The sequence below is a fragment of the Monodelphis domestica genome, chromosome 4 (genome assembly GCF_027887165.1).
Source record: "Monodelphis domestica isolate mMonDom1 chromosome 4, mMonDom1.pri, whole genome shotgun sequence".
Lineage (NCBI taxonomy): Eukaryota > Metazoa > Chordata > Mammalia > Didelphimorphia > Didelphidae > Monodelphis > Monodelphis domestica.
This window is the reverse complement of record NC_077230.1, coordinates 439,354,419-439,426,507: the sequence shown is the minus strand read 5'-3', so window position 1 is coordinate 439,426,507 and position 72,089 is coordinate 439,354,419. Positions and strand designations below refer to the sequence as shown.

The following is a 72,089-nucleotide window of genomic DNA, read 5'->3' as shown; positions in this document are numbered from 1 at the left end:
CAAGACAGAGGCCAACAGGGCCTTTTAGTTGGCTTTTAGTGATGAAAAAACACCTCAGTGAGGTGCCTGGGGCTTGGGACCTCCTTCTCCCCTTCATGTCTCAAGTACTTTCTCTTGGCTTCTTCTCTGACATCTTCAGCTGCCATGGCTATGTCAGGGTGCTGTGAGAAACACACTTTGCCAAGCTTAACACATTATGCAGATATTAATTTTTATTGTAATGTTGTATTACTATTATTAGCATCATTGATAGCTTTCAGGTTCACTGAACCACTTTTAGGTAGTTCTCTGGTCATCATGGCAGCTAGAATTCTGAGTTAGGACCTCCTGTACTCCCAAAAGGAAACTTATTCTCCAACCTCAATACAATTATCATGGGTTTCAATTCTCTGATGAGACACTGCATCCACCATTGCTGGAGCCCTTGGTGCCAGAGGGTCACATTTACCCCCAGGAGGACCACAGACCTGTTCATGGCACAGGCAGAACTCAATGTAAAGGAAATATAGCCCAGCAGCTTTGGTAGAGCCCTCCTCCCTCTTGTTCCCTGGCTCTTGTAGTTTTTACCTCCATGATCCAGTTCAGCAAAGTCATTAAAAAATAAAATAAGAATATGACAGGCTTGCTCAGGTCATTGCTCAAAGTAAACTCGAGCTTAAGAATGAGAAATGTTAGGAAGTCAGTCTCCTTTTCCTAGGGCTCAGAAGCTCTTGGCATTATACCATACCATGCATGGCACACTGCACCACCTACATGTCACTCTAACTGCTGTTGTGATGTGGCTCTGCAGAATCATTGACTGCAGCATCTTTGGTGGTAAGAGGGAACTCAGATTAAGTTACTACCTCAGGGGAAGATAGAGCACCCGATACCCAAGAAAACCCAAGTTTTCAAGCCCATTTACGACACCTGTGTCTGATTTGCAGAGCATGGGCATGAGCAGAGATGCTGATTGCAAGTTCTAAGTATTTAAGTTCATGATTCATTTCATGATGCTTTTAGCAAGAGGAGCAATTCTATCTCATTATCCTATTGAGTCACCTTTCAGAGTTTTATATCTGTTATGAACTACATGTTTCTAGGCTTTGGGGGCTACAAAGGTTTTCATAAATGACTATTCTGTCATCTTGATAAATGGGTGACCTATGCCTATTGTGATGGAGGTGTAGCTTCTTCAAAAGAGAGCAACAAGAGTGGGACTAGAGGGCATGGAAGCCTCTGATCAGTGGGAGGACCAGGTGGAGAAGTTGGGATTGGGTGCTCCAGCTGGAAGACAAGCTTAGGAAGAAACTAGTCACAGCCAATAGGTATTTAATGGCTTTCCATGTGGAAAAGGAAGCAGCCCAAATCTGCATCATTCCCTAGAACAGGAATGGGGGAGGTTCCATAAAGGAAGACTTGATTAAGGATGATATCCTAAATAAATTTGAGGAACAACGAAGAAATTAGCTGTCACGCGTATGGATACAAGAAGCAGTCAAAATGTGCAGATGGAAGAAAGTAAAAACAGAAAGAGACAATCATAAAAAGTCATTTTGATAATATAAAGTTTTAGAAGTTTTGCATGAAGCCCAATATGAGATAAAGGAAGAATCCAGGCCAGTGTCATGAAGAGCTTTCCAAGAAGACCAATTACCCTGGGCTGTCATGTATGGTACTGAGCTCTCCATTATTCTTAGGTTCTAAATGGACCCCAAATATCTACTCATCCTAATAGTGTGAGTGCAATGGTGGCTCTGGGACAGTGGTTCTCAACCATTCTAATGCCGTGACCCCGCAATACAGTTCCTCATGTTGAGGTGACCCCAAACCAAAAAATTATTTTGGTGGCTACTTCAATACTGTAATTTTGCTACAGCTATGATTCAAAATGTAAATACCTGATATGCATTATGGATTCTCATTGCTACAAATTGAGAAGTTTAGAACCACTGGTCTAGGAGGAATTAGATAATAAAACCATAGAGATTCCTTTCTTTCTAATATTCTATACTAATGTAGAATGCTTTTGCATAGGGAAGGATACTCACTCTACTAGTTTGGTTCCTTTTCTTAGCAATGCCCAGAAGACACATACCATGTGGGACCCATTCGGAGTGCAGACTGTCCCTGCCTACTATCTCTCACTTCCAGAACTGAAAATCTAGATTTTAAAGTTACAGTATCATAGGATCTGACTTCCTTATTTTACAGATAAGGAGATCTTGTTGTGTTTTGTTTTGTTTTTAATAAAGATATTTGACAAATAGAGGGGTTAATTTCTATGCTTTCTATTTTGCAGTTAGTAAAGATCCAGGGCAAGATTTGAACCCAATTCTTCCTGGCTCAGGATCTAACATTCAATCTATTAGCCAGAGTCTCTAAGGCAGTTTGTGCCAATCTTAAGATTTGGGAAGGAAAAACAAAGTGGGTTGCGTTCTGTTTTTTTGAGAGATGTGGAGGTCAACTTTGGCCCATTCCCCTGTTCCTCCATGGAGCTAATCCTAACCTCCAATACTACCCAATGAGAGTAATCACATTTTGAAAACATAAGAGTAAGAGAGTCAATTCTGGACACCAAGAAACTGAAGAGAGCAGGGATTGGTGGGGTAGAATGAAATTAGCAATTAAATAGAACTGAAGAAAATGAGATCCCTTTTCACTGAGCAAGACAACTCTATGAACAGTGATGCCTATGACTGAATGAAGTGGGTCACACTAGCTCCCTCAATGAAGTCAATGATGCTGAAAGGATGGAAAAAAGCATCTTTACTGAGGCACAAGAAAGGAGGAGTTCTGGGTGGTTGGGGATTGTCAAAATTGGCTGCAGCTGAGAAAGGTGGCTTGCCCTTCGAGTGTGGATTATCATGTCCCTCTCTGACCATTAAGGAATGTTCATTGTTTTATGAGGCTCAACTCCTCCTAGTAGTCTTCGGTGGGAAATTCAGACTAGAAGGTGGAGTCAAGTTGGTGGAATGGAAGCAGGGAAGCCTTAATATCTCCCAAATTCTCCTCCAAATAATGATCAAATGAAGCCTCAAAATGAAGTGGCAGTACCAACAAATTGATAGGAAGAGGCAATAAATCCTACCACCTCAAAATGACTCGGAATGTCAGAAAGAAAGATGTTTTTACTGAAGTGGGGGGGCAATGAGGTTCTAAGCCTCAGCGCAAGGATACAATGGGGCCCCAGTGCCCCAAAACAAGGCATCTTGTGGTATTCTCTGCCAGGTGTAAGTCAGCAGCAAGCCCTGGGACAGATTGAATAAGTTGAGCAAGGCAGGTTCCAGAGCTCTTAGTGCACAAGAAGTAAGGCACCTAAAAACTGACCAGAAGAAGTTTGCAAGTGACTCTTAGATGGCACTGGGTGCAGGAATCTATTGTGTTGTGCTTATGAGGATCTGACTCATAGTCCTAGATAAAGGAGGAGGATTAGAAAGAGCAGAGCAGGAGTCCTGAAGGTAAATCACAGACCAGAGCACAGGCCGGAAGAGCACTGACCACACCTCTGCTGATTATCAAACCTTGGAAGAAAAACTGAAACTTGAAGATACCCAGAACTGTGGGAAACTGAGTGGAGATGAACAAAAAATCCTGAACTTTAGGAGAATGCACCCTCTATCCATGGAACAAAAGCCAACATTAATACAGAATTGCAAATCAAGAAAAATACTGGGAAAATGAACAAACATCACATAAAAACAAAACTCAAACTATAGAAAATTATTATAGGGACAGGAAAGAGTGAGTCACAATCTCAAAAAAAAAAGATAATAAGATCAAAGCAACTATATTCAGAATCTCAAAATAGAAATTATTCTAAGACCCAAAAAGAGCTCAAAAGAGATTTTATTAATCAAATAAGCATGCAGAGAAAATTAGGAAAAGAAGTGACATTGATTCAAGAAAAAGTCAACAGCTTGAAGGAGGCACCCCCCCAAAAAAAAACCAGAAGAAAATAACACAAAAGAATAGGTCAAGAAGTAAAAGAGGTACAAAAATACACTTAGGAAAAGAACTTCTAAAATCAGAAAGCAAAAGTGGCCAAATGGAAAATGAGATGCAAAAATTCATTGAAGAAAATAATCACTTAGAAAGTAGAATGGAACACTTGAAACCTAATGACCCCTTGAGATATCAAGAAATAATTAAACCAAATTTTAAAAAAATGGAAGAAAATCTGAAATACATCATTGGTTTAAAAAGATTGACATGGAAAATAGATCCAGGAGAGACCATTTAAGAATTATTGGACAACTTGCAAATCATGATCAAAATAAGACACCACATTGTAAATAATTATCTTTGGAGACAGTTATGGGAGAAAATTACAAGGAAACCGTCCCTGATACTCTTGAATAAGGGAATAAAATAGAAATTAAAGGAGTCCATCAATCCCCTCCTGAAAGAGAACCCAAAATAAAAAATGCCAGGAATATTTAGAGTCAAATTATAGCACTCCCAGGGCAAGGAGAAAATACTGTTGGCAGATAAAAGAAACAGTTCAAATATCATGGAACCACAATTAGTTTTACAAAGGACTTTGCCACTTCTATATTAGAGTATCAAAAGGAGATTTCTCATCCATAAATTTAAAATATTAGATTATATGCCTTTGCAGGTCCCACTCAAATCTAAAGCAATGATCTTATGAAGACTGGTAGAAAAAGCTGAGACAGATATTAGAATCAAGTCAGAGGAAGACAAGAACTAGGGAAACAGAGGTCAATCTCTGTCTTATGTGATTGGTGCATCTTCAACTATAAGGGGTCTCTGTTGAAGAAATGTTAAAAGTCCATTCCCCAAAGCCTACTATCTGCTTACCCTCATTCCCTTTAGTTACTGGCAAGGTTCCTTCAGATTAGAAAAACCTAAGCTAAGCAATATGTGAGATTCTGGAGAACCTTAAATGTCAATCCAAGGAGCTCCATTTACTCTATGGGTTATGGGATATTGCTCTGCCTCTCACCTCTGAATTTCATTCTATGACAGCACAATTATTTCCTTATGGTTTCCTTTAAACCCAATAAGGGAAGGGAAAATTTAAACTTATAGTAAGTATGACCCTATATCAGCAGTCATTGGGAAATTAATATTACAGGTATTAAAAAGCATGTCATGTTTTTTTTGCAACTCTGGGTCTAAAATAATTATTCCAGGGATAGGAAACAGATATGTGCTTCTGTGGATGAGAGGATTACAGACTGCATTTCAAGGATTTGTTGAAGTAACCTCATGCAGAAAGAGGATGGGATTCTGCTGTCAATGAGGGATGGGGCTAAAACCTCTAGTCAAGAAAAGCAGACCAGCAGTTGTAGAGAGGGTTCTTCTCTCATTTGAACTTGAAGAGAGAGGAGCATCTTGCTGAGTTCAACTTGTTGTGATCCCTCATCTCTCTGAAGAAAATCAGATTAGCCATCCATTCCTCAGTAGTGGATAGAGACTTTTTCTCTTTGGGGAAGATAAGAGACTATCCAACCAAGAAGATTTTCAATTGACCTCTTAAATAATTGTACATCATTCTATATCAGGAAAATCCAAAAGCCTGACTCCACAATATCAACAGGGACTCAGGTCCCCAGACCTGAGCCCTCATCCCCTGAGGGGAATTTAATTTAAAATAGTAATTATGGATTTCTAATTTTCCCTCTACCCTAAACCTTACTATTCCTAAATAATCTAAAGAATAAACAAACCTTGTTACTTAGAAAGGACTGAATAATCTGCAATGGGGATAAACTAGATGCATTCCCAATAAGATCAGGAGTGAAACAAGGATGCCCCTTATCACCTTTATTATTCAACATTGTACTAGAAACACTAGCAGTAGAAATTAGAGAAGAAAAAGAAATTGAGGGTATTAAAATTGGCAATGAGGAGACCAAGTTATCACTCTTTGTAGAAGACATGATGGTATACTTAAAGAATCCTAGAGAATCAACTAAAAAGCTAGTGGAAATAATCAACAACTTTAGCAAAGTTTCAGGATACAAAATAAACCCACACAAGTCATCAGAATTTCTATATATCTCTAACACATCTCAGTAGCAGGAATTAGAAAGAGAAATTCCATTCAAAATCACCTTAGACAATATAAATTTCTTAGGAATCTATTTGCTGAGACAAACACAGGAACAATATGAACACAACTACAAAACACTTTCCACACAACTAAAACTAGATTTGAGCAATCAGAAAAACATTAACTGCTCATAGGTAGGACAAGCCAATATAAAAAAATGAACATCCTACCCAAACTCATCTATCTATTTAGTGCCATACCCATTGAACTTCCAAAAAATGTTTTTACTGAACTAGAAAAAACCATAACTAAGTTCATTTGGAAGAACAAAAGATCAAGGATATCCAGCGAAATAATGAAAAAATACAAAGGAAGGTGAGGTGGCCTTGCAGTCCCAGATCTCAAACTATATTATAAAGCAGTGGTCATCAAAACAATTTGGTACTGGCTAAGAGACAGAAAGGAGGATCAGTGGAACAGACTTGGGGTAAGTGTTCTCAGCAAGACAGTATATGACAAACCCAAAGACCCCAGCTATTGGGACAAAAATCCAATATTTAATAAAAACTGCTGGGAAAACTGGAAGACAGTGTGGGAGAGATTAGCTTTGGATCAACACCTCACACCCTACACCAAGATAAACTCAGAATAGGTAAATGACTTGAATGTAAAGAAGGAAACAATAAGTAAATTATGTGAACACAGAATAGAATACATGTCAGATCTTTGGGAAGGGAAAGATTTTAAAACCAAGCAAGACTTAGAAAGAGCCACAAAATGTAAAATAAATAATTTTGACTACATCAAATTAAAAAGATTTTGTACAAACAAAGCCAATGTAACTAAAATCAGAAGGGAAGCAACAAATTGGGAAACAATCTTCATTACAAAAATCTCTGACAAAGGTTTAATTACTCAAATTTACAAAGAGCTAAATCAATTATACAAAAAAATCAAGCCATTCTTCAACTGATAAATGGGCAAGTGACATGAACAGGCAGTTTTCAGCCAAAGAAATCAAAACTATTAATAAGCACATGAACAAGTGTTCTACATCTCTTATAATCAGAGAGACGCAAATCAAAACAACTCTGAGGTCTCACCTCACACCTAGCATATTGGCTAACATGACAGCTATAGAAAGTAATGAATGCTGGAGGGGGATGTGGCAAAATCTGGACATTAATGCACTGCTGGTGGAGTTGTGAATTGATCCTACCATTCTGTAAGGCAATTTGGGACTATGCCCAAAGGGGGTAAAAGACTGCCTACCTTTTGACCCAGCCATAGCATTGCTGGGTTTGTAACCCAAAAAGTTAATAAGGAAAAAGACATATACAAGAATATTCATAGCTGCGCTCTTTGTAGTGGCAAAAAAACTGGAAAATGAGGGGATGCCCATCATTTGGGGAATGGCTGAGCAAATTGTGGTATATGTTGATGATGGAATACTATTGTGCTAAAAGGAATAATAAAGTGGAGGAGTTCCATGGAGACTGGAACAACCTCCAGGAAGTGATGCAGAGCAAGAGGAGCAGAACCAGGAGAACATTGTACACAGAGACTAAAACACTGTGGTATAATCGAACGTAATGGACTTCTCCATTAATGGCGGTGTAATGTCCCTGAACAATCTGCAGGGATCTACAAGAAAAAACACTATCCACAAGCAGAGGACAAGCTGTGGGAACAAAAACACCAAAGAAAGTCAACTGCTTGAATACAGGGGCTGAGGGGATGTGATTGTGGATGGAGATTCTAAATGAACATTCTAGCGCAAACACCAACATGGAAATGGGTTTAGAACAAGGATACTTGTGATACCCAGTGGAATTGCATGTTGACTACGGGAGGGGTGACAGGAGGGGAGGGAGGAGAAGAAAATGATTTTTGTATTCAATGAAAATATTTGAAATTGACCAAATGAAATAATGTTTAAATTTTAAAAAAGAAAGGACTGAATATCTTATTCATCTAATGTAGTAAGGGGAGCAGGATAATATCTCTCAAGGGAGAAAGGCAAAAAAAAAACAGAGACTGAATGGGGATTTCCTCCTTACCTCTCTGCTCTGAACCTTGATCAAATCTCTCCCCTTCCCTTGTGTAACTCTACCTAAGAGAGGAAATACTGCTACTTTTTATCTGTTCCCTCTCTCTCTTTCAAAATTTCGTTCTAATCCCCCCTAGAACACTTCCATAAGTTACAACATAGACCAAACAAAATCAGCCTGTGGAACAGAAAATAATAATAATAGCATCTCAAAAAGTTTGCAGAGGACTTTGTCAACATTATTTTATTTGAGCTTCATAATAAACCTGAGAGGTGGTTGCTATTATTCCTATCTCACAATTTAGGAAAATGAGGCAGACAAAGGTAAAGTGACTTGCCCTGGGTTACTCTGCTAGTAAGTGTCCAAGAATAAATTTTAATTCAAGTTATTCTAACTTCAGGTCCAATGCTCTATCATCTAATCCACCTAGTGGCCAGATGTGTCCAGGTGTTCTACACAAGACAAAGGAATGTAACTTTGATTGATTCCTCCTTTTAGAGTGATGGATCCCTCTTGGACCCACAATTCATGCTCAGAGTAGCATACAGGATGAGCTCCTGTGATGGGTTAGAAGGGTCTGCCTCTACATCACTCAGGAACCTTTTATTCTCCTAGATGTAATTTGTTGTCTGGGATTTTCATCCTTCAGGCCCTGAGAAGGAAAGAAAGTGGTGAGTGGTCAGTGAAAGAGAAAATGTAGTTGAGAAGGAAAAGAAACTTTAAAAAAGCTTAATGAGAGAGTGAAGGACAGTTTCTATGTGAAATGAACTAAAATAGAAGTAAACTAGGAGGAGATTGGGATCAAGGAACAGATAAAATTCTCCAGGTGGAAAATGGGATAAGATTAATTCACAGGCATCTCACTCTCTTTCCACTTGTTCATCTGTATATTTGATGGGGAAAGAGAAGCTTTGGTTATTCCTGAGCTCCCTAAGACATGGTTAGGGTACCGATCTTTCTCCTGCGTAACTTGAAAAATGATATCCAGAGACTATTGCAATTGTTTTATTGGAAAAATAATATCCTTTAAGCTGGATGCAGATAGATTATGAATTGAGCTGGTAAAGAATGCAATCATAACATTTAAAACTATTAAGTATCTAATAGGCATAATTGGCCACTTCTGCTTTATATTTTGCTTTTTTTTTGGTTTTTGAAAAATTTTATTATCACACAAAACACTTCTCTATTGGTCATTATTGTAAGAGCACACTCATACAAAACCAAAACTTCAAAATAAAACCGTAAATATACTGATGTGAAAAATAATATGCTTCGATCCACATCCATCTGACTCCAACAGTTCTTTTTCTAGAGGTGGATAGTATTCCCCATCATAAGTATTTCAGATTTATCTCAGATCATTACATTGCTGAGAGTAGTCAAGATTTCACAGTTGCTCATTGAACAATATTGTGTTATAGTGTACAATATTCTCCTGGTTCTGCTTGTTTCACTCTGCATCAGTTCATGAGATCTTTCCAACTTTTTCTGAAATCATTCTATTCATCATTTATTACAGCACAATACTATTCAATCACCAACATGTACCATAGTTCATCCAGCCATTCTCAATATTTTTTAAAGGAAGAGGATGAAAGGAGAAGCTTGGGCCAGCCATCTCTTTATTTCCCAACCAGCTGCATTGTATACTTCATCATGTCTGCTCCATATACCTTCCTCTCTCCACCCCTTTTCAGCTTCCTTTTGGATACTATTCCCCCAGTAAATTATAAACTCCTTGAGGGCAGAGATTGTCTTTCTTTTTTGTATCCCCAAGGCTTAGGATAGTGCCTGGCATATAGCAGATACTTGAGAAATGGTTATTGACTGACTGACTTTAAGACTTACAAAGCATTATGATAATAAATGTATAATCCCGATCAAATAGCTTACCATCTCCAAGGGGGGGGGGAAGAAGGGAGACAATTTGGATCTTATAATTTCAGAAAATATATATTGAAAATTGTTATTACATATAATTGGGAAAATAATATATCTTTGAGTTAAAAAAAGACTTACAAAGCATCAGCAAGACAATTAGACAATACTGAAAAAGTAAGTCCAAATTACAGAGTAGAAACTCATGTTTGTCTAAGCAGACAGCATGTCAGTCAGAGAAAGATGTCTCAAACCACCTTCCTAGACTCTTATTTATTTATTTTTTCCTTCTTTTCTGCCTCCTAGGGCTAATAAGTTTTGTTAGTGCTTATTAGATGAGTCAGCTAGTGGAGTCATGGAGCTTTTCCTTATCAACAGTATAGCTTACTAATATGTCCTCAAAGAAGATTGTAGAATATACTGTTATAGGAGAAAAGACTCACTAATCTTCTAGTACATTAATGATTATGAAAGTCATTGATACTTGGGGAATCATATTATGTGAATGAGGTCAAAACTATGGATTCACAGGATAACCTAAGGTTACTGAGCAGTGAGATGATGGGTGGGGTATTGGTTAACCATTCATGATATTCCCCGCCAAGGCCAGGGTTCCTGAGACTGGCTCAGTAATAACTGTCTGTCTCACAAAAAGAGCTCTTTAGAAAAAGTTGAAATCATCTTCCCAGGTATCATCTCATTGGATCCTGACAACAAATAAGCTTAACAAAGCGAGAATCATTCTTCCTACTTTCTAAATAAGGAAATGGAGTCTTAGAGAGATGGAGTGACTTGCCTGTGGGTCACAAGGCATTTAACAAGTGTAGTGGAAAGAGTGGGTTTGTAGAAAGAAGGTTCAAATCATAACTATTACTTAATAACTTTGTGACTCTTGATAAGTCACCTCATTTCCCTGGGCTTTATCATGAGAGGAGAGCATTAAACTAAATAAACTCTAAAGATTCTTTGTAACTAAGTCTATGATTCAAAGTTGGATTCAAATCCAATGCTTCTCACTCCATATCTATGCTCTAATCTCCAGTGCCTTCTCCCTGAGACCCACCTGAACTCTACAGGTCCAAGGAGTTTCTAGAAGCCCAAGAAAGATTAAATTATTTGCCCTAAAATCACACAGCTAATAAATGTCAGAGGTTGGAGTTGAAACCACCTCTTCCCGACTCCAAGGCCATGGTTTCCCACGGTGCCACTCTTTTTCTTACCAATTGCCGACTACTCCAGAAAGCTGTCTCTGATTTCATGGGACATGAGCATCTGGGTGTACCTTAGACTTCATCTATGGCTTTGTTTTACATATGAAAGGGAAATATAAAAAACTGTAACATAATATATATATGTATATATATTATGATTGTCTCTCCTTTTCTTATCCTTCACTAGATTGTAAGAACCCTGAAGATGGGAAACACTGTCTCTTCAAAGCACTGTATCTCTGAATTGAATACTGTATTTCCCTCCAGTGCCTATCACAGCACTCTATACAAAACAGACGCCATAAATGCTTGTTGAATTGAACTGAGTTAAATTGAAGTTGGGTATCACTGAATGGATAAATGAAGCATTTGTTAAGTTCTTACTATGTACAATGTATTGTGATAAGTGTTGGGGATATAAACAGAAAACTGAGGCAATCTCTGTTCTTACAGGGCTCTTATTCTTATGGAAGAGACTAATAGAGAGGAAGAGTAAGATGGAAAAGTCCCATGATCCTTAGGGGAAGTGTAAACCTCAAAATTCCTTAGACTTATAAATGTTGGAAATTTCACCATAAAAAAATAAAAAAAAAAGTAAGGACCGGGAAGCACCCACGGGTCTCCGATGGTCCTGGGATTCGAACCACCAAGGGAAATTGTGAGAAATGTTTAAATGAGGGAAGGAACCTCTGGGCTAAAGCCGGCCCTTATTTTTTTTTTTATTTTTTATTTTTTTTTGCCTTTTTTGGAGTTTAATTACAATAGGAGTAAGAAGGGAATTAGAGATAGAGAGAGAGAAAAAGGGAGAGAAGGGAATAGGGCTTAAATACCCCTTCTGTTTAGGCTGGGCCAAAAGGCCCAAGCCCTTAGATAGCTGGGGCAAAGAAAAGAGATCAGTCCCTATTACTCACGTGTCCAAATTGGAGAAACAGTCTCAGAGGCCCCCACCTTCAGCTTCCTTCAGAGCAAGCCTCCTCAGAGCCCAGGAACCACACCTACCAAAACCTCAACAACCACCCTGAGTCTTCAGACCCCCTATCTTTAAGGAAACCATCCAAGTTCCTCCCCTCAGTTCTCCCATCTACCAATGACTCTCCATCAATTTCCCTGTGCCAATGGAGGCTCTAGCTTAACCCAGGACCACCCAGAGGTTTCTGGCTTTTGCACATGTCTGTTGAAGGTTATATTTTCAAATGATTAAATCTTTGATCTAGGCTGCAGCCCTTACTCAATCCTGTTAGGACTGAATAGGGTGGAGATTTATTCCAAGTATCTCCATTGTATCAATTCTAAAATCAATCATGATTCAAAGAAATTCCTGTTCTATGTTTAAGCATAGGTCAAAGTCCTTTCCATTGTTCAGCAAAAGGTTTCTGTCCTAAAGTAATCTGAAGAAGGGAGGAGGAGGAACCTCCCATGCCAATGGGGTTCCCATTCCAATAGACTATCAGTAAGAAATTTTCCAAGTATGAAATATCCCAATGGTGAAATTTCCAACATTTATAAGTCTAAGGAATTTTGAGGTTTACAGAAGCAGACGGTAAAGTTTCTTCTTTAATGTCCTCCACCTGATCAAATCATATCATTTTGTGATGTTGAACTACTTACTAGTATCAAAGACTTTGGTGGCAAAAATTCTTTCTTCTGAGTCTTCAGTAGCTGTGCCTGTAGATTCTACCAGAGCAGTTGCAGGCTACATTTCCACATTTCCACAGGAGTAGCTCCCAAGATAATGGCTGTGAGGGTTCTGGGCTATTCTCAAGGCACATGAGTTCTCTGCATCAGCTGAATCAAGCATGCCCCGGGGCTGTACATGACCCACAGCAGTCCCTTTTGATGATTCTCTTGAGTTCTGTGCTTGGACATCAAATTTTCTGTTCAGGTCTGGTCGTTTCTTTACAAATTCTTGAAATTCTTCTAGTTTGTTGAATGACCATATTTTCCCCTATAAGAACATAGTCAGTTTTGCTGGGTAGTTGATTCTTGGTTGTAGACCTAGTTCCCTTGCTTTCCAGAATATCGTATTCCATGCCTTTCTTTTTTTCAGTGTGGATGCAACCAGATCCTGAGTTATCCTCACTGTGGTTCCTTGGTATCTGAATGACTTCTTGGCAGCTTTTAATATCTTTTATTTGGTCTGACAGTTCTTGAATTTGGCTATAACATTCCTGGGTGTTGTCAGTTGGAGATTAAGTATAGGAGGTGATCTTTGGATTCTATCAATCTCCACTTTTTGCTCCTGTTCAAGGATTTCAGGGCAGTTTTCTTTAATAATTTCCTGTAATATAATGTCCAGGCTTTTTCTTTTGTCATGGTCTTCTGGTAGGCCAATAATTCTTAAATTGTCTCTCCTTGAACAATTTTCTAAATCTTCTGTTTTGTGAATGAGATGCTTCATATTTTCCTCAATTTTTTCATTCTTTTGGTGTTGTTTTATAGTGTCCTGCTGCCTTGTGAGGTCATTCGATTCTAGTTGTTGTACTCTGGTTCTTAAAGACTGGATTTCATCCTTAGTTTTTTGGTCATCCTTTTCCTTTTGGTCAGATTTTCTTTGGAGGTCATCTTTCATCTTCTTCACCTCATCTTTCATCTGCTTTGCCTCATCTTTCATCTCCTTTGCCTCATTTTCCAACTGGCTGATTTTGGCTTTCAAGACACTATTTTCTATTTCCAGATGACTTATCTTAGTTTTTAAGTTCTTTTCCCAATTGTCTTCAGCCTCTCTTCAGGCCCATTTCTCCCTGGCTTCCTCCCTGCTGTCCAAGCTAGATGCTCCAAGCCTGGTGCCCCACTGCTCACAAGGTAGACCCTGCAAACCAGCACCTTTGCCCACTCAGAGGTTCCTGCTGCTGCTGGGGACTCAGCCCTCTGGGTTGTGGGGGAGGGGTCCTGGGACCTACCCTCTGCCTTCCCCTTAGCCCTTAGTATTCTTAGATTCCGGCTTTTGGGGGGAGGTGTACCTTTTGATTTGAGTCCAGAAGGAGGGTTCCCTGCTTCTGTCCTGTTGTTCAGCTTGAATTTCGGAGCCCTTGGAGCATTTAGTCTGTATCAGTTAAGGAAGGTTCTTCCACGAGGTCTGAACTTTTGCTGCTTGCTAAGCTGCCATCTTGACTCCCTTTATATTTTGCTTTAATTGGATAATAATTTACTGTTTGGGAAAAAGAAAAAGCTACAGACCTCATCAGTTGTCCTTTTTTGTGAGGTTGCTTACAACTTTCTATTTGGGGAGCATCAGAATCTCTTATCAACCCTATGAGAAAAGCTGCAATAATAATGATGTGGATTGATAAGGAACTGAGACCACTTCAGGCCAAAGTGAGAGAATTTTTGTTTGCTTCTAGTCAGTGAGTTTTATCTGATAAATTGCTTTGCCACATTGCTTTAGAAAATTATGAAAGTCTACCTAGAAAAATCAGTAGGGAGAGCTATATCTTTGAACCAGCTTAGTAACAATAGATCTTAGATTCAAAGACAAGGGGTTACGATAGGATGTAAAAGTTGTCTTTCTCAATGGAGTAGTAAAACTTTGAGAAACAACAAGATGAGACCATTTTCTCTAAGTAATAAAAGAGATATAAAGAGTGGATGTAGATATACACACGCACAATTGGCATTCAAATGTTTCTAGTGGGATGTACAAGTAGGTTTTTGTAATAAGTTCTCTAAATTGAATAAAATGTCATTTAATTAATTAATTGCAATTAAAATTTATATTTAAATTATATTATTAATTATAAAGGGAGTTTTAAATCCTGTGGATGTATTCTTTTTTTCAAAGTCTCTGTATGATAATATTAGGAGACATAACAGCTAGTTATCCAAGTCAAGACATCCTGGATCTTTTGTAAGATTCTTCCTTCATTGTATGATGCAGATATAGTACAGATGCCGAAAGCAGGAAGAGATAAAACAGAAAGAAAAACTACAGAGCAATTTCCCTAATGAATATTGGTGCAAATTTTTAAAATAAAATACTAGAAATGGTAAGCATTATATCACTAGGATATTATACCATGACCAGATACTTTTTTACCAGGAAAACAGGGAGAATTCAATATAAGGGAAAGTGTCAGCATACTTCACCATATCAATAACAAAATCAACAATATCCATAGGATTATTTCATTAGGTCCAGAAAGGTCCTTTGACAAAATGCAGCACCCATTCCTTATTAAAAAAAAATATTAGAAAAGAGGAATAAAAGGAGCTTTCCTTAAAGTGATACGGAGTATCTATCTAAAACTGGCAGCAAAAATTAACTATAATGTAAACAAATGTGAACCCTAACGATTAAGATCAGGGATGAAACAAGGATGTCCATTATCATCACTACTACTTAATGGTACACTAGCAACCCTAGTAACAGAAATAAGATAAAAAAAAGAAATTAAAGGAATTCGAATAGGCAAAGAGGAAGTAAAACTATCACACTCTACAGATGATATGGCAGGATAAGTAGAGAATCCCAAAGAATCAACCAAAAAACTAATAGAAACAAGAACTTGAGTAAAGTTACTGAATACAAAACAAAGCACATAAATCATCAGCATTTCTATTTATCACCAACAATGTTCAACATCAAGAGAACAAAAAGGAGATTCCATTTAAAATAACTGAAAACACTATAAATACCTCAGATTGTAGTCACCAAAACAAGCCCAGAAACTACATGAACAGGATTACAAGACACTTTTCATGCCAAGTCAGACCTAAACAAATGGAAAATTGCTCATGGATAGGATGAAGAAAAATAATAAAAATAAAAATCTTACCTAATTTAATTTACCTATTCAGTGACATGCCAATCAACTACCCCAAAAGTATTTCCTAGAACTACAAAAAAAAATAATTAAAATTGGGTGAATATCTGTGTATGAGGACAATCATTGTCCAATGTGACTATCTGAAAGGAGGATCCTCACTGCCTCTTCCCCAGCACTCGCCCATTCTCCCACCCTCGGCCACTCTCCACCCATTGGCTAGTCAGTGCTGTACCAGGATGCAAAGACACAAGAACCTCATTCCCTACCCTCAGACTTATCTTTGTCTGGAAAAGGCCCATCATGTTTCCCTGCAAACCAGAGGAGACATGTATAAGTCAGTCAACAATCACTTAGAGTGGGTACAAAGCAATACAGGGTCTGATGTGCTTTTGTCATGGATAAGGATGACTGTTTACTACTGGAAGGGCACTGCTGGACATCACTTCTTCCACACAGGACCTTGCTTGGTGGATTGACCTCTTTGGGGTACATCTGCTCAGCAGGGGGATCTCCAGATCAAAAGAGATGAACAATTCTTGACTTGGCTCTGGATTCTAAATGGATTCTGGGAAGGTAGAGACCAATCCTCAGCTCTCTGGCATGTCATGGCACCTGGTTTGCCAAAGCATCTCCACCATAAGTGAAAGGCAAAGAAAAGGGGGGACAAAGGCGAGGAGTTCCTTGGCAGCGGGCCACAAGGTGCTCCTCCAGAAGGAACTCATGGAAGGTGACTTTCTACATCCTAAAACTGGAGTCAAGCCCTGACTCTGACCTCCAGGCAGGCCAGTATCAGAGAGCCCAGAGCCTTGTCCCCCACCCGCCATCTCCCCATTCTGTGGCTTTATGGAGCAGCAGCTCCTGCTCACCAGACACGGAAAGCTCCAAGTGGTCACTGTACAGGGCTGGGGTGGGGATGTCCTCTCCCCTGTGATGGAGACAGTAATAGGTCCCAGCGTGCTCGTGGGTCACATGAGGGATGAGGAATCCAGCCTTGTCCTGGAGGGAATCGATGGTCTGCACAGGCTTGTCCTCTCCATCCTTGTGCAGAGTGAATCTGGTGCCACACGATGCTGACTGGCACTACAACGTCATCTTTTCTCCCAGAGAAACGCTGGAGCTCGGCTCGACTGTCAGGGAGGGCCTGGTCAGGGAGTCTGGAAGCCAAGGCACAAGCACAGGTTGGACTCCCGCAGAGTCCAGTCAAAGGGATGTCCGTGCTGACCACCAGGGCAGAAGCCCCAGCCATGTTCCAAGTCTCTGTTCTCTCTCTCTCTCTCTCTGCTCCTGGAATCTGCCTTTCACTGGATTTCCCTGGCCCAAGAGGGCCTTCATCTGATCCCTGCCAGTGTCAGGGAGGGGAGCCCTTCTTACATCCCCACATGTCTCCCCCCAGGAGCCCTCTGCCCTCGCTCCAAGCAAGAACACTCTCCAACCTCCCTGGGAGACTCCCCGTCCCTCAGCTCGGGGTCTGGAGCCTGGTGCCCTTCTCACCTGTCACACAGACGTTGAGAGGCTCACTGGGCTCTGAGGCCCGAGGCTGGACTGTCTTCTCATAGTAAACACATCTGAAGCTCCCTGCATCCTGGACTGTCACAGACGGGAGGGTAAAATTAGCCCATCTCTGGGATTGCTGGAGGGATTGTCCTAGGGGTTCTGGGGTCCCTGCCTTCAGCCACATAAACATCACACTTCCAAGGGATGGTTTCACTGGCAGGACACACCTCAGGGTCACCGTTCCATTGAGGGACACCTTAGCACTAGGCAAGGCCTGGAGGGAGGGCTGAGGAAGAGATCCTGGAAGAAAAACGGACAAAGCAAACCAAAAAACCCCAAATCCCACCAGACCAGGCACAGAATGTCTGTGTTGGAGGCTCATCTCTGTCCCTACTCAACGGTGTGATCGGGAAATGGCCAGTCCCTCTCCGGGCCCCCAATGCCTCATCGTTTCTCAATTCAGGGAGCTGCACTAACAAAGTCTACCAGGCCTTCCAGCCCTGAGCATGGCGCCATGGGGAAAGGGCTGCATTGGAGGGGGAGCATCTGGGCTTCACGCCAAGCTCTGCCCCTTCTCTGTGACTTGGGGGACATCCAGAACTTCTCATTTTCCCAGGAGGACATTGGACAGCAGGGCCACTAAGTTCCCTTCCAGCTCTGGTGCTATGAATCTAAGAAAGAGACCCTCTTAGGTCAAGGTTCTCCCACCTCCCCATCCATTCTAGAGGTGGACTCAGAGGGGGGAGGCTTTAATAGAAAGATTCCAGTGTCTTCCCTTCTTCCCACCTTCTGTCTAGGGGAACCACAGGCAGGCCTGGAGTCCATCCTATGACCAAGGCTCAGAGCATGACTTGGAAGTCCAGGAGCCTTGATGCCAGTCCTGGCTCAGTCCCTCCCTTGCTCGGTGACCTTGGCCAACCTTATCCCCTTCTCTGTGATTCATGTTGTTTGTTTAGGACTGAAGAACTTGTCATCTGAACTGGAAGGCCCTTTCCAGCTCAGCTTCCCTGGGATTCTATTCTATTTCTACTCTCACGTCCCATTCCTCCATTTCAACTGGAGTAGGCAGATCTCATCTCCTTCACCCACTGATCTTGAAGTGTTCTTGGAGCTCAGCTGGCTCCCTCCACATGATGGTTTTGCCTCTGTGGGGCCATTTGTGTTTGGGAAGGAGAGAGCAGTCTTGACCCCAGACCCCCTCTGAGTCATCATCTTCTTACCTGTGACCACCAAGTCCACGGTTTCACTGGTCTCTGACTTCCCCTTTGCGGGTCTCCTCTCAGAGTAAAAACAGCTGTAGCTCCCAGCATCTCTGACCTTCACAGATGGCAGGGAAAACCTAGCCTCTGACCCTGTCTTGTCTGGGTGAGGATATCCAAGGCTCCCAGCCTTCGACAGAGTGAATAAAAATTCCCGAGAAGTCCATTGCAATGCTAAGCAATGGAGAGTCACATTGGTGCCTGGTGCAACTACAGTACTTGGTTCAGCAAAGAGGACAGGTTTCAGGAGTCCTGGGAGAGAAGAAGGTCAATGAGTAAGGTGGCTCTTGGCCCTAACCCCCAGAATATCAGGGGGCACGTCCAGTGGTCATCAAGGGCCCTTCTTGGACTCTCTTCCAGCCTTGCAGGACACTATGTGTCTGTGTAACAGTGCTTGGCCCAGCCCACATGCTTAGGGATGCTCTGGGTTATCCTGGGGGCTTGGGGTGGGGGAGATTTGGCTCTGTCCTCTTGCACCTGACTAAGCCCCTTCATACATCATTCAGTCTTCAAGGACTGAAACTCCAACCCCATGGGCCTTCACTTCCTGGCCAGACGTGACTCCCAACCATTCCATGAGGAAACCCCCTTCCTTTGGTACCAGAGGGTCGCCTAACAACATGCTGACATGAGCCCTGGGAAATCCTTAGGTCTTTGGTCTTTCAGTCTTACAAGTCCTGTGCTCCTTCTAGGCCACAACCCTGCCCTCCAGCACCATGTTCCCATGGCCCCCATTCAGCAACCTCCTCCACAAGCTCCTCCTCAGCCTCCCACACCAGAGACTGTCCTGAAGGACCTCCTGACCTGGGCTCTTCTCCTGATTGGGGGCTGCCTCTCCCAGACCATCACTGAAGGAAAACCCCAACCCCTCTGCTCCTCTTCACTTCCTCCTCTCTGGTCACAACTTTATTTTCAACAGCTTGAAAACCAGCAACCTATCCTTCCTCTCCCTCATCCTATTGTGGGACCATGAACCATGAAGAAATCACTTCTGCCACTGTTCATGGATGGACTGTGTCAATCTATTCCTTTATGGCCCCCTCACCATTTCTGTAGCCTACTGGACCAAAATGGCCACCATTCCTCTGTGTGTAGTCTTCTCCACCATAATATAAGCTCCTTGTTGGCAGACTTTACATTCTTAGTGTTAGCATAGAGTAAGCATGTAATAAATGCTTTTTCCTTCATTCATATATGTCTTTCCAGGGTTTTTGGAAGTGAGATGGCAGATCTCTGTGTTTCTCGCTGATTCTCTTTTCATTAGTACATGCTTGTATGTGTTTGGATGTGGGATTGTGTGTGTGTGTGTGTGTGTGTCTGAGATGACAGGAGTCTCAGACCTTCTCTAGGCAACTTTGTAGAGAATTGGCTAGATTGCTCTAGGATCTTGGTTAGACTCCAAGCAGGGGGTTGAAAAGTTTGGGTCTTGAACTCCCTCTCCACCACCCCCAAGAATTTGAGAATCAGGGCTCTGACTCTGAGGCTTCCTCCAGCCACCTCCAACCTTCATAGATGGAAGCTGAAACCCAGAAGACACTCTCAGAGAAGCCATTTCAGTTTATTTCAACAGTCATTATGTAAGCACCTACTATGTGCTAAACACTGTGCCTCTCTCTCAGCAGAGACCTTGGCTTCTTATTGTACCCAAAATAATTGAGAACATCATGTGAGTTGCCCTTCTCTCATCTTCCTCACCTCCTATCACTCAAGGGTCTTTGGCTATCCTCCTCTCCTTCACACCTGTCTTCCATGATGAAGTGGCCTTACTCCTGAACCAGCCCAACCCCTCTGCCTGCTCATGCAATCCCATGCCATCTCACCTCTTCCAAGAAATTGCTCACTGCCATTTATCCACCTTCTATCATTTATTTTCTTTATTTCCTTGGTTTTGGTTTTGAACTCTTACCTTCTATCTTAGAATCAATACTGTGTAATGGCTAGGCAGTGGGGGTTAAGTGACTTGTCCAGGGTCACACAACTAGAAAGTATCTGCCACTTTGCTATTCCTCAATATCTTATTTTCAATCTCTTCTGTCTACAAACATGCCTACACCACCCCCATCCTTCCCCACTAACTCTCATCCTTTCTGTCTTCTTCCCTTTGTACCTACAATCTGACTTCCCACCCTGTGAGAATTTCAAAACTATTCCACCCTAATCAGACCATTCTTTAGAAGATCGGATTTAGCTATTTCCTGATCAATCAAAATAGAGATACTTGGAATAACAGAATCAGGTCTTGGAAACCCAAATTCTCCACACTACTCAATGTAACAAGATTTTAAAGGTCTGCATTAAACTCAAGATTTAATTATCTGAGAAAATGGCCTTCAAGAGACATGTGCAAAAAAAAAAAAGACAGAACTCTGGGCAGTCCTAAGTCAAGCCTGAGCCACCATTGGCACATGTGAGACAGAGGAAGTGACATAGAGAACAGCCTTGTGACTGAGTTCTCATGACTTCCTGTGGAGAGGGCTAGAGTTCAGTTCGATCCTGGAGCTTGAGTTGGAGGAGCCCCGCAGACAGTTTTCCTTCAGACCAGTCACATGAGTGATAAGGACTGACCCCTTTTCTCTGCCTTGGCTTTCCAAGGCCTTAATGCCTGCTTTGGCTCAGCCTGAGCCAGAGTGGTTCTGAAATAAACTCCTTTCCTTCTCTCCCTCTCACTTTCTCTCCCTCTAAAATTTTCTTCCTCCTGTTGTAATTAAATCACCATAAAAATTTGGCAGCTGACTTGGGTATTTTATTATTTGGGATTTCCCTTGGTGACCATTGAAATTTAGATTTTTTCAGTCTCAACCATAATTTTCACCCTTTACAGTTTGGCTGCCCACATCGGTGTGATAAAATACCCTCAATCTTCTTAACTTTCCTAAACTTTTTTTCTACTCTGACTATTTTTCCTTAATACCTTATTTTGATCAGCTATACAGGTAAGTAAATTTGGATTTTTTTTCTTTTTTCCCTCTCTCCTTAAATTAGATAGAACACAGCTGTTTTAAATGTTAGCAACAGGGCCCTAAGGTCCTGGCTGGGAAAGCCGTTCTAAATCTCCTTTCCCTTAGGGAACAACTGCCTAGATTGGGAGTGGAAAAAAACTGTAGAAAGTTTTGGCTTTGTCCTGCTCCCCACACATTTTGAGAAGACTGTTAGAAAAATAATTACTATATATATATATATGCATATATATATATATATATAAACGAATACTACATTCTTCGACATTTATATGGCAGTCAAAGAATTAGGGACATTGAGGAATACAGCATACCTTCAGTTTTTTATATTATTAGGTAATATCACTTTTGTACTCCTCAGCACTGTGTTTAGAGAGGCTAAAAATTGAGGATGAAATGCAAGCCCAATTAGAAGATCTAAAATGTTTCTTACAGGATCAATTGTCAAACATCCACTCTACCAGAAACAGACCTGTTTCTGAACCTTTGAATGAGGAAATTTCCTTCCCCGAAATAGAGATGGAAAACACCTTCCCTATAGCTCAGCTAACAGACTGGCTTTTTCATGGTCAGTAACTCTTGGATGAATTTAATCCCCATAACCCTTCCCCTGCAATCCCAGTTGCTCCTGTTCCTTCTCTTACACAAAACCAAATTCCAGAACAAAAGAGATATCATCCTACTAGAGAAACTCGTCCTAGTCAAACTGACCCACAGGTAAAAAATTCAACTAGAGGCCTATATCCTCGAAGAGAAGTACATGAAATAGGACAGAATGGGGACGTGGTGACTTTAAGGCACAATATGCTGTTTAAACCCCAAGAAATAAATGAATTTACACGAAATATTCCCACATATGAACAAAATCCCTTTCTGGTAATGAAAAAAGATGACAGATATATTTTTCAATATAATCCATCTTACAAAGATGTTGAAAACTTGCTATAGGCTTTTTTAACTGAACATGAGAAAAATAAAATAATTACTCATGTCAACAAAACCTGGGGGTACAATGCAGCACATTGGCCAACTCAGGATCCTGAATGGGACTATAACAAAGCTGAGGATTATCTACAACTATACTGTTGTAGAGAGGCCATCCTTACAGAAATGAGGGAATGTGCAGACAGTACAGATAAGTGGATGGAACTAGAAAAAATTAAACAAAAGGAGGAAGAAACACACTCCAGATTCATGGATAGAATAATCAAGTTTGGGGACAGATACCTGGATCTAAATAAAGAGAATAGCTTAAGATAAGTAAGAAGGATCTTTGTCAATAATTCTTGCAAAGCAATTAAGAATTATTTTAGAACACATTGTCCAAGGTGGCCAGAGATGGACCTTGAAGAATTGTGAAAAACATCTATATATGTTTTAAAGGGAAACACAGAAAAGGAAGAAGAAAATAATGATGTAATAGAGGAAATGAAGAAAGAAACGAAATGTTTAAAAGATAAGGTAGCTAAAATAGAAAATGGGCATGATAATGAACCAATGACACTTGCCCCTCTCCTGAAATCTAATTATCAATCCAATACCTGCCACTTCTATGGAAGAAGGGCCACAGAATTGTATAGTATAGAGTTTTTCTCAAGAATATTGGAAGGATTAAATAGTTTAATAATAACTACAGAAGTGATAATTATAGAAATAACTATAATTATGACAATGCAAACTACAACTTTAGGAATGATGACTATAGGAATAGATATTGGGAAAATGATAATTCAAATCAAATGACTCCACAAAAATATAACTTAAGTGGTGCTTGTCCAAAAAATACTCAAGGTTCTAATGTCCCTCAAGGTGGTGCACTTCAGGGGGTGCCCAAGGAAATTCCCAAACACAATGAAGGTGTTGGGGGGGGGCTGGAGCACAAGAATCAGAGGAGACAACCTTTGATTTTCCAGATCCTGATGTCCTACTACCCATTGTCCCTATCCACTACCCCCCCCAATAATGAACCCCATGTTACTTTAAAGGTAGGTAACACCTATTCTGATTGTCTTTTAGACACTGGAGTTTCCTGGTCTGTATTAAAGAGAACACCTGATTTACAATGTTATTCTGTTGGCTCAGAGAATGCAATGTGAGTAACAGGAGTAACCCAAAGAGTTAGAAAACTTCCCCCTAGAATGGTGTCTGTAGGACCCCTAGAGGTACAACATTCCTTCCTTTTGATGCCTATCTCCCCTTTAAATTTGCTAGGGAGGGACCTTCTATGCAAACTCAGAGCCACAATAACTTGCTCCTCAGATGGTTCCTTATCATTGGAAGTACTGGAGGAATCTTTAAATTTACTCCCTGTAATTCCCTCAGAGAGCCAGCAGGAAAAAGAGCATCTCACCTTTGCAATACCTGAAGTTATACCAGAGTCTCTTTGGGTCACATCTTCTACTGATGTAGGCTTACTTAAATCAGCTGTTCCTGTGCAGATAAAAACTAAATCTAGCCCACCTCCTTCCATTCCTAAGTATCCCCTCTCAAAAGAGACAATTGAGAGAATTACCCCAGTTATTAACTCATTAATTGATCAGGGAATAATAATCCCTTATAAATCTGAATACAACACACTCATGCTTCCCATTAAAAAACCAAAAAGAGGGCCAATGGCAAGCACCTCTAGAGATTCATACAGGATTTGAGGGCTGTAAGCAATCACGTTATAAAGAGACACGCCATAGTTTCCAACATCAATACTATTATTTCTTCTATTCCTAGCACAGATACATACTTCACAGTAGTAGACTTGTGCACAGCCTTCTTTTCCATACCCATACATGAGAACTCCAGGCATATCTTTGCTTTTTACCTTATTTTTTTTATTATTGCTTTTCTTTGGGATTTTATTTTCCCCCTTCTTCTCATTTCTTCTACTAAATGTACATACAATTAAAATGCTTTCTCTCTCTCTGCAGTAATATAAGTTATATATATATATATATATATATATATATATACATATATATGCATATGCTATAATATCACTATATACCCCAAAGATTTAAATTGTGGGAACCTGCCATTTATTGATAAATTGTTATGGGACTATGATTAATGTTTGTGTCAGATTCCAGGAAATGGGATAAAAACAAGGAGCACAGACTTAACCTGAATAGTGCCAAAAGAGCACACAGGAAATACTAATGTGAACTCAAGGTTGCAATGCTTGACATACATTAAGTCATAGGACTTCCTTGTATCTGCACTCTTTATGAAGTACTCCTACAAGTACCAAAATTGGACTATCATGCTGGCTCCCTATATCCCTGAGAATGACTAAAAATCAGACCAGGAAATGATGCTTCCCTATCAAAATAGAAGTCTATTTCCTTTCCTTCTTATAGTATGGCAACTTCCTATAGACTTGGCTGAAAATGGGTAAGTGAAATATAGCATTCTGTCCTACTGGCTTCTGTGTAACCGGCAAAATATGGTTGCCAACACTGTTAATATTAAAAACTGTAAATGTCAAACTGTAAAGGTTTTAGCCAAACTGTAAAGGATAATTTTAGTGTTTTGACTTAAAATAAAAAATAAGTGGTTGCCATGGGAAATTCACAAATATGAAAATACCCAAGTAATCTGGGATTTATGGAGATTTTAATTAATATAAATGAAGGAATTAAAGGAATTAAGGGAAGAAAAAGAGAGAGAGAGAGAGAGAGAGAGAGAGAGAGAGAGAGAGAGAGAGAGAGAGAGAGAGAGAGAGAGAGAGAGAGAGAGAGAGAGAGAGAGAGAGAGAGAGAGAAAATAGTAGAAAGGGCCTAGGTCAAAATGGCCTAGGCCTGAGTCTAAGGGAGAGCGAGTCAGTCTTTATCACTCACCACAAGATCATCTCTAAGCAAGCTCCAGTATTCCAAATTGCAATTAACTCCAACTTCGAACTCCAACTCCAATTAAATCCAACTAACTCAATTACCTGAAGAGCCTTCTCCATTTAAAGAAATTTTCTCTTATGCCACCTCCCCTAAATTTTCACATCTACCAATCACAGTAGATGCTTTTCCCCAGGACTGCCCATTCTTAATTCTCATCTTCTTTTGTTCTCACCTTCTCTGGTTAGATTAAATCTACTGAGTACTTCACACCTTTTTTGTTAAGCTTGTCTTTTGTAAGTTGCTTGACCTTTTAGTGATTAATTTAACCTTTATAGATACTTAGCATCCTTTTGTATTATATCTAAAAATAGACCTACCTTAAGGTTCTAGCTTTACTATAAGGTATGAGTTAGGGATTTTTCATTGTTCAATCAGGAGTTTGCAACTTTATCTTCCCCTAAGGCATTGTCTGAGTAGGGTGGAGTAATTTTAAAAGTTCTCAATACATTCCCAATCAAGTACCTCCATTGTTAAAAATGGGAATAGCTTAATCAAATCTTCTGAAGTAGAGTCTGAGTAGTTTTAAGATTCACAACCCCCCTGATGATCATTGGGTACCTAGTCTCCCCATTCATCATTTAAAAGAATCATCTTGTAGTCCTAAAGCACTTCTAAGTACAGATGTATACAATATTCAATTTTATAAGAGGAAATTACAGTAGTTCGGGAGGAATAGAAAAGAAAGAAAGCAAAACCAATGTTTTACTAGGCACATTGACAGAAAGCCAAATTAGGGGCAGTCCTTTTGGCATAAAAGTATACATTTACAAATAAATGGTCAATAAAACTTCAGTTCACTCAACCACACCCACAATTTGTTCTGGATCTTCTTGATGTAGTAGGTTTTCTGGCATCTTTCCGCAACAGCTCATTATCCAGATATTCTCTTGATTTAGGAGTTACCAAGCTTTTTCCTAGAAGATCTTTCTTGAACAAAAAGTCAAAATCTTGGATTTATATTAAAATACAATCCCCCCTTGAAGTGGGTGTTAAAAAAAAACATCCAGTTCAGTTCAGGATGCAATATAGAGTTATGGGGGTATATGAGTCAATTATCAAAAAAAGACAAAAACACAACCAAAAACATAATAAAAAATTCAAAATAGGCCCTTGTATAGGTCCAATTTAAAGTAATTTCTATACCACAAGTCTGTAGGACAGAATATAGTAATAGTTCACTTAGCCATTTGCAGCAAAGGCTACAGAAATTTGCCATAATATAAGAAAAAAAGGAACTAGAAACCTATTTTGATAGGGAAGTGTCATTCCCTGGTCTGATTTTTGTCATTCTTAAGGATATAAGGAGCCAGCACGTTAGTCAAACTTTGTACTTGTATGAGTACTTCACAAAAAATGTAGATACAAGGAAGTCCTATGACTTAACATATGTCAAGCATCACAACCTTGAGTCTCACACTACTTTTTCATGTGTGCTTTTTTTCCACCACTATTCAGGTTAAGTCTGTGCTCCTTGCTTTTATCCCATTTTCTAGAATCAGACACAAACATTAATCTCAGTCCCATAACATTTTATCAATAAATGGCAGGTTCCCATAGTTTAAAGCTTTTTGGGTATGCATTGATATTATAGCAAGCATATATATATATATATATATATATACATATATGTATATATGTATACATATATATTTATAATTAAACTTATATTACTACAAAAATAATATTAATTGTATGTGCCCTTAGTACAAGAAATGAGAATAAAGGAAAAAATCAGATATTCTAATTTTTCTAATTCTTATTTAAAAGAAAAGCAAAAAAAGAGGGAAAAAGAAAAAAATCAAGAATTCAATGTGTTCTTGAAAAACAGCATCAACTTGTCTATGGATTATTATTTCCAGTGCATGCAATAGGATGTAGTCAATCAGTCTCAACAGAAGGTGCTTTCTTCACATGTGAGCAATGAATCCAAGAGTCCTTCTCTCCAACCTTTATAGATGTTGGAGTAGTTAACAATATTTGGAATGGTCCTTCCCAAGAAGGCTGAGTTGCTCCAGTACACTTGAAATTCTTAATATACACTTTGTCTCTTGAGTTCAGGTCATGAAGAGAAAAGTCTAGAGGTCCAGCTTGTACTGCAGATCTGGATTCATTAAGTTCACACAGTTTGTGCTGTAATTCCTGGATATAGGAAGCAACAGTAGTATTTCCCCCCTAATAGTGATATATATGCAGGGGAAAAAGGTTTAGCTTGTATAGGCGGATGTCCAAAGATCATCTCAAATGGTGAGATGTTTTGGTCTCCTCTAGGCCTACTTCTAAAATAAAATAGGGCCAGAGGGAGAATTTCAGGCCATTTTAAATGTGTCTCAGTGCATTATTTTCCAATCATAGTTTTAAGTTCTGTTCATCCTTTCCACTTGGCCTGAGCTCTGGGGATGATATGGAACATGGAATTTGGAAGTTATCCCTAAGCAAGAATATATCTGATTTAAGACAGAATCAGTAAAATGACTTCCTCTATCTGAATCAATACATGCTGGAAGGCCAAAGAGAAGAATAATTTCCTTTAAAAGTACCTTAGCAAAAAAAGCCTCCGTGGCTCAGGTCACAGGAAATGCTTCCAGCCATCTGATCAGTTGATTTACAATGACTAGAAAAAATTTATAACCTCCAGCCTTTGGCTTTGTTATGAAATCTATCTCTAGATGCTCAAAGGGTATTTAAACCAGAGGATGCCCACCAAAGGCTTTGCCATGAAAGGCATATTGATTATATGCTTGGAAGTTAGAGCAAGCTGAACACACTTTAGAGGCTATAGTAGTTATACCAGGGGCTATCCATATTCTCTTAACAGAGTCCATGATGCCCTGGGTACCAAAGTGACCATTTTTATGAATAAACTGCTAAATTTGGTGATAGAAACTTCTAGGGAGCAGGGGTTTTCCTTCAGATGACACCCATACTTCATTAATCTGTTTTGCTTTGAATTTTTGCTTCCATTTTTCCACTTCCTTTTCATTATAGGAAAGTGATAAATTTAAATCATCAGTGGGTATTAATGTTAAAATTAATTCAGGCCTTTCTTTGGCTGCACAACAGCATCTGCTCGGTCATTTCCCCTAGAGACAGGGTCAGAGGCACCTGTATGGGCAGAGAAATGAACCACAGCTAGGGCTTCAGGCAGCTGGAGAGCAGAAAGTACTTCATTAATAATTTCTGCATAAGCTATATATTTCCCACCTGAGGTTAAAAATCCTCTCTGGAGCCATAGCATTCTGACTGAGCAACAAATGCCAAAAGTATATCTAGAATCCATATAAATTGTTGCCTTTTCATGCTTGGAAATTATACAAGCGTGCTTCAGAGCTATGAGTTCTGCTCATTGAGCGCTAATATTAGAATGTATTGAAGCTGACCACTCAGCGGCAAATTCTGAGACTACAGCAGCTCCAGTGAAGCATATACCATCCCTCATTAAAGAGGAACCATCGGTAAATAAAATCATATCTGCATTGTCAAAGGGAGTGTCCAAGAGATTACCTCAAGGCTTTTCTGCCATGGACACTAACGTTTTAAAATTGTGTAATGGTTCTCCTGAAGTTGGTAAATCTGGAAGCAAGGTGGCAGGGTTAAGGGTTGTACAGCATTTCAAGGTAATGTTTTCACTATTTAACAAGGTTATTTTATACCTTGTAATTCGTGGATCCGAGAATGCCTATGTTCTATGTCTTAGCAACAATGCTTCTAACTCATGTGGGTATATAATTGTTAATAGACATACTAATACTAGATCAACAGTTTTTGTCACTAGTAAGGTGGTAGCAGCTACTCCTCTAAGATATGGTGGTGCTCCTGATGCTACTGGGTCCAGTTGGGCAGAATAATAAGCAATTGGGCATTGAGAAGACCCCAAAATCTGAGTTAAAACACTTGAAGCTACTCCTCTTTGCTCATGCACATACAAAGTAAATGGCTTGTTGTAATCTGAGATGCTTAGAGGAGGGGCAGACAGGATAGCATTTCTAGATTTGATAGGGCTGACAAGTGTTCAGGCTCTACTTTGAGGGGTTCAGGGCCCGAATCCTTTGTTAGTGCTATAAGGGGTTTAGTAATTTCCCCATAGCAAGGAATCCATTGTCTGCAAAACTCTATTGCTCCTAAAATTTCTCTCAACTGTTTCTTAGTAGTAAGAGTGCTTAAATATTGAATATTTTCAATTCGTTTTGGAGAAATATAGTGAGCACCCGCAGTCAGGATGAACCCCGATATTCTAATTTAGGGAGATACCGCTGAAACTTATCCTTCGAGATCGTATGTCCTCTTTTGTGCAATTCCAAAAGAAGGTGTTTACTATCTTCCTGACATGTTTCTGTGTCTGTTGAAGCCAAGAGTAGATCATCTACATATTTGATTAATTTGCTATTTTTAAATGTTTTATTATCTGTGTCTTGGTTCAAGTTTTTGCAAATGAACTCGGGCTTTCCACATAACCCTGGGGGAAGAAGACTCCATGTATATTATGAGCCCCTCCAGGTGAAAGCAAAAATATGCCTGGAGTTCTTATGTATAGGTATGGAAAAGAAAGCTGAGCACAAGTCTACTACTGTAAAGTATGCATCTATGCTAGGAATAGAGGAAATAATAATATTAATGATGGAAACCACAGAGTATCTCTTTATAAAATGATTATTTACTGCTCTCAGATCCTGTACGAGTCTATAGAGGTGCTTGCCATCGGCCCCCTTTTTGGTTTTTTAACTGGCAGGATGGGAGTGTTGTATTCAGATTTATAAGGGATTATTATTCCCTGATTAATTAATGAGTTAATAACTGGGGTAATTCCCTCAATTGCTTCTTTTGAGAGGGGATACTTAGGAATGGAAGGAGGTGGGCTAGATTTAGTTTTCATCTGCACAGGAACAGCAGATTTAAGTAAGTCTACATCAGTAGAAGATGTGGCTCAAAGAGCCTCTGGTATATCTGCAGGTATTACAAAAGTGAGAGGCTCTTTTGACTCCTGGCTCTCTGAGAGAATTATAGGGACTAAATTTAAAAATTCCTCTGGTACTTCCAATGATAAGGAACCATCTGGGGAGCAAGTTATTGTGGCTCTGAGTTTGCATAGAAGGTCTCTCCCCAGCAAATTTAAAGGGAAGTCAGGCATCAAATGGAAGGAATGTTGTACCTCTAGGGGTCCTACAGACACCCTTCTGGGGGAAGTTTTCTAAATCTGGGGGTATTTCTGATATTCCTGCTACAGTTTGTGAATAAACAGAATAACAATTTAAATGAGGTATACTCTTTAATACAGACCTGAGAGCTCTAGTGTCTAAAAGACAATCATAATAGGTGTTACTCACCTTTAAGGTATTATAGGGTTCATTAGTATGGGGAGGGCAGTGGATAGGGACAACCAGTAATAGGACATCAGGGTCTGGAAAATCAAAGGTTGTATCCTCTGATTCCTATGCCCTATTCCCTCCCCCCCCCAGACACCTTCATTGTTTTGAGGATGTTCCTTGGGCACTCCCCTGAAAGGCACCCCTCTGAGGGGCATTAGCAACTCAATTATTTTTTGTATGAACACCATTTTTTATATATTTTTGTTGGGTATTATCATTTTCTTCATTTGGAGCACTGCTATTATTTTCCCAATTTCTATTTCTACCATTTTGATTTCTAAAGTTTCTATTTCTATAGTCATTATAGTTATTTCTGTAATCGTGGTTTCTATGATTATTATCATAGTCATTTCTACAGTTATTATTCTTAAACTTGTTATTAAACTGCGTATTCCTTCTGATCATCTTGAAAAAAGTTCTGCATTCTATCATTTGGTGGCCCTTCTTCTCACAGAAGTGACAGGTTACTGATTTATTGTAGATTCCTGAAAGGGGGCTATGGTCTCTCCCTTATTTTTCATTTGCCTCTTTATCATTTCAATTTCTTTCTTTAAGTCTTCCACTAACGTATTGCCTTCCTCAGCTCTTTTTACACGACCCTCATAAACATAGGTTGCTACTCTCCTCAATTCTTTGAGGTCCATAGAGTCCCAATTAGGACAGCTAGTTTTAAAGTAGTCTTTTACTACTGAACAACAATTCTCAATGAATTGCCTACGCATTTGCCTAATGTCTCTGGATAAATCAAGGTCCATATATATATATATATATATATATATATATATATATATATATATATATATATATATATATATATATATATATATATTCCCTACATCAATAAGTCTGCCAATAAACTGGGAGGGGGGATCTCATCAATTTCTTCTCAGGTTCTTTCAAATTTTGACCATTTCTCAGCTCTATATGAGCACACTCTCATGGCTGTCAATAAGGCTTCTCTGGGCTGGTTTAGTTTTGTATGATCTAGTTCAACATTGGGATTCCAATGTGGATCTTCAGTTGTCCAATAATGTCCTTTCCTACCTCACTTCTGATTAGCCAGAGAGATGACATTATTTTTCTCTCATTGTGTCAGAAACTTTTCTAATACATTTTCAACATCCATCCAAGTTGGTTCAAAAGTTCTGAATATGTTCTCCAATATTTTTTATAATTAATATTGGTTCTTCCTCAAATGATAGAAGATCTTCCTTGAATTTATTTAAATCTTCAGGTGTGTGGTGTCTTACAGATACCAAGTTTCCACTTTTATTACAAGTTGGAACTTCCCTTTAAGGGAATAAATGATCTGAATTATATGGTACTCCTTTTTCTGTTTCTAGGCTTCTTAATTCATTCTCAATGGGGTAGGTATGAGAAAGGGAAGGGTTGGGCACACTGAAGGAGAGGGTTTGTTATTGTCCCAAAGTGCCAAAATGATCAGAGGTAGGAAGGGTATGGGAAGTGAATTTGGTAGCGTGGGAATGAAGGGCAAAGGAAGAAGGGTCATGTAAAAAATAGACTTGAATACAGGACTACAATCCCTACAAGCCTTTGCTCCACTTCCTCAAAATGCTTTGTAATCTCATGGGAATTCTGAGGTGGGCTGAGATCGACGAAGGATTTAAGCTGGTGGCAAAGGTTTTTGGGCTCTCTTTTTTTGGACTTCCTTTTTGGAGCAGACGCGTCTCTTCTGTGATGTGAGGTTATTTTTTCTAGTCCTCTGGCCTAGGCACATGTTTCTTACTTGTATATTCTTTAATCTTTAACCTTTAATAAACCTCTAAAAAATATAATACTCCTTGCAGAAAGAAACTAATTTCTACCTGCCTCAGTCTCCCCATATATTCCTAAATTTTAACTGTTACAGTCATTAGCTGGGGGAAAGGATACAGAGGTGTTAGGGTTGGAGGAATGAGTAGGGTGTGAACTTAGGGTGGAGGCATTAGGGCAGTCAGTATGGGTGGGGTGTGAACTTAGGGTGGATGTGGTAGGGTGGTAAGCATGGGCAGGTATGAAGTTAGAGTGGATGGTGTGGGATAGGAAGCATGGGCAGGATGTGAAACTGGGGCTGAGCAGGTTGGGCAGGGGCCATGGGCAGGGGGAGGAGTGGGTTGGTTAGGAGGGTTAGTGTCAGTAGTCATATTGTCCAGAGAAGGGTGGGACAGAGATACTTATAATGTTCATAACTCCCTTTTAATGTTTCTCATGAAATCTACGATCTCCCCCAAACTTTACTCCATAAACTCAAACCGAGTATTTAGTTCTGCATTTTGTTGAGTAGTAGAAGAAACATTCGATTGGTTTGACAGAGAAGTGGGTTTTTTAAGAAAATACTATTACGGCTTTAACAATCAAAATCCCAAGGGGGAGTACTGTGTAAATTATAATTTTCCATAAGCTCCATGGAATGAGCCAATTCAGAGAGAAAAGGAATACGGATTTTATAAGTTTGGTCATGGAGCTGATGAGCCAGTTGTTAAGAAAGTTGTGAACTGACTGTAGCCACATATTTATAAAGTAACCACTTGGAGAATAGTACAAGGCCAAAGCTTTCTCCAGATTTCCCATAAGCATAACCTAGGTAGTTGTTCCCTGAAAGAAAGGAGATTTAGAAACAGCTCTCCTAGCCAGGACTTTAGGGCCCTGTTGCTAAGATTTAAAACAGCTGTGTTCTATTTAATTTAAGGAGAAATCGAAATGTTTTTTACTCACCCACTCTTGCAGTTGTGTTTTGAAACCAAGATAGCATGCTTAAAAAGACTGACAGAGCAAATAATAAAGAGAGAAAGGAAAGAGATTTCACAGAAATTTTAGGGTTTTTGTTACAACCTAAGTGGTCAGCCAAAATCTGTAACCGGCAAAATGTTGTTGCCAACACTGTTAATGTTAAAAACTGTAAATGCCAAACTGTAAAGGATAATTTTAGTGTTTTGACTTAAAATAAAAAATAAGTGGTCACCATGGGAAATTCCCAAATATGAAAATACCCAAGTCAGCTGGGATTTATAGAGATTTTAATTAATATAAATTAAGGAATTAAGGGAAGGAGAGAGAGAGAGAGAGAGAGAGAGAGAGAGAGAGAGAGAGAGAGAGAGAGAGAGAGAGAGAGAGAGAGAGAGAGAGAGAGAGAGAGAGAGAGAGAGAGAGAGAGAGAGAGAGAGAGAGAGAGAGAGAGAGAGAGAGAGACAAACTAAGGAAGAGCAAGTCAGTCTTTATCACTCACCAAAAGATCGTCTCCAAGCAAGCTCCAGTACTCCAAACTCCAATTAACTCCAACTAACTCAATTACCTGAACAGCATACTCCTTTTAAAAAATTTCTCTTATGCCACCTCCCCTAAATTTTCACATCTTCCAATCACAATAGATGCTTTTTACCAGGACTGCCCATTCTTAGTTCTCTTCTTTTGTTCTCACCTTCTCTGGCTAGATTAAATCTACTGAATATTTCACACCTCTTTTGTTAAGCTTGCCTTTTGTAAGTTGCTTGGCCTTTTAGTTATTAATTTAACCTTAGCATCCTTTTGTATTAGATCTAAAAATAGATCTACCTTAAGGTTCTAGCTTTACTATAAGGTATGAGTTAGGGATTTTTCATTGTTCAATCAGGAGTTTGCAACTTTATCTTCCCCTAAGGCACTGTCTGAATAGGGTGGAGTAATGGGGGGGGGGATGGTGAATTTCAAAACTATTCCACCCTAATCAGACCATTCTTTAGAAGATTGGATTTAGCTATTTCCTGATCAATCAAAATAGAGATACTTGGAATAATAGAATCAGGTCTTGGAAACCCACATTCTCCACACTACTCAGTGTAACAAGATTTTGAAAGGTCTGCATTAAACTCAAGATTTAATTATCTGAGAAAATGGCCTTCAACAGACATGTACCAAAAAAAAAAGACAGAACTCTTGGCAGTCCTAAGTCAAGCCTGAGCCACCATTGGCACATGTGAGACAGAGGAAGTGACATAGAGAACAGCCTTGTGACTGAGTTCTCGTGACTTCCTGTGGAGAGGGCTAGAGTTCAGTTCGATCCTAGAGCTTAAGTTGGAGGAGCCCTGCAGACAGCTTTCCTTCAGACTAGTCACATGAGTGATAAGGACTGACCCCTTTTCTCTGCCTTGGCTTTCCAAGGCCTTAATGCCTGCTTTGGCTTAGCCTGAGCCAGAGTGGTTCTGAGATAAACTCCTTTCCTTCTCTCCCTCTTTCCTTCTCTGTCTCTCTGTCTCTCTCTCTGTCTCTGTCTGTCTGTCAATCTGTCTGTCTGTCTGTCTGTCTGTCTGTCTGTCTCTCTCTCTCTCTAATATTTTCGTCCTCCTGTTGTAATTATATCACCATAAAAATTTGGCAGCTGACTTGGGTATTTTATTATTTGGGATTTCCCTTGGCGACCATTGAAATTTAGATTTTTTCAGTCTCAACCATAATATTCACCCTTTACACTTGTCAAGTGACCAAAACTTGTCTTTGTAATCTATTTTTAGGGGAATAAGGCCTGTGGCCTAGAGTTGTTGCCCTCAAAGGAGTTCCCACCTTCCCTTTCTCCACTTTAAGAAATAACCACCATTACTGTTTATTTACTGGCTCAGTGTTTTGAAAGATTTAAACAATATCTCAGATAGCCCTTGGTACTATTCTCTCCATTTCACAGAGGAAGATACTGGGGTCAGTACAAAGGGGCAGAAAGGAAATGGAAGAAAGCTGGGGCTTGAGTCTAGCAAGGGAATTACTGGATCAAACAGAAGAAGGCAAATTAGTCCCTTAGCTGACACATCCAATGGCCTCTTCTCTCTCCTCATTCTTTTGATTATCCTGTAGCCTTTGACACAGCTATTGATTACTCTCTTCTCCCTGATACGGTCTTCTCTCTAAGTTTTCAGGACATTTCTCTCCCCTGGTTCCCCTCCTATGTAACTGACTGCTCCTTTTCTATCTGCATTATTGGATCCAGATGACACATTCAGGGTTCTGTCCTACAGCCTCTTCTCTCCTTCCTCTCTGATTCTGATTCTTCACTGGGTCATCCCATCAGCTCCCATATATTCAATTACCATCTCTATGCTAATAACTGTCCCATCTACCCATCTTGTTCCAGCCTGCGCTGACCTCCAATGTCACATCTCCAACAGTCTCTGGGTCATGGGATAAGTAGTTATCTTAAATGTAATATGCCCACAACAGAACTCATTACCATCCACCCTAAACCCTCCCTCACCCACCTTCCCTATTATTGTCAAGGTTACCACCATCTCCCTAGTCCTTCACACTCACACTCCAGGAATTAACCTGGATTCCTTACTATCTCTCACTGCCCTACCCCAGGTCCAAGCTATTATGAAAGCCTGACGATTTCCTCTTTGCAGCATCCCTCCACTACTCCACCTTCTTGTCTTCTGTCCTCTGACACTGCCACCACCCTAATGTAGTGTGGTAGAGACTTGAAGAGAGAGAGGTTCTGCAGGACAAGCCAAGATGCAAGAACCAAGGCTGGGGACCTGGCTGTCAATCAAGAAGAAGGTACCAAATGGAGTTCCCAGGAGTTGGCAGTTGAGGCTGGCTGAGGACCTTGGTGGGGCTGGCTTGGTTTTGGGGGCTCTCTGACCAAGGGAGAAACCTCTACTGTCTCTGATATTTGACTGACCAACAGTTAGAGGAAAAGCCAGACTGAAAGAGAGACTATTTTGGTGGCTTTGTGAAGAAGAAAGAAGATTTTAACTCTTGTCTTCCATCTCTGACTGTCTCTCTGTCGCAGTTTGTGACAAGACTGATTATTGTCATAACCCTCCTAAATTCACCTTATAGTTTAGGGAAACCCTCATCCCTCTTACCTCAGTTTCCCATCCTCTTATCACAATAAACCCCCTTACCTGAGAAAAAAAAAAACTAGAGTATTTTATAGTCCACTCAGGAGGGAGGGAGGAAGCCAAAAGACTTCCAGAAGAGGGTGGTTAAGGAAGGAGCAAAGGGGGAGAAAGAGGGTAGGAAAGCATTGATATATTAGCCTTTAGGGATCAATAGGCAGTCCAGAGCATTCTTCAGTATCTATCTAGAGCAATCCCCTGTGGCAGCATCCCTGTGTTTCCATATCTCTCTATCTCTCTAGTATCTCTACCTCCACTGTAACTAAGTACCATCAGGTGTGTCCCCATACTTAGTAGTAGCTCTCTCTAGTCATAGTCATAAGCCAGAGCATCCAGTCAATACAACAAGTAATAGTGTCACATAGATTACACATTTCTATTTCAGTAGGCACCATTGTCTCATACTTGGCCTGTTGGAATAGCCTGCTGGAACTTCTGCATAACTCAAGTCTCTACCCACTCCAATACATTCTCTATTCAGTAACTAAAGTGATTTCCCTACAACACTGGGCCAATCATGTAGCGCTCTAACCATATAAGCTCTAGTGGCTTCCTATTGCCTCCAGGAAAAAATATGAAATACTCTGGTTGGCATTCAAAGCCCTTCAGCATGTAACTCCCTCCTATCTTTCCAAGCTTCTTACTCCCCAAACTCTACTCTTCAGTCCACTGACACTGACCTCCTGCCTGTTCCATCTCCCAACTCCTGGCATTTTCTCTGGCTGTCCTCCATGTCTATAACAATCTCCCTCCTCAGTTCTGACCCAATGACCACACTGGTTTCCTCTAAGACCCACCTAAAATCTTACTTTTTACAGTAAGCCTTCCCTAAGCTGGTTCAAATCCAAGACGTTCTCCTTTCAATTATTTCCCATTTAGTTTGGATATGGCTTGCTCTGTATATACTTGCTTATTTTCCCATTGGGTTATAAGTTCCTTGAGAGCAGGGACTGTATTAGCCCACTTTGTATGCCCAGAACTTAGCAGGATGCCTAGCATATATTGGGCCCTTGATAATACTTATTGATTCATTCATTGACTAGAGATACCAAGACACTAATAACCAATCCTTTCCCTCAGTGGACAGAATGAGAGAAAGGTAAAGAAGAAGACTGTGCCCTCTGCTTCCCACCTGAGACTTTTCCCCTTACCATTCTCAAAGGAACCAGATTCTGCCTATACACACCTTGAGTTCCTGGACAGATAACAAAATGATAAACACAACATTAGGGAGAATGATGATGATGATGATGATGATGATGATGATGATGATGATGATGATGATGATGATGATGGAGGTGACAGCTGTCATGGTTCAAGTTTGAGCCTACCTTTGGCAGGTGGGGAGGTGCTCAGCCTCCAAACCCAGTGGTCTATCCATTACAGCACTCAGCCTCCATCTGCATATCCACATACCATCTTCCCAGAGCATCAGCAGAGAAGAGCTGATAAAACTTTCTGGGTAGTCATCTCTAGATCCTCAGGGATGGAGAGAGGGGAACACAGATTCCCCCTTAGTATCTTTGAAAAGACTCCTGTTCTCCTGCCTTCCTTCAACAATGACCCTTCTAGGGTCAGCACCCTCAGCACCAAGATACTGAACATGAGAACATGCCAACCATTTAAAATGAGAAGCTTCAGAGCAGAGACCCTCAATATTTTTGTGAGGTTCATGGATTCTTTTCCCAATCAATGTAGTAGAAGTTATGGACCCTCCTCTGAATCGTGCTTTTAAATCATTAAATTGAAATACACAGAACTCCAAAGAAAAACAATTATATAGAACCAGTTATCAATATTTTTTCATCTAAGTGCACGGATCCCTACTTGTCTTCAGAAATAGAAGCAACCCCAGAAATCTTTTAGTCCATGTCTCTGGAACTCTCGGGAGTGCTAGCTCAGGAAAAAGGCCACCCCACCCCCATTAATGACTCCAGAAATTAGGCAATTAAAAAAAAGACTCTTACCTTCCACCTTACAATCAATACTATGTATTCATTTCAAGGAAAAGGGACTAGACAATGGGGGTTAAGTGACTTACCCAGGGTCACAAAACTAGGAAGAGTCTGAGGCCAGATTTGAACCCAGGACATTCCATCTGTAGGGCTATTCCACTGAGCTACCCAGCTTCCCCCTAGACATTAGGCAATTTACATAGCTAATTCTAGCTCAATTTTATATACAGCCTGAATCAGGTATGAAAAGCACTTTACATCTATGGCCTCATTTTGATAGGGATGAGATGAATGAAGAGGATAACCCAAAGGTCTTTCATCTTGATCTCACCTAGAAACCTAGAAAAGAACTCTTTTGACAACAGCCCCTCAAGATAACTAGACAAAGATTTATTTTTCTCATCAGAGAAATGGGACCCCGAGACATGAAGAGGCTCTCTAAATGGTGTGAGTATCCACTCATGTTGGAATCTTGGCTTCTCAACAGCAAAAATATCCGTACCTCCATTGCTACTGGCAAAATCATGGAGATCCAATGTGCTGGGTTCATATAAACCCGAACTTCCTTCCCTGCTGCCATCTCCAATATGTACTTTGTCCTTCTAAAAGAATAGAAGGTCCTTGAAGATAGAGACAATGGCACCCTCATGTTTATCCCCAGTGCTTGGTCTGGACTGAATAAAAACTGATGAAATGAGTGAGCGAGTTGTTTCTCAGTCTCTCAGTGCTGGATCATAGACAAGGGACAGATCTCCACAATAAACAAATTACTGACACTTAAATGGTCACTGGATTTGGAAACTGAAGTGTTAGATTCGAATCCTGGCTTTCTAACAATGTGTAACCATATTGAATTTACTTCATTTCCTTGAGTCTTGTTTTCTCCAACTGCAAAAAGAGAGGGAATGACCAGATGACTCTAAAGTTCCCCTCATCTCCAGAATCACAGTCCCAAGGGTTTTAAAGTGTTAAGAATACTCTGGGGAAATCTGAATAAAGGGATTTTCCTTAACTGGGAAATAGATTCAGAGAGGATGAAAGGGAAGATATCATGCAAAGAGGGGATGCTGGCAGCAAATAGCAGACGTAGTCCTTTCATTTGGCTCCTAGGACTAGTTTTGTACTGATTTCCCCTCTCTCAGCTACAGGAGGTCACTAAGATCTCAATAACGCAACGAGTAGATAAGCATTTATTAAATTATTACCATTGCCAGGCACTGTGCTAAATTTGGCAATCCAAAGAAAGAAAAAGATGTATTCCATGCCCATAAGGAGCTTCCATTTTCATTGGGGATTCAGCATACCAGCTTCTATGTGCATAGAAGATATATACAGTATGGATGAGCCATAATCCCAGTGGAAAGGTGCCATTTAACCCCTCAGCTATGGCATTACTTTATATTTTGTTTACTTTGTTTTCTATGTCATGAGCTTCCCCACTTCCAGAGGATAATGCATTGATTTTCTGGAGAACCCTGACAAATATTGGTATTCTTGCAACGGAGGACATAAGGGTTGGAATAATACCATAGTTGGGTTGTCTCAGGAAAATAGCTCGAAGGGAATTATAGTCTTGATCTCCAGAAGGATCTCAGTGTCTTTCTATTATTCCATTTGCCACCTTCTATCTCTCTCTGAACATTAGTATGTTGCAGTGATGACAAACCTTTTAGAGATTGAGTGCCCAAACTGCACCCTCACACCACATATGAGCCCTCCCTTACCCCAGACAGAGGAGGGAGGAACATTTCAATTGGGCTTCTGGGAAGAGGGGCAGATGACATGAAAAATTTCCTCAGGCATGGTGCAGAGTGGGAGAAGAGCATCCCACTTCAGAATGAATGCAATAGGTTTGCCAATATGGGTCTATTGGATTATCTACCCATTAGTTTATCCCAGAGAGTCCTCTCTCAATCCTATTCTCTATCCCCAGCATAGCAAGGGAGAGTCAATATTGATCTAGTAAAGTCAAGGGGCATTTGGAGGAAAGGACTCACCTTTTTGTGCTTTGATTCCTTGGTAGAGACACAGCCCTATAATGGAGAGCACTGTGAGAGAAGTCTTCTCATTTGTCCCCACCAACAGTAATTTCATCTTGGTCAGACAGAAGCAGATCCAGGTTGCAGGATTCTAATCACTCTATGTAGCCTGTCTTTAGCACTTGTTGTTACCCAGCTTCTAAACTCTACCTGTTCAGAGATCTTTTCCAAATCCCTCTCCTCCCTTCAAGTCTATCCCCTAGACTCACCAAGGCAAAGAAGAGCCATACTGATGGGCTGCATGGTGGATCATCAGCTCCAAAGAGCTGGATGGCCTCAGATGTGAGAAGGGAAGGAACAGCCAGAGCCAGGAACCAGGGGTCAAGTCCAGGATGTGGTGGCCAAAACCACTGAAAATCTCCGCCCCCCAGGAAATTAGGTCTCATGGGTCCTTGACAAAAACTTGTGAAATTTGGAATATTTCACTTCCATAAACTATTCTGACTCTCAGGGGTGCCTCTCCTTCCTTGTTCCAGTCCTCACATCATTTTTCTCAGGCATCCAAATGTTATCTCAGAAGTATTTAGAAGAAAAGATAATGTGCTTGGACTTGGGAAATGGAGATTGGATTCTACACTGTACCATCAACAATGAATATGACCTTGGACCAGTCATTTCATTTCTATAAGTTCCTGTTTCCAAATATACTATAGAACAAGGAGGGTTTAACAGAACCATCTCCAAGGTTGACTCCAGTTTTATTATATTCTGTCCTTTCTTCTTCCTTCTCTCTTCTCCCCTCATTGACCTCCTATCAACTGGCTTCCTGTTTGGGGCTGCTACATAGCATTGTGAAGAGAGTATTAGTATTGAAATCAGGAAGATGTGAGCTTCATTCCTACCTCAAACTCTTAGAGCTGTGGGACTGGGGGCAAGTTATTTATGCCTTGTCTGCCTCAGTTTCTTTATTTTTAAATGGAGTTATTAAAAGAATTTATTCACAGGGTTATTATGAAGATGAAATGAAAGAATGGATTTGAAATGCTCTGTGAATCGTAAAACACTAGAGAAATGATTGCTATTATTTCCAGTGCTTTCCAACCTAGTAGAATGCCCTCAACGAAAAAGTAGTCATGAAGAGTTTGATCTCTTCTTAATGATTGATGTGGAGGAATTAATGCCACACTTCCTAAAGTTGCTGACTACTCCATGGTGGAAAGGATAGCTCACCTGAGAAACCAAAGTTAGAACCCCAAAAGTCTCGACTACCAGGATGTTGAATAAATAAAAGAATGGTGATGAATAAAAAGTTTTACAGTTGAGGGGAAAAAATCCATTTCACACAAACCTAATGGGAAAGGCACAGCTAGAAAACCTCTTGTCTAAAAAGGATGTGAGAGTTTCAGTGAATTACAAACTTGGTGTAATTACTTTATATAACTGTGTAAGGGTGATGTGTGCTCCTAGCTGTGTGACCCTGGGCAAGTCACTTAACCCTGATTGCCTCCATTTATTTGACTGTAAAATGAGCTAGACAAGGAAATGGCAAACCAGTCTAGTGTCTCTGTCAAGAAAACCCTAAACAGAGTCACAAAGAGTCATACACAACTGAAATAATGGAACAACAGTATTTGGGGGCAGCAAGGCACTTAGTGAATAGAGTGCCAGGCCTGGAATTGGGAGGACCTGGGTTCAAACCTGATTTGCCTAGCCCTTGCTCTTCTGTCATAGAGCTGTCACTAGAAAAGAAGGTAAAGGTTAGGGGGGAAAGTAATCCAAACTTATACTAGACCTCCACTCATTTAATACTTCCTCCAGGGTCCAGGGTGATGGTATCTTGGGGACCAGAAAGAGGAACATCACTTTCCTTCTCTCACCCTATGCTTCACCAGGAAACAAATTGAGCTGGCAAATGCCTGCTCACAAGAGGACCGAGGTGTGCGGTAGATAAAGGGAGACAAGGTCTCCCCATCTTTCCTTGCTGTGGCATAGAAACTCTGTGAGCTCAGAAAGCTGAGTAACTGGATAATGTTAATATACAGGTAATAGGCTGAGCTAGCTCTTTCAGGTGTGAGGTGAGGTCTCTTCAGCTATAGATTTTCCTACATTAATAATACTAAGATATACTTTGTCACCGCTCCCCCATGCAGATCAAAATGAGTGAGCCTCCCCCCAATTGGTGTCCATTTAAAGTCTTGTGCTTAGGAGTGCGGGGGCTTCAAAGGAGATGTGTGAAATAAGATTCCCTGCATATTAGTTAGGAGACCATGTTCAGCTCACTGGGCCAGTGGCTCCCTCATGCTGCCGTTTGTTGAAGAAATTCTATTCCATGATTCCTCTTCAGGTGATGAAATTGCAATAAAATAAAATATTATATGATGCTCCACCACTCTGTAGGATTATTGAAGGCGTCCTCCTAACTGATGCAGGCCACTTCCACTGGTGTGATGTCCCCAGATGTGACAGGGAGCATCTATCAATTGCACACAGAGGCCAAGTGGACAGCACAAGAGAAGAGTCCATACAAAAGGATGCAAAAAGACTGATGCTGTTGCTCAGTTGACTTGAAGCTAATAGGCTTAAGTTGTTGCCCTGGTGCATTTAGCCTCTAAATCTGAGTGAGATACTCAAGGGGAAAGGACTGGTTGAGATCAGTCCCTAGAAAAGAAGGGGATTAAGAAGGTCAGAGAGAAAGCAGGGAAAGCCATCACCACCACTATTATTCAATATTGTTTCTAGAAATGCTAACTATAGCAATAAGACAAGAAAAAGGAATTAAATCAATAGGAATGGACTATAAGAAAACCATCACTCTACAGATGATATGATGATAGACTTAGAGAAACCAAGAGAATGGATTTAAAAACTAGTGGAAATAGTTAAGAACTCCAGAAAAGTTGAAAATATAAAGTAAACCTTCATAAATCATCAGCTTTTCTATATATTACCAACAGATTCCAGAAGGAAGACATAGAAAGAGAAATTCCATTTCAAAAAACTGCAGACAGTGTAAAATACTCCAGACAATATAAAATACAATTCTGTAACTGCCTTCCAAGCATACCAAGGGCTCTGTGAATAATACAATTATAAAATGCTTTTACAGACCAATCAAACTACTAAAGAATTATTTTATAGAACTAGAAAAAATTCACCTTAAGAAACAAAAAGTCTGGGTCTGTACCCCAAAGAGATAATGGACACAAAGACTTGTACAAAAATATTCATAGCTGCGCTCTTTGTGGTGGCCCAAAACTGGAAAACGAGGGGATGCCCATCAATTGGGGAATGGCTGAACAAACTGTCGTATATGTTGGTGATGGAATACTATTGTGCTAAAAGGAATAATAAAGTGGAGAAGTTCCATGGAGACTGGAACGACCTCCAGGAAGTGATGCAGAGCGAGAGGAGCAGAACCAGGAGAACATTGTACACAGAGACTAATACACTGTGGTATAATCGAACGTAATGGACTTCTCCATTAGTGGCGGTGTAATGTCCCTGAACAACTTGCAGGGATCCAGGAGAAAAAAAAACACCATTCATAAGCAAAGGATAAACTATGGGAGTGGAAACACCGAGGAAAAGCAACTGCCTGAATACAAAGGTTGAGGGGACATGACAGAGGATAGACTCTAAATGAACACTCTAATGCAAATACTATCAACAAAGCAATGGGTTCAAATCAAGAAAACATCTAATGCCCAGTGGACTTACGCGTCGGCTATGGGGGGTTGGGGGGGGGAGGAAAAGAAAATGATCTATGTCTTTAACGAATAATGCTTGGAAATGATCAAATAAAATATATTAAAAAAAAAGAAACAAAAAGTCAAAAATATCAAGGGAATCAATAGGAAAAAAATGTGAAGGAAGGAAACCTAGCAGTACCAGATTTTAAACTATATTACAAAACAGTAATCATCAGTACTGGGGAAGAAATCAAATGGTGGATTAATGGAATAGACTCAGTATACAATATACCATAGTAAACAACTGTGGCATCCAGTATTTGATGGACCCAGAGATCCTACCTCACAAAACTTCCAGGAAAACTAAAGTAGTCTGTCGGAAAGTAATTCTAGGCCAACATCTCACAACATAAACCAGTTAAAGATCAAAATGCATCCATGATTTAGACAGAAAGAGTGATATCACAAGCATATCAGGAAAACATATTAAAATATATTTGTCTAACCTATGAGTACAGGAAGACGTTATGACAAAATAAGAGAGAATCATGAGAGGTGAAATGGAAAATGTTGATTACATGTAATTAAGAAGGTTTTGCAAAAACAAAACCAAGTCAGCCAAAATTAGAAGATAAAAAGAAAATTGGAATGGAGGGGAGCAGAGTTTCTCTGCAAGTTGCTCTAATAAAAGGCTTATTTCTCAAATATATAGGGAATGAAGACAAATTGCCATACATAAATAAATAAGAATGAAAGGAAGATACTCCTCCTTGTGCCTGGCCAGCCTCGGAGCGAGAGGTGAAGCCAATCTCCGATTAGGCAGTGCAGCCAGCCATGGCGGCTTTGGTGGCTCCCCTCCTTCTGGATGCTAACATACCAGGACCTGATGTGCTGTATAAAGAAGTAGAAATGACCAAAAAGAAAACTTGAACCAGATCAAGCACACACAGAGGGAGTCTGTGCTGGAGGTGACACAATGTCAAGAGTGTTAAGAGATCCATTTTCAAAATCTGAAAGGAGAAAATACCCAACGACTGGGAAAAAACACAGCCGATGTCAGGACCAGCCCACCTGCCTTTCTGAACGTCGCCTTTAAAATCCATGATAAGATCTCAACTGAATCGAAATTGCTGCATGAAAATTATGAGGAGGACCTAATGACGGATGCAAGTGTGGCTAAATTTGGAGGCAGTGTCAGGGTCCTTCCCCTCCTCCATCCTCGGAGTCTTCCATTCTTCTGCAATCCCAGAGGTCAGCAAAATGCAATCTCAGAGGAAAGCCCTTGTGAAAGAAGAAGCACCAGCTTGGTTTCTAAGGATAACTAACTACCAGGCAATGCATTAACTACAATGGACATCTGTTCTGAAGAAGAAAATTCTGTATTATCCAAAGGACTGGACAAGTATGCTTTTAAAACAGATCCTTTAGTCAAATAAGGACTGGACAAACATCAGAATGTTTGTGAGCAGTTGAAGAGTAAAAAATGGCAGTTTGTACATTGGTTTGCCACTTGCTTTTTACTAAGCCTCATGTTTTTTGGGGATCCCCTCGATAATCATATTATGAGCCATGTGAAGTCCTACTCATACAGATACCTCATAAATAGTTACCGCTTTGTGAACGATAGCCTGTCCCTCCAGCACAACTTGGAAGGGGCGGCTGGCTTCCAATACTTGATTCATCATGAGGAGAAATGTAGAGCACAAGATGTCCTTCTTTTGCTCTTCGTAAAGACGTCTCCTGAAAACCGCGATCGCCGAGACGCCATTAGAAAGACATGGGGTAATGATAGATACCTTCGTTCTCAGCTGAATGCCACCATTAAGCTCTCTTTGCTTTAGGAAGTCCTAATAACCCTCAGAAATCTGAGAGAGAAAGGCTGCAACATGAGCTTTTTTTAGACGATCAAGAGTATAATGATTTAATTCAGCAAAACTTCACTGATATTTTCTACAATCTTACCCTAAAATTGCTTTTGCAGTTCAGATGGGTCAACATGCACTGTGCACATGCCAAATTTGTCATGTCAGCAGATGGTGACATATTTATTCACATGCCAAATCTCATTGAATACCTTCGAAGTTTAGAACAAATTGGTGTTCACGATTTTTGGGTATGACGAGTTCATAGAGGGTCTCCTCCCATAAGGGAGAAGAACAGCAAATATTATGTCCCATATGAAATGTATCATTGGCCTTCATACCCAGACTACACAGCCGGAGCTGCCTATGTCATCTCCGGTGATGTAGTGGCCAAGGTATATGAAGCATCACAAACATTTAATTCAAGTCTTTACATAGATGATGTGTTTATGGGTCTGTGTGCCAACAAAATGAATATTGTACCCCAGCATCATGTATTTTTTTCTGAAGAAGGAAAAGCTCCCTATCATCCCTGTATTTCTGAAAAAAATGATAACATCTCATGGACATTTGCAAGACCTTCAGTACCTATGGAAGGCAGCAACAGATTATAAAGTCAAGACAATTTCTAAAAGCTTTTTGGGTCAGATATACTGTAGAATGGTTAAAATATTGCTTCTTTGTAAACCAAAATATGTGGACATCTATCCTTGTAAAGCAGCATTCTACTAATAGTACTTGAATATTGTCTCAAATGTCACTGAGCCAAACCTGAAAGAAAACTTTTCAATGTTTATCCAAATCCACAGTGAATATGGTAAACAAAGAAATGTTTTGAAAGCTAAGCCAATCAGAACCTTTCTTTGATTTAAAAAAAAATCCAACTCTACAACTTCTATTTTTTTAGTAGCCTAAAATTTTAAATTTCAACTCAAGGAATTTAAGACTTGTGAAATGAAATCGTTACTTAGTGCCTGTGACAAGGAAATCACTTTTAAAAGACTGATATATATTAATTTAAGGTTGCCAAGGAATTCAGCTATGTAATTCCTAAATGAAAACTCAAGTCAGCTGTCAATCTTTTATGGAGTTTAATTACAATAGGAGGAAGAAAGGAATTAGAGATAGAGAGAGAGAAAAAGGGAGAGAAGGGAATAGGGCTTAAATACCCCTTTTGTTTAGGCTGGGCCAAAAGGCCCAAGCCCTTAGATAGGTGGGGCAAAGAAAGGAGATCAGTCCCTATTACTCACGTGACCAAAATGGAGAAACAGTCTCAGAGCCCCCACCTTCAGCTTCCTTCAGAGCAAGCTTCTCAGAGCACACCGCAACCACTCCGACAAACTCCTAACCCCCCCCCCGTCTTCAGACCCCCCTATCCTTAAGGAAACCATCCAAGTTCCCTCCCCTCAGTTCTCATATCTACCAATCACTGTCCATCAATTTCCCTGTGCCAATGGAGGCTCTAGCTTAACCCAGGACCGCCCAGAGGTCTGTGGCTTTGCACATGTCTGTTGAAGGTCATATTTTCAAATAATTAAATCTTTGATCCTTTGCTACAGCCCTTCCTAAATCCTGTTAACCTGAGTAGGGTAGAGATTGGAATAATTAAATTTTGATCTATGCTGCAGCCCTTCCTCAATCCTGTTAGGACTGAGTAGGGTGGAGATTGATTCCAAGTATCTCCATTGTATCAATTCCAAAATCAATCATGACTCAAAGAAATTCCTGTTCTATGCTTAAGCATAGGTCAAAGTCCTTTCCATTGTTCAGCAAAAAGTTTCTGTCCTAAAGTAATCTTAAGAAGGGAGGAGGAGGAACCTCCCATGCCAATGGGGTTCACATTCCAATAGCCAAGACCCACTATCAATAGGAAAATTTTCAAGTATGAAATTTCCCAATGGTGAAATTTCCAACATTTATAAGTCTAAGAAATTTTGAGGTTTACACGACCCATGTATATTTTAAAGTACAGAGAGTTCTTAGCTACTTTTTAAAAAATTCTTGGTATTAACTTTAACTTGGAACAGTCCGTGTAATGGTGAAATATATCTTAAAATAAGAGTACTTTAAGGTTGGGGAGGCAAATTAACCTGGAAAATACAGATCACAGGGGAGTTGTCAATGAAGACCTAATAGATCTGGTCATTTAAAAAAATTTAGAAGGGGAAAAAAAGGTAAGCATTATTTAAATATGGGCAAAATAATTTTCATTTGACATTGACGTAGTATAGTTATAGTAGTTGTCTCTCGGTAACCGAGGATGACGATTGTCTTTGTGTGTTTTCATCTATGGTGTATAGATGAGTGTGCACAAAGACACTTGTGCGTGAAGGAGATTTAAGTGGAAAAGTCGATGCACAGAGACAGTCCCACTCTCTTGCGTTGGAAACCTTGGTCCAGTGGCATGAAAAGTCGTTATGCCTGGAGACTTCCTCAGCTGCATTGGATGGCCCTGTTGTCTTTTGTGCTCCAACACGCCCTGAGCACTCCACAGTGCTTTGCTGCGTCGCCCTCTCAGCTGTTGAACCTTCTTGTTGGTTTCTTCCGTCTGTTCAGCCGAAGCAGTCTTCACATGCTGGGTGAGCAAAGCCCTGGTTCACCAGGGGTCCACGACAACCTGATGGCTACCCTCACAAGGTTTAGCCGGCCTGTCGAAGTTGTTGCCCAGGGTGTGGCCGCTGCCTCATGCTAGCAGCTACTGGGAGCCCCAAGTGAGAGCTGGGTGTCAGGTGAGGGTCAGAGGCTGGAGAGCTGCCCTAGGAGGGCACAACAAGCCCTCCATACCAGAGATACTACCTCTGCCTGATCACTCCATACAATAATCTCTAAATAGTGTTAGGCTAGTTTATATAATCTACTGACTTTTACCCCTAAAACTATATAAGAAAGGAGCATGTTTTTTATAACATCCCAATCTGTGCTTTTCAAAATTTAAGTATGTTTGAATTGGAATAGGAAGAAATATAAATATATTGCAAAAAATGGCCTGCTTGCCCACTAAACCCTTCCTTTTCTAGGGTAAAATTACAGTATATTCTCATTTTAGTAAGATTTCATTTTAGTAGCATATATTTTGAATTGATAACTTAAAAGTTCTTTTATTAAAACAGGTATGACTTGGGAAATAGGTATTCTTTAAAAAGAAATGCTTTGGGTTATGTTCAGATGGATTACTTTTAAAATACTGGTAGGGTAGAAAACGAGTGGAAATTTTTCAAAAGGAAAGGGAAGCTACATGTAAAGGAAGTCTCTTATGTTCCCCATGTAAATCACGTTTAAAAGATTTTGTATTTATACATGAATCTTAAAATCTTAAAATCTTAAAAAGGAAAAACAAATTACGGAGGTAGAAATTTGCTAATGCAAATTTCGACTCAATTGAATTTCACAAAAGTTTAGCATTAAATCTTCCTCCTTACATCAAAACTATTGTCAATAGTGGACTTTGCTTTTTCAGTATTTCAAGCTTGAGGGCAAAATGGAGTGATGGCTCTTATTTTGATAGAAAGTTAGTTTCCAAAAGTAGGTTCTACAGAAAATGTAAGACTATAACTAAAGGAATAAAGGGATGAAAATTACATCCTGATTCAACGGGAGTTGCCTAATGATGCACCCTCCCTTGGCTTTTAAAAAGCAGGGATAAAAATAAATGTGAATGAATTTCCTGCTTAATCTGCTGCAAAGGGAATATTCACAGGTCAAAATGTTTTCTCCAAAATGAGAACAACAGTGTGGACTCATTCTGAATTGGCCTGAACAGACAGAGCTGCAGAAAAGGCCCATTCGCAACCGTTAAACTATTTCACCAATAGAATGTAGTCTGAAATAAACAAAAATAATCTCCCTTTCTATAGACCTGGCTTATTATGTACTTAATTGAGCTGTTTGCAGGCAGATGAGTCTGTTTTTCTAGACCCTGAAGTAAGGCTTGATTACATTGCTCAGCCAGTAATCAGTTTACTGAAGCCAATATTGAACTAAATGACAGTTAAACGAATATAACAATTATAGATAGGTTCCTGGTAGCTCTACAATACAGTAGATTTTAATTTTATAATAATATATATTATATATATAATATATAAATTAAATAAAAATAAAAAATAATTAATTGTAATATCATTAGATTTATGTCTTCCTTGCCATTTTAAATACTGCAAATGATACCTAACTATTTTAATAAAGATGGGTTGATACTTTAGGATCACTTCCCCCTAGTTGGTGATTGATGATATCCCTTTAACTTTTAGATATATGCTAGATTCATTTGTAATTCGTAGTTATTTAAATTCGCTGTTGGATAAAAATACTAATATTGCTCTGACCTTTGAAACGCTCTGGTGTTTACAGCAGGTCTGTTTGTTTAAACAGTAATTTATTTGCTTTAAAAGGACTCTCCTGCTTTTTTTGTTTTGTTTTATGGTTTTTTTCATTATTATTCTTGCTTTAAAATAGAAGCGAAACTTAAATGTTTGAGTTGAAAGGAAATACTACGGCACTCATTCTTAAGAATGGAGATGCTAGAAACTTTCTTAGTCATTAGTATTTACAAATAAAAGGATTCCAACCTTTTTAAAAGGAAGGAAATAAAACCTGCTGGAGCTCCCATGCAGGGCTGTAATGGTATTAATTTTATCATTATATAAATTTTAAAAATCAGCCTCGATGGTCTCTTGAGTAGAAGTTTTGAGATGATTGCACACAGGGTTATTGCCATGAATTGTTTTTACCTCTGTTATTTTTTAATCTTTTTCTTTATTGCTGATTTTATACAAAAATGTTCAATATTTATATTCTTCAAATTTTGCTATGATATTGTAACAGAGAACTACAGTGTATAGTGTTTTATTTGTTTGTTTTGTTTTGATTTTAGTAAATCTTTCTGGCATTTCCAATAAATACTTTTGAAATTGGCAAAAAAAAAAGAATGAAAGGATATGAGCAGGCAGTCTTCTGAACAAGAAATCAAAGAATGTCCCATATCCCTATTGATCCCTATGAAAGAAATGCAAATAAAAAGAACTTTGAGGTACAACCTCTCACCTATCAGAAATGACAAATGTTCCAGTGGATGAGAGAAAATAGATACACTAGTGCATTGTTGGTGGACTTGTGAACAAGTCCAAAAATTGTGGAAAAATAATCTGGAACTATGCCCAAAGGGCTATTAAACTGTGCACACTCTTTGACCTTAAAGTTCTGTTAGTTGTATGTATCATGACTTTTAACAGTACTGCTACTAGGTCTGTATCCCAAAGAGATGGAAGGGAAAGGGAAAGGGACTATTTGTACAAAAATATTTCTAGTAGCTTTTTTGTGGTGGCAAAGCATTGGAAATTGAAGGGACATCCATCTGTTGGGGATTAGCTGAACAAGTTGTAGCATTTAATTATAATGGAATATTATTGTGCACAAAAATGATGAAGGAACAGGAGCAGCTCGGTGGCTCAGTGGATTGAGTGCTAAACATAGAGGTGACAGGTCCCGAGTTCAAATCCGACCTCAGACATTTCCTAGCTATGTAACCCTGGCCAGTGATTTAACACCCCATTGCCTTGTCCTTCCTACTCTTCTGCCACACAACCAATCCATGATATTGATTCTAAGATGGATGGTGAGGGTTTGTGTGTTTTGTTTTACTGATGAAGGGGCTGAGGCGACAAGTATAAGCTGAAAAAAAGTGAGAACCAAGAGAGCCCTGTAGAAAGTCAATGAAATTTTGTCATACTCTTCCACTAGCTACTCCAATGACTACAATGATGGAAAACAATCACAAGGACTCATGAAGAAAAAGGCTCTTCACCTCTGAGAGAGAACTGATGCACCCTCAGTGTACACTGAGCCATATTGCTTTTCACTCTATCTTCATTCCTTTTTTGGCAACATGACCAATATAGAAATATGTTTTGTATGACCTCACATGGATGATGGGTGTCGTGTCAATGGAGAGAGGGGGGGGGGCTGCTGCAGGAACTCAAAATAAATGCAAGGTATAAATCAATAATGTTACAAAAGAAAATGGGTGGCTTTGAAAGTGAGAAGAGAAGAAAAGTGCAGTATGGAAAGAAAGTCACATTTTTATTTTGGAATGCAATAGGAGATACATAAATTCTAGGGGAAGGTAGTTACCACCTCAGCCTAAATGATCCCCAGATCTAGGTGTCCACACCTACCCTCTCTCCCATCCTCCCCTCAGACTCCTCCAATCAGCTCTCCCTTAGATATCTCTAACTCTCCCTATCCATAGCAGAAATCATGACCTTTTCTCCAGACAAAGACCCAGACCACTCTTCTTCCAAACTTCCTTGTTGCTTTGGAGTACACCAGCCTCCCCTCCCAATCAGTGGAGATCACAGCCTCGGCTCATTTTTGTGACCTTCTCTTATCCCCCATCTACATACCCAAACGTCTGCTTTCTTTGCATTTCTGCCCTCACAATACTGCTCATCAGAACCTCTACAAATTGTTTATCACATGAGAGGGTTCTTGAGGTGGAGGAATTCAATGGTTTGCCATTTCCTTCTCCAGATCATCTTACAGATGAGGAAACTGAGGCCCACAGGGATGAGGGACTTGCCCAGAGGCACACAGCTAGGAACTGTCTGAGGTCACCACGTGGAGTCTTCCTGACGTCAGGGCTCTATCCAGGGCCACCAGCCTCTCCTCTTAGACTCTTCCTACTTCCTCAACACCACTTTGAACTCTGGAGATATAAAGAAAAAGGTAAGTTTGTTCTTGCCCCCCTCATGGCCAGGACAACTGAGAGAAGGGAATGGTGCTCAGGTAAGAGAACTGTGGTGTGGGAAGTCTCTGGGATACGGAGTGGAAGAGGAGGACAGACCCTGGTGCCCCCTTTCCAGAGACAAGCAGTGTTGAGTGGATGATGGTTCTCAGAGCTGGAGGTGGAAGGTGGGTGTTGGAGGGAAGAAGGAGGGAGATGCAGGGGGAGGGGGAGATGCTCTGCAGCCACCCAAGGGGGATAACAGCCCAGTGACAAGCAGGCTTGGTGGTTCCAGAGAGGCCCAGAGCAGCTGGACAGGATCACTGAAACAGGAGCAACTCTTCAAGGCTCCTAAACCACTTCCCTCCCAACAACCCCTGACAGCCCAGGCAAGTATTATTAGCCCTAATTGACAAAGAAGGAAACCCAACTGAAAGCCTTGACCACATAGGTTGGAGCTGTGTGAGCAGGGCCTCAGGTTCAGGGTGAAACCACACTCAGCTCCTGCTGGGTTGGGATGCTTTGGCCTGGCCTGATGAACTTTCAGGGCCACAGCTAGCTCCACTGTGTGCAGCTTATTGAATGGAATCAAGACTTCCTCTAGTCCCTGGATTGGTTGAGTCATTTGTGTCCAACTCTGTGTGAGCCCTCATGGGGGTTTTCTTGCAGTGGTTTGCCATTCCCTTCTTCAGCTCATTTTACAGATGAGGAAACTGAGTCAGCAGGGCTGAGTGTTTGCCCAGGATCGCACAGATAGGAAGAGACTGTGGCCAGATTTAAAATCATGAAGATGAATCTATTCCTCCATTTATCCCCAGCTGCCCCATTCCCCAGAGCACAGGCTGAACCATGGAAGTCCCAGCTCTTCCCCTTGCCATGAGCTTTTCCTTCCATGGAGGACAGCCAAGGAGCCCCTGTCCTTTCTTTCCTGGGTCACTGGGTAAGTATGTGTCTGTGTACATCCACAGGTGAGGGCTTCCATGCTGCTGTCCTCCCTGACACCAACTGGAAGGATTCCTGGAGCCTTGCTTATGCTGTTTGCTCTCTCTGAAGCATTTGGTCATTGTGGACCCCCCTTTCTTCCCTGATCCTCTTTCCTCAGTTCCTCCTTGGGGCTGGGAGTTCTGAGACCTTCTCATTGCTTTCTAGTTCTAGTCCTACCTCTCTGCTCCTTCCTTCTCAGTCTTCTTTGCCGAATCAGCCAAGTATTACCCACTTACTATGGATGTCCTTCAAGGCCCTTTGTGGTGCCTTCTGTCTGTGTTCTCTGTCTCTGTCTGTCTTCTTATCTCTTGAGCTTCCTGGGGTTCAATGACCCTCTTTCTGCAGATCTTTATGTTCAGCATGGCTCCCTCTGCTGAGCTCCAGTACAGCATGAGCAGCTCCTCGATGGGCATTTCCAATGGCTGCCTCAGCCTCTCAGCACTCAGAAAGCTACAAGAGAACTCATTTCCTGGTAAAAGCCTGAGGAAGTCCTGGGGAATCGGGAAAGGAATGACCTGAACTGAGAGGAGAGTCTGACTGGAGGTTGGGGGGCAAGGGGGAGCATCTCAGTAGGAATTGGTGCAAAGACAGATGCTGCCAAACACAGAGCACAGCAAGCGTCCCAGATTGGGGGGAGTGTAGACTAGGTTGGCTAAAAAGCTGTGGAAATGCTTTTCTCTCTTAGCCCTGTCCAGGGTGGTTGTCTATCTTGTAAAAATAAAATTATTTCTCTAATAATAAAAATATTATATTTTATGAGGTTTATTAAGGATCATTATAAAGTCAAGGAATAAAGAAGAATACAAAATAAAAACCACGTGCCCATGGCTGATTAGCCCTTTTAAAATCCCCTCACTTAGCTTAACACTGTAGTTGTTACATCATTTGCAAAGAAAGAGAAGGGAAGAGTGGGAAGCATTGCTGCCAGTTAAATACCAATTGTGATCTCACCCACATGGAGATTGTGGTGAGATTATAGGGAATTCTGGGAAATACAAAGGACTTCTGGGGAATGAAGACTTTGGTTCAAAATCTCCATTTTTATATTCCCCCCTGAGACCCATGAAAGACTAGTCTCTCTGATGGGTCTTGTAAACATACCAGCTATGAAATTACAATAATTTGAGGATAAGAGGAAGAGAGAACAAAGCCAGTGATTACTAGGCACATTGAAAAAAAGCCAGTTGGGGGCAGTCCCCTTTGGCATGAGAATATACATACAAAAAAATGCATTCAATCCAACACAGTTCAAATCACCACATCCAAAAGTTCACTCTGCATCTACTGGTGCAGTGTGTGGTCTGTGCAGGCATCTTCATGGTGTCTTCTACAAATAGTTCACTTTCTGGATTCGGAGAGGTAGCATGTTTCTTAACCTAAAATTACTCTCAAAAGGAATTTAAACTTTGCAATTTAAAATAATAATAATATTTATACATTCCCTCCTGAAGAGTGTGATTGAAAAACACAGGGATCACTCAGGGATGTATGGTTGAGTTAGGAGATATATGAATCAATTGGCAAGTGAAATCAAAAACATAAAAAAAATAAGTTCTGGAAGAAATATAGACTATCAAAGTCTTATGTGTAAAAACTCTAAGTAATGGAAAATAAATCTAAAACAGGTCCTTGAATCAGGGCCCAATTAAAATGATATAAGCAAGTAATCATTTACCCAATCAGTAGCCAGGACTACAGAAAGACAGAAAAGGGACTAGATTAGGAGCCAGGTAGGAACCAAATTTGAGATACTTGGTAGAGTGTGGAACAAGGAAGACCTGCCTTTATCACATGTCATACAGCCACAACCTTAAACCCCAAACATGTTCAAGTCCTCTTGTCATGGCTCAAAATTTTCATCAACCCCATTGGGATTGGTTGGTCTCTTTGACCTTGTGCTCGACTAGCACTGTGCAGTTTAGCTTTGTGCTTCTTGGGCACTGTGGAATTGCTCTTTTTTTTTTCTTTTGTCCTGGAATCAGACAGAATCATTAAGCAAAGTCCCATAATTTTTTTAAACAATTAATGGCATTGTTTTATAGTCTAACGCTTTTTGGGTATGCATTGACATTATAGCAAATGTATTTTAAACATATCAAAAAAAAAGTTAAAGAAAATCTTAATGCTGGTAACGTGCTTCAAATATAAAAAGGAAAGAAAAAGTAAAAAAAAAAACTGAACTAGTATATTGCACATGCAAGAAGAATATAAAAATAAAAGAGGTTTAAAAATGAAAAATATAGTTTATAATCATTGACACACTGTGTCAGCTAAGAAAATATAGAATACAAGATTTTCACCAAAAATGAAATCCATTTCCTCTTTATACCTGGCCATGATCCACTATGAATACAAGCAAATGATTTTCACAAAGTAACAGTTTTTTTTTATAAAGAACAGTAGTACAACATGCAATGCACATTGAAAAGTATCAAAATCCCCCAAATTCACAATAGTCTAGTTAATTAAAATATCAAACAAACCCACTATCATTTTTAACATAGGTTGCTGTATGACATTTAAAGAAAATGGATACTTGCCACAAGTTTTTCAGGTGTAGCAATATTTCAATTTTGGCAAATACAGTTTTAAATAAAGTAAAACTTATTTGGTTCTAGAACATCATCAAGAAATCTAGATTGTTCTGGTGCAAGTAAAATGAGCTGATGGGTTATAAATGAGAGATGCTCCCTTTGGGGAGTCATCCATGGGTACCATGCCCTTGGGATCAACTTCCCAGCTCCTTTGGTATGAGCCTGTGACGTCCCATCCATTCACATTTTTATAAATGTGGGAGGTGGGGATTGTAATTGTACTTCACTTCAGCTACTAGAATGGACCTTACCTCATGTTAGAGGCAGGCAAAATGATCAAAGTTGTTGAAAAAAATCTAAAAATCATGTCTAAAGAGCCCTTAAAATCAATTTCAAACATTTAGCTCATTACATTTTTCAAAGGTTGTTATACAATTTTAACCAGTTTTGATGAAGTCCATCCATCCTCTATGTGACAACTTACAAAGTCAAAATAGAAAAGGCTGTTTTTATATATGGGCTTATTAAATAATATTTGTTCAGTATAGTTATAGGGGAAAAGCAACAAAATATAACAATAGTTAAAATCCAGTACATGAAAATGATTCAGTGTAACAGAATAGTATTGAATACATTAATATATGAACTTAAACCCACAAAATTGAATCTTAAACAAAACAATTAGCAAAATGCAATAAAATACAGAGATTTTTAGAAAACATTGGAATCTGAAAACTCTTAAAAATATAAGCTCCAGTCTCTTTAAAGTTCTTTTTTTATCCATTGAGATTCCATTTGTCAGTACTGTGGAATTCTCCATATAGAGGAAGAACACAGGTTTTTAGGAATCCCAAATTGGGCAGGCCCAAATGGCAAAGAGTTGAGAGGGCGGGAGATGAATTTCTCTCCTGAATCTCAGGTAAGATAAGTAAAAGGATCAGTGCAATCAAAAATTATTCTTTGAAATGAACAACACACTGCTCTATCATAGAATATGCCATACATGTAATCAATTTTCTGTTTGGAAAAGTCTCTTCCTTCTCTTCATTCCCCCCTCCTGAGGTCCCCAGCCATGTGGAGACTAATTGTAGCCTAAGGAAAGAACACCTCAGTTTTTACCAGTTGGTTTCTGATTCTGAAGACACAGGGGCAGCTATCAGCAGCCTGGGTCCTGGGGCTGGGGTTGCATGAGTCATCTGGGTCAACAAGCTGGATATCAGGAGTAGAATTGCTGGGGCCTGAGGCTGGGCTGGGCCTGGACCAGGTGCGCGATCTTGGTCAGAAAGGTCAGGATGAGCTTAAGATGAATCAGAAACAGCTTTGTGGGGGTGGGTGGGTGGAGTGAAAAGCCTTGGCAGGAGAAACATGGCTAAAAAAATTATCTAGGCTATCTAAAAAAAAATTGAGAAGTTCTTATCCAACATGTGGTTGCCATTGACTGTAGAAATTAAATTATTTCTCTAATATTAAAAATATTATATTTTATGAGGTTTATTAAGGATCATTATAAAGTCAAGGAATAAAGAAAATACAAAATAAAAACCGTGTGCCCATGGCTGATTAGCCCATTTAAAATCCGTGCACTTAGCTTACCACTACACTTGTTACATCATTTGCAAAGAAAGAGAAGAGTGGGAAGCATTGCTGCCAGTTAAATACCAAATGTGATCTTGCCAACATGGAGACTCAGGTCAGATTACAGGGAATTCTGGGAAATACCAAGGATTCTGGGGAATGAAGTCTAAGGTTCCAAAATCTCCAGTTTTATAATCTATGGTTATCTACCTCTCTGTTCACTTATTCATCTACATGTATGCATCAATTCATTTGTCTATTACTTATCTGCCCATTCACCTATTAATCAAATAATAAATCTCTATTGAGCACATACTATGTGCCAGACAGTGTACCAAGCAAAGCTCTCTATTATCCCCATCCATTTGTCTCTCTCTCCATCTATCTAGGGGTCTATCCATCTTTCTGATTTTTAATTTTTAATTTTTTTACATGTAATAACAACTTTCCACATAAGATTTCTGAAGTTATATGATCCAACGTGTCTCCTTCTCTCCTTTCCCTTCCCTCCCTGCTCCTGGGGCTGGCAAGCAGTTCCATCTGGGTTATTCATGTCTTATCATGCAAAATATACTTCCCTGCTGTTCGTTTTTGTTAAACAACAATCCTGTGAAACCCAATCTCCAAATAAGAAGCCAAATAAACCAAAGCAAACAATTGTGTGCTTTGATGCCCTCCCACAGTTCTTTTTCTGGAGGCATTCTTGGTCCTAAGTCCCCCAGAAACATATTCTAGGTTGGTTCCTTTTCTTAGCAATGCCCAGAAAATACATTCCATGGGATTGGCAGACTGTCCCTGCCTACTATCCCTCACTTCCAGAACTGAAAATCCCAGATTTTTAGATTTGGGAGTTACAGTATCATGAGATCTGACCTCCTTTTTTTTTTTACAGACAAGGAGTTCTGTTGTGTTTTGTTTTGTTTTTAATAGATAAAGATATCTTACAGATAGAGTAGTTAAGTTATATATTTTGTATTTTGCAGTTAGTCAAGATCCAGGGCAAAATTTGAACCCAGTTCTTCCTGGCTCAGGATCCAACATTCTATCTCTTAGCCAGAGTCTCTAAGGCAGTTTGTACCAATCCTAAAATTTGGAAAGGAAAAAACAAAGTGGGTTGCGTTCTGTTTCTTTGAGAGATGTGGAGGCCAAATTTGGTCCATTCCCCTGTTCTTCCATGGAGTTAATTCTAACCTCCAATACTACCCAATGAGGGTAATAACATTTTGAAAACAGGAGAGAAAGAGAGTCAATTCTGGACACCAAGGAACTGAAGAGAGCAGGGATTGGTGTGGTAGAATGAAACTGAGGCAATTAAATTAAATGGAAGAAAATAAGATCCCTTTTCACTGAGCAAGAGAAGTTTATTAACAGTGATGCCTATGACTGAGTGAAGTGGGTCAGACTAACTCCCTCAATCCAGCTAATGACTCTGAAAGTATGGAGGAAAAATCTTTACTGAGGCACATAATTGATCCTATAAATAACAACATCAACAGAAGTCATAGGATTATTTCATAAGGGCCAGAAAAGGCCTTTGACAAATGCGGCACCCATTCCTTATAAAAACATTAGAAAATGGAATAAAAGGAGCTTTCCTTAAAGTGATAACAGGTATCTATCGAAAACTGACAGCAAAAATGATCTGTAATGGAAACAAATGGGAACCCTAATGATTAAGATCAGGGATGAAAGAAGGATGTCCAGTATCATCATTACTACTTAATAGTATACTAGCTACCCTTTTAATAGAAATAAGATCAGAAAAAGAAAGTAAAGGAATTCAAATAGGCAACGAGGAAATAAAATTATCTCTCTCTAAAGATATGACAATATAGGTAGAGAATCCCAAAGAATCAACCAAAAAATTAATAGAAACAACAACCTCCATAAAGTTACTGAATACAAAACAAACCCACATAAATCATCAGCATTTCTATTTATCCATCAAGAGAGAGAAAAGGAGATTCCATTTAAAATAACTGAAGACACTATAAATACACCAGATTGTAGTTACCAAAACAAACCCAGAAACTATATGAACACGATTACAAGACACTTTTCATGCCAAGTCAGACCTAAACAAATGGAAATTTGCTCATGGATAGGATGAACCAATATAATAAAAAAACAATCTTGCCTAAATTAATTTACCTACTCAGGGACATGCCAATCAACTATCCAAATAAGTATTTCCTAGAACTAGAAAAATAAAATTAATATAGGAGAACAAAAGGTCAAGAATATCAAGGGAATTAATGAAAAATATAAAAATAGATCTAGTCATACCAGATTTCAAACTATATATAAAATGTTTATCATCAAAACAATTTGGTACTGGCTCAGATATAGAGTAGAGGAACAAAGGAATAGGTTATGTAATCTACACACAGTAGATAATAACCATCTCTACACTAGTGTTCAATAAACCCAATGATCCAAGCTATTGGGAAAAGAATTAATTATCTAACAAAAACTACCAGGAAAACTGGAAAATAATGACACTCACACCGTACACCAAGATAAAGTCAAAATGGATACTTGATCCAGAAAGAAAAGGGGAATACTATAAAAAAATTAGCGAAACATGGAAAAGTTAGCTATCAGATTTATGGATAAGGGAGTAACTCATGATCAAACAAGACATAGAGAAAGCTACAAAAAAATGAAATGGATAATTTTTATTACCTAAAAATAAATAGTTTCTATACAAACAAAACCAACACAACCACAGTTAGAAGGGAAACATCAAATGGGAGAGGGGAATTTATAGCAAGAATCTCTGACATTATTTCTCAACTATATAGAGAACTGAGACAAATTTATAAGCATATAAAGCATTCCCCATTTGATAAATGGTCCAAGGATATGAACAGGCAGTTCTCAGACGAAGAAATTGAAACTATCCATAGTCATATGAGAAAATGCTCCAAATCACTATTGATCAAAGAAATGCAAATTAAAACAACTTTGAAACACCATCTCACATCTATCAGAGTGACTAATATGACCAAAAAGGAAAATGATAAATGTTGGGGAGGATGTGGGAAAATTGGCACACTAATGAAGTATGGGTGATGTGAAGGGTATCACTATGTATCACTGTGAAGTGATACAACCATTCTGTGAAGCAATATTGAACAAAAGGTCCAAAAGTACATAAAATTATACATACCCTTTGACCTAGCAATATTACTATGGGCTCTGCATCCCAAAGAGATTAGAGAAAGCAGAAAAGGACCTACTTGTCCAAAAATATTTTAGCAACTTTTTCCAGTGGCAAAGAATTGGAAATTGAGGGGGTGTCCATCAATTGGGGAATAGCTGAAAAAGCTGTGGTACATGGTCATAAAGGAAAGTGAACGCACCATGAGAAAAGATGAACAGAATGAACTCAGAGAACCCTGGGAAGACTTCTATGAAGTGATGCAAAGTGAAGGGAGCAAAACAAGAAGAACAATGTGAACAGTAATAGAAATATTGTAACTGTGAAGGACTAAACTATTATCAGTGAAACAAGTATCTAAAATAACCCCAAAGGACTCATAATTTTTAAAACCTCTATCCACAGCCAAAGAAGGAACTGTGAGAATCTGATTGAAGATCAAAGTGCAATATCCTTCATTTCCATCATTATGAATTTCATTCATAAGTTTTTAATTGTAAGTGTTATTTGTGTCTTTAGTCACAACATGACTCAATATGGAAATAGTTACTGAATGAAATCTCTAGTACAACTTATATCAGACTATTTACTGACACAGGGAGGATGGGGAGAGAGGGAGAGAGAGAATGTGCATCACAAAATGTCAGAAAATCACTGTCAAAAATGTTTCTACATGTATTTGGAAAATGAAATTTAATAAAAAGAGAAAAATGTTTTTCTTTCAGCCTCTTGATGGAATTGTCCATATCAAATACAGGATTTGGGTAAAGATAGAAAGAACAAGAAGTGTGTAACAACTGAAAATCTCTGAGTTTTCCAATGAATTATGAATTCCTAATTTGTTGTTCTTATATCTGTTGTTTTTTTTTTTTTGCCAAGATTAGCTCCAGAAGGTTTGAGCTTGTTTTCACCACATGAAGAAGTTACTAGAAAAAGAAATTTGGTAGGGGAGGTGGGGAGGCAATGGGGTGGGTCAGTGGATAGAGAGTCAGGACTGGAGATAAGAGGTCCTGGGATTAAATCTAGCCTTAGAAATTTCTTAGCAGTATGAACCTGGGTAAGTCACTTAGCATAGTTGCCTAGCCTTTTCTGTTCTGTGTCAGCTCTACTGAAAGGTGTCCCATGCAGCAGGGAATAGGAGGTCATAGTGGGACAATTCAGCAAGGTTTATTAAGCATAGAAAGGACAGAGGGGAGACCCAAGGCCAGAAGTTAACAAAGGGTCCCATTTGGGCAGGGGGAGACATCAGTTTTTATAGGTTTGGGATAGTTAGGGGTGTAGAGATTAGGTTATCTGGGATCTGTTTCGTTGGCTGTTTTGGGGAGGTGGCAGTTGGTTCCCATAATTGTATAGTCCTTAATTTAGTACAGACAGTAAAAGTCCTTCAGAATATGAATCCATCATGGATTTATCAGGTCACAGCATGGGCAGTAACAGTGCTCTATGAAGTGGAACTACTTGCTTTGTTCTGGAGTTGCAGCAGGTGTCTGGGGAAGGGGATGCTATTGGTCTCAGTAGAGATTGGGGAAAGGGGGGCGGGGGCCTTTGGTCCCGTGGTCTATCATTCTGGCCTGAAACTGATAATTAGTATTAATTCTAAGACAAAATATAAGGGCATTAATGAATTAAGAAGTTGTTCTAAATTGTATTTAGTCTCATTACTGATGGATTCTAACAATATTCTATGAGTGACTTGGAACCAGGGAAGTGGATCTGCTAATCCCCCTTCAGAGCTGACCAGAAAAGGAGACCAATTCCATAATTTCCAAGGGAAGATGTTTCTAGGGACCAGGTGATATATGTGATAGCTGGAACTCAAGATGAAATGTGCTAAGTGGAAATTGGGAATGAGTTACCAGGAACAAGGAGACTTGACATTATTAATTATCATTATTGTATCACTTTGCCTTTGATGTTTCATAGTTTTTATGTTTGCCTAGAAGAGGAAAATGCCCTGATTCCTTTTAATTATTGCTGAGGGATCACAACTATTCCTCCTGCAACATCTGGTCAGCTGTTAACCTGTCTCCTGTTTTTATTAACTTCAGTTGGCCAAAATTTAACTTGTGGAATAATAGTTTGAGCAGTTTGAATATTTGAGCAGTTTGAACTACCTAAAGTGATTTCATTTGTCAGGTACCCTAGCTGACTGATGAGATGTTACCATAGCAGGATAGCCAGTCCTACCTCACCTCTAGATAGAATAGCATAGAAAATGGGGCCAGTTTTTAGGTCAAGCTAATTTTAGAGATCATGTTAAGAAGAGCCAAAGCCTTAGAGCTGGACTTCATGGAGTTGTGTTACTCTGAATTGGGGACCCCTGTGGCTGAGCTCCAAATAATATACTCAATCAATCTTACTGTCTACCACTGGTTTTCCTTTAGAGGAAAGACAGAGATAACAGCAACCCTAGGGACCCAGAATGCCATCCCTTGAGTAAAAACAGGAAAAAAAACATCCAGTATGACTTGAATAATGGATACCCCCAAGCCATGTTAGACTGTTGCAAGCCATGTCAAGAAAAATGGAAATGGATCCATTATAGGCATGAACCCAAAAACAGTAACAGAGAAGGAAATACTATAGGCCAATGTAGCAAAATCGGTTCTGAACACATCATCATGAAACTGATACAAATGCCCCATTTGAGAGACAGAAAAGATATATAGAGACAGACTGTGATCTATACTAGAGATAGATACTCATAAAATCAATTCTTGAATTTTCATTGTGAGCAATTTTTTGGAAATAAGCAAAGGCTCTATATCAGGGTTTCTTTGTTTTACTGGTTGTCTAGTCTTAAGAAAGTGATATAGGAAGTGTTAATGATGCCGATTAAACTAAGAAGTATCTTTATTCCTTGTTTCATCTATTATACTATTAGTTCCCTGTAAGGAGGAACCATCTTTTTAACTTCTTTTTTGTATCCTGAGAACTAAACACCTAATATTCTCTCTCTCTCTCTCTCTCTCTCTCTCTCTCTCTCTCTCTCTCTCTCTCTCTCTCTCTCTCTCTCTCTCTCTCTCTCTCTCTCTCTCTCTCTCTCTCTCTCTCTCTCTCTCTCTCTCTCTCTCTCTCTCTCTCTCTCTCTCTCTCTCTCTCTCTCTCTTTCCTCTCTTATTTCCTTTTCTCCTCTCTTCCTCCCCACCCCTGCCCCTGCCCAATACCCAATTCTAGGCTAAGGGTAAGGCAAGTTGAATAACTACCTACCCTTCACCTTGTATTATAAGTTCCAGGGGGTCACTGGGCCAATAGAGGACTGTCTGTCCCAAGGTGATAACAGCACCTATCAAAGAGAATTTAGCTCCCTCTCTGGATGGCTCACCAGTATCCATGGGTGTCTCCTCTCCCTTCTTGTATAGAGCAAACCTAATAGCTCAGGGTAGCCCCCAACATAGAACAAAGGGTCACATTCCCCACTGAGACTACCATGGGGCTGAGCCAGGCTAATAGAGGGGGCTTTCAAAGGGTGTCTGGAAGCCAAAGCTTGAGATCCCTTCTGGGAAATGGAAAAACTGGCTAACCTCAAGAGGATTCCCTGAGCTCAATACTCCTCCTTCCTTGACTCACTTTGCCATTCTCATCAAATGAGATCCTTCCTAGAACAAGGAAAATGCTGACCCCTCTTTTTCATTGCCAGTAATGAGTGGGATCCATCCTGCATTTCCCATGCAGCCCTGGACTGCTGACATGCCCCAAGCCTCCAAAGAGGTCTCACCTCGTTCCCCCCACATCCTTCTCACCCTAGCTCCTCTGGTAGATCCCTCCTAAGCTGTCCTGTGTCCCTCTCACTCAGATCCCAGCCCCTCTGCTCTGGTTCCCAGTCTTGGACCTGCTCTCTGTCCCCTGTTAACCCAAATTTCCTGGGTGCCCTGAGCTCTGACTTGACAAGAATAAAAGCAGCTCTAGTTCCCAGAGTCCTGATCCCTCAGAGATTCCAGAGAGAAGTTAGCTTGAGAAAAGCCTAGTCCTTCTACTCTATGGGTTCCAGGGTCCCTGCCATCAGTAGGCTGAATACCACTAACCAGACGTATATCTGATGGGATCCAGCACCCGGGAATCTTATCCCCTTCTGGTACCAACAATGGGACCTGACCAGGAAGGACTGAAAGGGATGGCATGAAAAGAGGTCCTGGGGGGGGGAAGAGAGGAAGGGGCAGAGACAGAGACAGAGACAGGGAGACAGAGAGAGAGATGGGAAGGAAGGAGGGAGACAGAGAAACAAGGTCATGACTGTTGTTACTGCGATTACTCGGTCAACCGAGCATCTTGTTGGTTCCATGAACTGTGGATGAAGGATGAGAAAGAGCCATCCTACACGGGCCCAGGGAACCCTGCTCTAGAGTCAGAAGAGCTGCTTTGTGCTTCCTAATATTTGACCTGTGGAGCCCATCCGTGACAGAATCATGTAGGTACCACATGGCCCTGTGGGAAAACCTCAGGTTACAGGTGACTTCAAGCCCACTGAAAGCTCTTCCCCTTGATTCCTCCATGGCATCAACCTTGGGAAGAGCCAGATGGCAGACATCTGGCATCCACTTGGTCCAAGAGCCATGCCACAGCACTGGGGAGCCAAGGGAGCCTCACACTTCTCTTCCAGCCTAGCCGTGGTATTTACTGAGACAGAACAGAGAAATGGAAGCCAGGGCTGTGGAGGGCCTTTGGCCCGAGATTCCCAGACTTCCCTGAGCAGACAAGAGTCAGGAAGCCCCAACAGAGATGAGCCCCTGGACATGGTGGCCAGACCGTTGCCCCCACCCCTTAAAGCCTGGCCACACTTTTCCCATTCTAATATATGTGAGCTGGATGAAAGAGGTCACCTGCACTGGGCTCCCTAAAGGGAGAAAAAAGGCGTTGTCTGAGAGTGGGCATCACACACACACACACACACACACACACACACACACACACACACACACACACACGGCTAGCAGAAACTGCAAAGGAGAGGACCCATGGAGGAATTCACTCTTATTTTCTCTCACCCACCAAAACATGTCCAACAGCACCACCTGGAGTTATTACATTTATAAAGCTTCTTTCCAGTATGAATCTTCTCATTCTTCCTTTAGATTGTTCCCTTTTGAAGATTCCTCTGAGGTCTTTATGCTAGACTCTAAATCTTCTTCTCCTGCTCCCTACCAGCCATTGATGGTGTTAGATTTTAAATGGTTGAAGGCCTTATACTGTAACAGTTAAAAGAGTGATGTCGTAAACTGTAGTGATTTAAAATGGTGGAACATATAAATTGGGATAGATATAAGAGAGGGTGAGTAAATTTGACTGCAGAAAATATGTTTCACTACAGTGTCTTGGTTTTTAAATCAAATATAAGGCGGTCGCCAGGGAAATATTCCCAATTATTCAAATATCCAAGTCAACTGGGTTTTATAGAGATTTAAATTAATAGAAATGTGGAATTAAAGAAAAGAGAGAAAGAGAGAAAAAGGAAATAAGTATGAAGGGCCTTAAGCCAACATTGCCTAGACCTGAATCTTAAGAGAGAGAGATCAGTCAGTCAGTCTTTTAACATTCACCACAAGGTCTGTCTAAGCAAGGATTCTAGTGACACCAGGCCAGCTCCATCTCAGCTGACTTCACCAGAGAGAGTTCCAGCCAGAGTCCTCCTTAAAGAGCCTTCCAGCCAGAGACTGTTCCAAAGGGCCTCTCTCCAGAGCCTCCAGAGGGACAGAGTCCCCTCAGAGGAGCTCCAGCGAGACCTCCTTAGAGATTGTCCTCCAAGAGCTTCCCTTCTCCAGAGCCTCTCTCAAGAGATTCTTCCCAAGCGATCCTCATCAGAGATCCTCCAAAAGGATTTTTTTCCCAAGAGATTCTGCTTTTTCTTACATAGGGGTTTTTCTCCTATGTCACCTCCCCTAAGTTCTTACATCTACCAATCACTGTAGATGTTTTCCAAAGGACTGCCCATCTGAATTCCTGCTAAGTCGACTAATCTCCTCAGTAAGTCTAAACCAGAAAAAATGCTGCTGTTGTCGACTAATCTCCTCAGTAAGTCTGAACCAGTGAAAACACAGCTGAGTCAACTAATCTCATTAAGAGAAAACTTACCCGACCCTTTTAGGTACCTAGCATCCCATTGTATCAATTCTAAAAACAGGCCTGGCTCAAAGAACTCCTTGCCTTATTATAAGCATGGGTCCAAGTACTTTAATTGTTTAGCAAGGAGTTTTCTCCCCTAAAACAGTATTAAGTACTGGTGGAGTAGAGGTCCTCCCATTTCTGATCCTGGTGAGTTCTCACATCAAAATGGGGAATGTTTCCCAGAAGGGAATTTGTTCCAATGGAGGATTCCTCAATGTGGAAATTTTTAACATTCACAAGTCTGAGAAATTTCAAGATTTACAATGGAGATCCAGCCTAATCACCTATGCTCCTCAGGCTCACCAGCATGGCCAGGGCTCCTGGGATACTCCCCTATGCACCAGATGCCTCCATGAAGATCTCTCCTCAAAATTGTTCTTGATAATTGCATTGCTGCTAGTAGAAATGGTCATTACATTCGATTGTACCACAGTGTATCAGTCCCTGTATACAATGTTCTCCTGGTTCTGCTCCTTTTGCTCTGCATCAATTCCTGGAAGTAATTCCAGTTCACATGGGATTCCTCCAGTTCATTATTCCTTTGAGTACAATAGTATTCCATCATCAACATATACCACAATTTTTTTCAGACATTCCCCAATTGAAGGGCATCCCCTCATTTTCCAGTTTTATGCCACCACAAAGAGCACAGCTATGAATATTCTTGTACAAGTCTTTTTCCTTATTATCTCTTTGGGGTACAAACCCAGCAGTGCTATGGTGGGCTCAAAGAGCAGACATTCTTTTAGTGCCCTTTGGGCATAGTTCCAAATTGCCTTCCAGAATGATTGGATCAATTCACAACTCCACCAGCAATGTATTAATGTCCCAATTTTACCACATCCCATCCAGCATTTTTTATTTTCTTTTGTTGTCATATTAGTGTTAAATTTAATTGGGATTAGGACTGGATATTTAATTTGGTGGTCACCAGGGATTTAATTACTAAATCCCAAATGAATTACTAAAGTAAAATGGAATTTATGGTAGTTTATTTAAAATACAGGGAAGATATTAAGGAACTGAGAAAATGGGAGAGAGAGAGAAAACTCTAGCTTCCTCTGAGCCAGGTAGAAATTCTAAGGCCCCAATCAGGGAAAAGAGTCTCAAGATGATGGGCCTTTCTTGGATGTTCACACCTCCATAAATGCAAGGTCACTAAGTCAGACTTTCACTCACCAATGGTGACTGTCTAAAAGGAAAGCAGTCTGAGGTCTCCTGCACAAGCTCCACAGGGGTCTAGTTCCACAGCCAAGTCCAAGTGTCTGTCTTCCAGTCTCTCCTCTAAGAGTCTGTTTTCCCTCCAGCTCTGAGTGACTGATCCTTCACTCCAAGCCCTGGTGACTGACTGTCCTCTTTAGTCTTTGTTTCCTCTATTAAAAGACCTTTTTCTCTTGTATCTCCTCCCCTAAATTTCTCATCTACCAATCACAACAGACACTCCTGTCCAGGACTGCCCACTCATTCACACATTAGTCATAGACCTCCCACTCAATGCATGAAATGGGTGGTCATACCTTTTTGTAGTTAGTTATACCTTTTATTAGTTAGTTCACCTTTTGTAGTTAGTTAACACCTTTTGTAGTTAAAATGGGTAGATCTACTTCAAATACTAAATTACCACCTTTTGGGGATTAAAATTTGAAATAGATTGTGGATTACAATTCAATCTTCCCAATAAAGGAAGAGCTAAGTGCCTTCATTGTTACAATCAGGGGATAACTAAATCCAATCTTCACAATAGTCAATCTGTTAGGTGTGAGGTGGTACCTCAGAGTTGTTTGAATTGCATTTCTCTAATTATAAGATATTAAAAACACTTTCATGTATTTATTAAAAGCTTTGATTTCTTTATCTGAAAACTGCCTATTCATGACCCTTGCCCACTGATTAACTGGGGAATGACTTGATTTTTTGTACAATTGATTTAGCTCCTTATAAATTTGAGTAATTAGACCTTTGTCAGAGGTTTTTGTTATAAAGATTTTTTTCCCAATTTGTTGCTTCCCTTCTAATTTTGGTTACATTGGTTTTGTTTGTACAAACCCTTTTTAATTTAATGTAATCAAAATTATTTATTTTACATTTTGTAATTTTTTTTCTAACTCTTGTTTGGTCTTAAAATCTTTCCTTTCCCAAAGATCTGACAAGTATACTATTCTGTTTTCCCTTAATTTACTTATAGTTTTTTTTCTTTATATTCAAGTCATTCAACCATTCTGAGTTTATCTTGGTGTAGGATGTGAGATGTTGATCTAAACCTAATCTCTCCCTTACTGTTTTCCAGTTTTCCAAGCAGGTTTTGTCATAGAGAGAATTTTTGTCCCCAAATCTGGGATCTTTGTGGTTATCATAGACTGTCTTGCTGTGGTCACTTACCCCAAGTCTATTCTACTGATCCTCTTTTATGTCTCTTAGCCAGTACCATATTGTTTTGATGACTACTGCTTTATAGTATAGTTTAGGATCTGGTACTGCTAGGCCACCTTCCTTCACATTTTTTCCATTATTTATCTTGATATTCTTGATCTTTTGTTCTTACAAATAAACTTTCTTACTGTTTTTTCTAATTCAGTAAAGAAACTTCTTGGTAGTTTGATGGGTATGACACTAAATAAGTAAATTAGTTCAGGTATGATTGTCATTTTTATTATGTTAGCTCATCCTACCCATGAGCAATTAATGTATTTCCAATTATTTAGATCTAGATTTAATTTTGTGGAGAGTGTTTTGTAGTTTTGTGTTCATATAGTTCCTGTGTTTGTCTTGGCAGATAGATTCCTAAGCATTTTATATTGTCTAGAGTGGTTTTAAAGGGAATTTCTTTCTAACTCCTGCTGCTGGGATGAGTTAGTATAGAAATGCTAATGATTTATGTGGGTTTATTTTGTATCCTGCAACTTTGCTAAAGTTGTTGATTGTTTCCAGTAGATTTTTAGTAGATTCTCTAGGATTCTTTAAGTAGACCATCATATCCTCTGCAAAGAGTGATTGCTTGGTCTCCTCATTGCCTATTTTAATACCTTCAATTTCTTTTTCTTCTCTAATTGCTACTGCTAGTGTTTCTAGTACAATGTTAAAGTATTGGGATGGTAATGGACATCCTTGTTTCACTCCTGATCTTATTGGTGAAATAGATAAAATAAGCTGAAAGGAAACTGTTACTTGTTGAAATAGTTAATAAACTGAGGGAAACTACTACTGTTTGAAATAGAGAGGTAAGTTGAGGGGAACTGTTTCTAATTAAATGTAAACTGAGGGGAAACTGTTTCTCCTGCAATGACTGCTCTATTCTCTGACTTGTGACTAGAGAGGGCTGCTACAGGAACCTAAACCTGCTTATTTATAATTGAGATAGGAATGAGAAATGCTGAGGGGTACCACACACAGGGATACTGGCAGACAGGGATACTGGTACACAGAGAACTTCTCTGGTGTTTATTCTGGGGTTTTTCTGCTGATCCCTACTGATGGCTAATGGATCAATATATCTTTCTAATCTCCTCCCCCCTTCACTCCCTCCCTTTTACAACCCTCTCCACCCAGTTCTTCTCGAAGCCTTTGGCTCCTTCCCTCCCAACTTGAGAAAACTATAAAGATACTTTTTTTCTTTCCTTTTCAAGTCAAGGGGTTTATTGGGATAACAGGATAGGAAACTGAGGTAAGAGGGATGAGGATTTCCCTAATCTAAATGAGGTAAAATTGAGGGTTTGGGAAGTCATAAGTGTGACTCTTAGACAGTTAGGGAGATGGAGGACAACCGCCTTTTAAAATCTTCTTTCTTCTTCTTTACAAATTTCAACAAGGTCTCTCAGCTTAACACCAGAAAGAAGCAACGTTCAAAATCTCTCCTTTTCTCCTGGACAGCTCAAATCTCATATAGACAAAAAGCCAAGTTTCTTTTTCTTATCAGCTTCAACTACCCTGAGTCAGAGAGACAGAGACCAAGTCCAAAAGCCAAGTTTTTCTTCTCAGTATCAACTTCAACTGCTCAGAGCCAGAGAAACCCCCAAAACCAAATCAGCCTCACTAAGCTTTCAGCCAGCTTCAAACCTCCAGGGAGACTGACTTCCAGTCAGAGACAACGTCCCCTCCCCCCGTCAGCTCAAACTGCCACCAACTGGGAACATTCCTTTGGAACCCTGGTTCTTGCATTTTGGTCCACAAGTCCTGCAAAACCTCTCGCTTCATGTCTCTATCACATTGGGAAGGCTTCTAGTTTATCCCCATTGCAGATGATGTTTGCTGATGGTTTTAGATATATACTGTTTATTATTTTTAGGAATGACCCTTCTATTCCTATGCTTTCTAGATCTGATAGAGGAAGGTTTAGGTCTCCCAATAGTATATCCTCAATTTCTGGCTGTGGCCTTTGGGGCTCATGAACACTGACTTGCCTCTGACCCTGGACTTTGAACAGAGGGGAGAGCATGGTTGAAAAGGTAGAAGGTTGGGGACCTAATACATGGGAATTAAGTGACTTGCCCAGGGCCACATAGCTGGGAAGTGTCTGAGGTCACATTTGAATCTAAGTCCTTCCAACTCCAGACCTGGAACTCAGATCTATTGAGCCACCTAGCTGTCCCTCAGGACCTGGGCAGCTCAAGGGTTACAGCTGTGATCCCTATATTTTCATTAGTATCTCCAGACCTTCTCCAAATCTGAGGTCAGTGAAGTACAGGTGGCCCCCTCTGATAACTGCATTTAGGAGAAAGGAAAGGGATTCAATGATTTCTCAGGATGTACAGTTAAGTGTTTGTTCTCTCTGAAAGCAGATATGCTGGAAAAGAACTACCC

The 72,089-nt window shown here is 39.9% G+C and overlaps 1 protein-coding gene and 1 pseudogene across 1 annotated transcript; one reads left to right on the top strand and one right to left on the bottom strand.

Annotated features, from left to right (window-relative positions):
• Window positions 1-17,363: 17,363 nt before the first annotated feature.
• LOC103094287 (T-cell-interacting, activating receptor on myeloid cells protein 1-like) lies at window positions 17,364-26,355 on the bottom strand. The gene is made up of 3 exons (XM_056826267.1): window positions 26,310-26,355; window positions 18,622-18,912; window positions 17,364-17,701 (listed from the first exon to the last, which is right to left on the bottom strand). Exons 1-3 carry the CDS (start codon window positions 26,353-26,355, stop codon window positions 17,364-17,366), a joined length of 675 nt encoding a protein of 224 aa, XP_056682245.1.
• Window positions 26,356-40,484: 14,129 nt separating this feature from the next.
• On the top strand, window positions 40,485-47,097 carry LOC100022201 (lactosylceramide 1,3-N-acetyl-beta-D-glucosaminyltransferase-like; annotated as a pseudogene).
• Window positions 47,098-72,089: the final 24,992 nt, after the last annotated feature.

What these genes read in the sequence shown, in the direction of transcription:
- LOC103094287 (XM_056826267.1), bottom strand. Translation starts at nt 26,355, where the DNA reads ATGCCAGAAAACCTACTACATCAAGAAGATCCAGAACAAATTGTGG. An exon ending in AGATCCAGAACAAATTGTGG is followed by an intron (nt 18,913 to 26,309) that starts GTGTGGTTGAGT and finishes CTTCTCTCCCAG; the next exon opens with GACTCCTGAAACCTGTCCTC. An exon ending in CGTGGACTTGGTGGTCACAG is followed by an intron (nt 17,702 to 18,621) that starts GTAAGAAGATGA and finishes TTTTTCTTCCAG; the next exon opens with GATCTCTTCCTCAGCCCTCC.